A 71671-nucleotide genomic window follows, 5' to 3' on the forward strand; every position below is an offset into this window, starting at 1 on the left:
TGAAGGAATGCTGGATGGTGCTAAATACAGGGAAATTCTTGAGGGAAACCTGTTTCAGTCTTCCAGAGATTTGAGACTGGGATGGAGGTTCACCTTCCAGCAGGACAATGACCCTAAGCATACTGCTAAAGCAATACTCAAGTGGTTTAAGGGGAAACATTTAAATGTCTTGGAATGGCCTAGTCAAAGCCCAGACCTCAATCCAATTGAGAATCTGTGGTATGTCTTAAAGATGGCTGTACACCAGCGGAATCCATCCAACTTGATTTTATTTGATTTGAAGGAGCTGGAGCAGTTTTGCCTTGTAAAATGGGCAAAAATCCCAGTGGCTAGATGTGCCAAGCTTATAGAGACCCCAAGAGACTTGCAGCTGTAAGTGCTGCAAAAGGTGGCTCTACAAAGTATTGATTTGGGGGGGGTGAATAGTTATGCACGCTCAAGTTTTCTGTTCTATTGTCTTGTTTGTTTCACACCAAAAATGTTTTTGCATCTTCAAAGTGGTAGGCGTGTTGTGTAAATCAAATGATACAAACCCCCCAAAAATCAATTTTAATTCCAGGTTGTAAGGCAACAAAATTTGAAAAATGCCAAGTGGGATGAACACTTTCGCAAGCCACTGTAGATGTAATAACATGTATTGCTAGCACTGTATCATCAAAAGTATTATCCAAGTGAGTTTCAGAGATAGTATATGAATGTTATCTGTTAGTAGCAAGTTATCGATTTTATGAACTTTGTTTCTTAGGCTACATATGTTAATGTGGGCAATTTTTTTGCAATTTTCTGAGATTCTTGATTTTTTTTATTGCTTTACTGGGAGGATTTTCAGAGGTAGACATGACAGTGATATGTATGTTTGAGCTGATGTGAACTGCACACAGGGTGAACTGCACAGAGTGGGATTCCTACTATGGCAAACCACTTCAGTGCTAACCCATATACACACACAATGCCCCAATGCCCCATAATGACAAAGTGAACATGGTTTTAGACATTTTTGCAAATGTATTGAAAATGAAATACATACATCTCATTTACATAAGTATTCACACCCCTTAGTCAATACTTTGTAGAAACACCTTGGGCAGTGATTACAGCTGTGAGTCTTTCTGGGTAAGTATCTAAGAGATTTTCACACCTGGGTTGTGCAACATTATTGCCCATAATTCTTCTAAAAATTATTCAAGCTCTGTCCAATTGGTTGTTGATCATTGCTAGACAACCATTTTCAGGTCTTGCCATAGATTTTCAAGTATATTTAAGTCAAAACTGTAACTCGGCAAATCAGGAACATTCACTGTCTTCTTGGTAAGCAACTCCAGTGTAGATTTGGCCTTGTGTTTTAGGTTATTGTCCTGCTGAAAGGTGAATTCAACTCACAGTTCAACTCACAGCGCAGACTGAACCAGGCTTTCCTCCGGGACTTTACCTGTGCTTAACAATATTCAGTTAATTTTTTATCCTGAAAAACTCCCCAGTCCTTAAAGATTACAAGCATACCCATAACATGATTTAGCCACCACTATGCTTGAAAATATGGAGAGTGGTACTCAGTAATGTGTTGTATTGGAATTGCCCCCAAACATAACACTTTGTATTCAAGACAAACAGTTAATTGCTTTGCCACATTTTTTGCAGGATTACTTTAGTGCATTGTTGCAAACAGGATGCATGTTTTGGAATATTTTTATTCTGTACAGGCTTCCTTTTCACTCTGTCAATTAGGTTAGTATTGTGGAGCAACTACAATGTTGTTGATCAGTGGAGGATGCTGGGGGGAGGACTGCTCCTAATAATGGCTGGAAAGGAGTGAATGGAATGGCATCAAACTATGTGTTTGATGTATTTGATACCATTCCGCTCCAGCCACTACCACGAGCCAGTCCTCCCCAATTAAGGTGCCACCAACCTCATGTGTTGTTGATCCATCCTAAGTTTTCTCCGTTGTGGAGATGGGAGAACCTTCCAGAAGGACAACCATCTCTGCAGCACTGAACCAATCAGGCCTTTATGGTAGAGTGGCCAGACGGAAGCCACTCCTCAATAAAAGGCACATGACAGTTTGCTTAAAGGCACCTAAAGGACTCTGACCATGAGAAACAGGATTCTCTGGTTGATGAAACCAAGATTGAACTCTTTGGCCTGAATGCAAAGTGTCACGTCTGGAGGAAACCTGGCACCATCCCTACGGTGAAGCATGGTGGTGGCAGCATCATGCTGTGGGGATGTTTTTCAGCAGCAGGGAAACTAGTCAGGATCGAGAGAATGATCATCTGAGAAAAGTACAGAGAGATCCTTGATGAAAACCTGCTCCAGAGCGCTCAGGACCTCAGACTGGGGCGAAGGTTCACCTTCCAACAGCACAACGACCCTAGAGACACAGCCAAGACAATGTCGTGTCGCGTCGGCTGCCGGTGGCTATTGCTGTCAAACAAAGAAGTCCGCTTAAGCTGTACCTTGATTAGAAGTCTTTATTCATTATCACAAGCTTACAGCATAAGTTTACAGACTCGCAAGGTCTGGAGAGCAGTGTCCTCCAATTCTAATGGCTGCTCTGCCCTTTCATCGTTTAACCCCTACTTATAAACAATGCAAAAAGATGGGCTCCCTCTTCTGGCCAATCACCAGTCTCCCCTGTCCACAACACACTTCCTGTCTGTTGTATGTGGCGTTACACTAAAACATTCCCTCTTGATACTAAAATTAACGTCCTCTCTGGTTCCACTTAAAAACATTTAACACCATCATAATCTCAATACACTACATTCCCCCCTTCGAGACGAACTAAAAGTCTCGAAAACAAACAGAATAGGATTATGACAAGTAACAATTTATCCTATTGAGTATCTTTAACATTAAACCAAAAACATTCTCCTCTAGAGTGTAAATACCTTTCTATGAAATATGAATAACTGTTTATGAAGTGTGAATACATTACTATCTTTATGAAGTGTGAATACATTACTATGAAATATGAACAAATCTCTATGGAGTGTAAGAGCGAAAAACTGTCCGGCAACCTTCCATCCATCAATCAAGACAGTAAAATTCTCCCACGGTCCCTCTGCCCCAGGCAACCACCTAGATACTCCAAATAAATTCATAAACCATGTAAATGCATTTGAAACTATGATACAATTAAATACACATGTAAGCCGCTGCAAACAAAATCCTATCCAAAAACATCCACTCTAAGGCTGGTCAACCCATTGGACCCTAAAGTGGAGCTCTCCCTGCCTAAATTCCCTGTCCCTAAACATCACCGAAATAAACAAAAACATCTAAGATCCTCACATGTATTCAATAACATCAAATATCCTTCTACAAAAATTAATCCCTAAGGCTATGGCACAAATTATGTATTACACATGTCTATATTTCATTGCAGACACTGGAATGTAGTCCACTACACTTCATCTCCCCGTAGTCTCCTCTTCCAATGGATTGTTGATGATGGAATCGGCCACACCCTCCTTGTTTCATCTCCTCCAGTCATATTGTCCCTTCATATTGTCGTTGTTTGAGTATTTCAATCTCCATATGTTCCCCCAAATGCTTCTGAAAGAAAAGAAAAAACCAAACAGTATCTTTTGCAAAACAACACTTTCAAATTAAACATCAATATCAACTAAGAATATAAAAATGATATATAAATGATGTATGAATCACATTAACCTCTTCCCCCCTTGATTCATAAAATCATACCAACATCACCCTAATATTGAAAAAAAATTTTTTTTGAAAAATCATCAAATAATCAAAAATGATATTTATCCATTCAGTTCCACTTGTCCATCTTCATCCAGATCAGGAACAGTCAACACCGGCATCTGAGTGTTGTCTCCAGGCATCACTCTCCAACCTATCTCAATATCATAGCTTTCTCAAAGGTCAGTAACAAATTACAAACATCACACAGTGCTATCAAAGCTGCCATTAAATGTAACCCATCACTGCCCCTACTGGCCTACCTGATCTTGCAACCAAGTCTTCGCTGACTTCTGCTCCCTCAGATCTCCCAAATGCATCCCTTATATTCTTCAATGCATATATAACTATCTGAACTATCTGGACTCAAAGTATAACTATTATCATCAATAGGATCTTCCCAAATGTTACACCATACCATGGAAAAAGTCCCCCCTTCTCCCTTAGATTTATCCTTCAATGATAGGCTTGAAGACTATGACATGTAGCCATGTCTCTTTTCATCCAATTTCAAATATAGCTTCAGATTTCTGTGTCCGGTGCTACCCCTCTTATAATGGTAGAAACCCCATATGGAAGCTTCAACGTTGACATGTAACAACATCCTGTCTATCCATAGGGTAAGAATATATATGCTTTATCACCACAAACCCTCCAAATATCTCTAAAATTCCCCATAGTCACATTGTCAGGCAAAAGCTAATCTTTTAACCATCAAAGTCCTGCTGTTCTTACTACCTGGTACATAAAAAGTAACATATTTCTCCTTACTACCCTTAAGGTCATGCATACCCAAAGTTATCATATAACATCACAATCTGATATTCCCATAAACATACCCCTTACCTCATATGTTTTATTAGAACAAAAACAACTTTTAGCCCTCAATGGTTACACCTCAAATGCTTCAGGGTTTGCTGTTACCTGATTTTACTTTCCATCTAACAAATGCACACAAGTTAATTCACTTAACCCAATACCACCTAACCCTAGACTTAAACAAATGTTTTGACAACGACATTATTTTATCTGTTACTGATTGTTGTTGCTGATACAACAGTCATGACAAAACATAAGATTGACACATACTTGATAGAGGTCGAACGACCGTCTCTAAAATGTTTGGTGCTGGAATTCTCACCAGACATGGACCCTCAAGATTCCTCACTGATCTTACAGAATGAGCTAACCGCTGGAACCAAAGATTCCTACCTGCCCATTTATCTTTAACCTTCACAACAGAAGAATCAAACCACTCCATTTAGTTTCTCTCTTCCCTAACGAGCGGTACTGATCAGATACCTCTCCTTGTCTGTCATTAAAATCAAAGACCTCATCCTGTACCTCCATGATGAATCTATATTCTCTCTACTACTATCTGCTCTCCTATTTTAATCCTATTCGTCTTGCTACCCCCTTTAATTTCAGAAAAGTTGTTGTCAGTGTCATACTTCCTACATTTGCTATTGCCATCGTATCATTAATCCCTTCCAAAGTTACCATTAAAGTAGTTGACTTAGTTGATGTATTAACACTCTTCACTACCGATATCCTATGTGTATTATTCACTGTTGGAGTGACTACTGTAATCTACTCCTCCTGAACTCCCTCAATGACTGTGGAGGCTACAACAGACCTCAACTCTTCCATTATAAGCGTTACTTTATGAATTACATAGCCTTTTAACCAATAATTCTTAACCGGAACAAATTCTAATGCTTGCACTAGATAAGTACACATATACTCTCCCTGACCTTTCTCTGTAACATTACGCCAAATAAGTGAACAGTCACTCCTAACCTCTTCCACTTCATATCGTTGTACAAACTATCCCTCCTTTGACTAGGGGACACCGCTTCTACATCTGGTCCTGATAACAATACTTATTCTCCATAATTATCTCTCCATATGGGAGGAACGTCCCCATCCTAACCCTAATAAGTATTTTTTCCCCTAAAATTGGTGAGCTATTGGTTCCCTTATAATCAACTGCGATATATTTATGGCTTTAATAACTATCAATGTTGAAAGAGTTAAATTGCTTCTCACTGTTGTTTTAATAGACTGAAGTGTTAATGTCATTATTGTTAATTCATCCATTTTCCCCAAAGAAAAGTTGTCTTTGCTTGTACTTCCATCTATCACCACTAGTGTCACTTTTTCCCAACTCTCAGTCCTATCTCTAATCCCTGACTTTCAAACTTTTGATTATAAAAAATACACCTATAATTACCTTGATCTCCCTGCTGGGAACTGTAACTATAGATACTCAATCACCCTCAATCTTCTCTTATCATTCAGCAACACATACTTTCTCAATGCATCTGCTCCTAACAGATCTAAACTCCTACCATATCTTCCCACTAAACTTTAAAATGTCCTTCACTACTGTTCTCTCTCTCTTACTACTAACTTTGAAACTTAGCTTACTGTCTTAGAGTTCCTTCAACCTAGTTCTCCTAACTTATTTTAATCTAATCTTTTCCTCCTAACCTTTAAAAACCTTTTCCACTGATTTATTCACAAAATCCCTTTACCACCAATTTTTAGAATATGTGATTGGGAAGTCCCCACCTGCTTCTGACTTTACACACAGACTTGGCAAACGACTAAACACCTTTTAGCCTAGCCTGAAATCTCTTGGTGTAAGAATGTAACCCAGAATAACAGTCACCCCTTTTAACTTTTTTCAGACAGATTGTCTAATAGGCAGTCTAATAGATTATCATCCTTCCTATGATATTATCTTTTTAAGCAAATATGATTCCCAAAAACCCTACTTTTTAAAATCCTCTACCAGACAGCCGTCTAGTGTACATCTTATTGTACAATTCAATTTAAACAATGCATCTCTTCCCAACAATGCAATAGGTATCTTCTAATATTAGTATGTCTATTTTAATTTCTCCTTGAGTTTTATAGCAGAGCTCACTTGGTTCCTTAAGAGTAATTAGCTGTTTACTACCTCAAATCCCTATCCTAATTAGTCAATTTTACATAGTGAGATGTTTAACCTCTTTAGGCTCAACACAGATAAGTTTTTACACTATTCACTATCACTTCTCATAGTCCTCTGGTTTTACTTTAATTGTTAGCTATTTTCTCTTCTTCTCTAATCGATGCTATCAGCTGACACCCCCCTTCCGGATCTTCTAGGCACTCTAGAATCTTTAGGATTCACCTGGAGAACAGGTGATCTTGAATTGCCCCTGTATCTTCCTTAAAAATGTTCTCTGTTTTTTCCTCCTGACTTGTTGCACTCACAGGTAAAGTAACCAATCTGTCCATAATTATAACAGTCTTCTGAAAGTTGCTGGAAGTGTAGCTGAAATCTTCCTCCTCCTTCTAAGCCTTCTCGTCCTCTTCCTCTCCAATTCTGTGTCTGTCCAGAAACTGGCTGTGGATATGGAACACCTGGTACCCCCCTTGACTGGTACAATTGCATTTGATATTGTTCAGTTGAAGCTGTAACAGTGATTGTTGATTTGGTTCACTCTGATTCTTCATAACCAAAGCTTCTCTTCTCCACCAGTTGTATGATAGAGTTTTCTCAGAGTTTCTTCGTCCTGTTCTTTCTTGTTGACATATCAGGATTCTTCAACAGCTTATATTCTAAATTCTGTCCTCAAAATATCATCTTCCATCCTCTTCTTACTTTTCTTCTGTGATCGTCGTTTCTGCTTGTCCTCTATCTATTATTCGTCTTCATCTCTGATGCAACAATCACCCTCCTGGATGATCACCGGAAGCTGAGGATAAACATCCCTAAGCTTTCCTTCCCTTAGCCTTATCTCTATAGCTTTGTTTATCTTATCGCTGGAATCTTTTATCAGTTTTTGTTTGAGAATGAAGGGCAACTTTTGTTTCACTTGCCGGATAACCTCGCAATACTTTAGTTAAAGGATTACCATTTTGTACTATATCAATCGGTGTAATCACCTTCATATAGCCTTGCTGTCATTTCTCCCCATTGTAACTACTCTTTTATATTCCTTTATCGTGAAATATTTTATTTTAGACTATATAGCCTATGGCTTCCCCCCTCTAATTATTAATATAAACCTAACAACTCCCAAAAAAAAACAATTTTTTTTTTTTTTTTTTAAATCAATCAATTAAAAATCATGAATAATTAAAACCAATTTTTATTCCTATATCCTATGTCACCAATTTATCAATTAGTGGCTATCTTACCACAACCCATCAGGAAAGTAAATGTAAGTTAGTCAACTTCAAAGCAATCCCAAAAACAAAGCCTTCTAACCTTACAACCCTTTGATTTTTATAAATTCCATTGTTTAATATGCACCCAAGTATCTTCTTTGCAGAATAATGTCAGTACCTGATTTCCAACCGAACTGTAATCCAGCCCAGTGATGCACAGAGACTCCAAAATGCAATTTTTAATGAATCAGTTTGCCAAGCCTATGTGAAATTGTCATAACATCAGATATTTTGTGAACTAGCCTGATATCTGATCCGATCCTCTGCCGCGTCACGTGATGTCACGTCAGCACTTCCTGTATCTCCTCTCTCTCTCTCTCCTGTCTCTCATATGACAAAAGAACAAAAACACAGAATAACATTGTAGTAGTTAATGCAATCACTGAGTATTTCCAACCATTCAATATTCGTTCGTTCTACATTCGCTCTAAGAATTAACTCAGGAATAATTATCGATCGCTCAAAAACATTTTATTTAATTTAATCGTCTTTTAATTATTTAATTCAATTTATTATAATCCGTTACCATATATCTAATTTATAAATTCAATAGGTCACAAAACAAGTTTCATCTTTAACCATCCGCCGATGTAACAACTAGAATACTCGTGTCCAAATATCTCTTTGTCTGTGTGTTTCTCTGTCTCCCCCTGCAGCCCCCAACAGAAATATGACCCATTAGCAAAAACGTGTTGTAGTTTAGTACCGTAAACCAAAACGTGTCCTAATCTCGTGCCATAAACTCCCCCTTTCTGTAGTGTAGTGTCGCAAAATTAAACGCATGCGCAAATCCATTCAAAAATACTTTTTCACCGTGGAAGGGAGATTTTAGATCTCTCCCCCCAAACAGACAGTTAACAGTCCCACTTTACCTCCGTTTTCCCCTCATAGTCAAACAACATTTAACAGCGCTCACAAAACATATAACCTGACTTACACACACAGAGACAAGTTTAAGAGACTTTAATCCATCGCAATGGGGTCTCTAAGGATATCCGTTAGCATGTAGCACGCAACACAATTAGCATTTAGCATTATCATTAGCCGCTATGTACCATGTAGCATGACCCACACTCCAGCATTTAGAATTAGCATTAGCCTTTAGCTAACTGCGGCCTACCACGCCCTAAGTACCCTTGCATTGTGCCCAAATCATTATCCATATATCTCCGTCTAACTTTATGCTGCCTTGAGCCATGAATATCATATCGAGCGGTTACCCCCAACATATCTCCCGTCGGCTATAAGAGGAGTATAACATAGAATATAATCGTTCACGTCATAGTTCCCAGAACCAACCTGACAAAGTCTAATACGTCGCCCAGGATTTGTAGCCCACTCCTGCGAGTCGCCCCCGCTGGGAGTCTTTCCAGATTCACAATGCTCTAAATATGTATACGTATATCTGCCTTTATTCACTACCAATCCATTGCTCTAGACTTCCTATTATTTACCGTTTACCCATCAACCAAATTTAGAATATTTTTCAGACTCCTAGTCAACAGCAATCACACCACACCAGCCCAAAATTCACACTGTACATACTATCCCATTCCCCCTATGAGCAATCGACACAACTAATGCCCAAATTGGGAGAAATCTCACCTTAGCCGGCTTGAGCAGTAGTCAACTCGACACTCAGAAAAGGAACAAAGAACGATGCAATCAGTACCCGTACTGGCCACCATTTGTCGTGTCGCGTCGGCTGCCGGTGGCTATTGCTGTCAAACAAAGAAGTCCGCTTAAGCTGTACCTTGATTAGAAGTCTTTATTCATTATCACAAGCTTACAGCATAAGTTTACAGACTCGCGAGGTCTGGAGAGCAGTGTCCTCCAATTCTAATGGCTGCTCTGCCCTTTCATCGTTTAACCCCTACTTATAAACAATGCAAAAAGATGGGCTCCCTCTTCTGGCCAATCACCAGTCTCCCCTGTCCACAACACACTTCCTGTCTGTTGTATGTGGCGTTACACTAAAACATTCCCTCTTGATACTAAAATTAACGTCCTCTCTGGTTCCACTTAAAAACCTTTAACACCATCATAATCTCAATACACTACAACAATACAGGAGTGGGAGCTGGGCTCCCTGCCTGTGCCATTAAACCCCTACAACTCATCCAGAATGCTGCAGCCCGTCTGGTGTTCAACCTTCCCAAGTTCTCTCACGTCACCTCGCTCCTCCGCACACTCCACTGGCTTCCAGTTGAAGCTCGCATCTGCTACAAGACCATGGTGCTTGCCTACGGAGCTGTGAGGGGAACGACACCTCCTTACCTTCAGGCTCTGATCAGTCCCTACACCCAAACTAGGACATTGCGTTCTTCCACCTCTGGCCTGCTTGTTCCCCTACCTCTGCGGAAGCACAGTTCCCGCTCAGCCCAGTCAAAACTGTTCGCTGCTCTGGCACCCCAATGGTGGAACAAGCTCCCTCACGACGCCTGACCACCTTCCGGAGACACTTGAAACCCTACCTCTTTAAGGAATACCTGGGATAGTATAAAAGTAATCATTCTACCCCCCTAAATAAATAAATTACATAAAGAAACAAGACAAAAAAAAGAAAGGAAAAAATTATAAATATACTCAAAAAATTAAGAATTAGAAAAATATTTGTAAAAACAATTGTAAAGTAGTTGTCCCACTGGCTATCATAAAGTGAATGCACCAATTTGTAAGTCGCTCTGGATAAGAGTGTCTGCTAAATGACGTAAATGTAAATGTAAATGCTTCGGGACAAGTCTCTGAATGTCCTTGAGTGGCCCAGCCAGAGCCCGGACTTGAACCCGATCGAACATCTCTGGAGAGACCTGAAAATAGCTGTGCAGCGACGCTCCCCATCCAACCTGACAGAACTTGAGAGGATCTGCAGAGAAGAATGGGAGAAACTCCTCAAATACAGGTGTGCCAAGATTGTAGCGTCATACCCAAGAAGACTCACGGCTGTAATCGCTGCCAAAGGTGCTTCAACAAAGTAATGAGTAAAGGGTCTGAATACTTATGTAAATGTGATATTTTATTTTTTCATTTTTAATACATTTACAAAAAATGTCTAAAAACCTGTTTTTGCTTTGCCATTATGGGGTATTGTGTGTAGATTGATTAGGGGGAAAAAACAATTTCATCCATTTTAGAATAAGGCTGTAAAGTAACAAAATGTGGAAAAAGGGAAGGGGTGTGAATACTTTCCGAATGCACTGTACACTAGCCTGAGAGGAAGTGTGGACAGGTAGATGCTACTCTGATTTGAGACATGTAGAGTAGGCCTTAATCGCTTTTCTAGACCAAATATATTGATTACTGATCTGTAGAGGATTCATTCAAAAGTATGTGGGCCCAGGCAATGATGACTAGCAATGATGGAAGTATGAAGAAAAAAATAAATGTATGCACTCCCTAACTGTAAAGTCGCTCTGGATAAGAGCGTCTGCTAAATGACTAAAATTTAAAAAATGTAAAATAAAGATCACTCATTCAAAGCAGGAAAAGTTAAGACGGAAATTAAATGCGGATGTGGTTGTGGTGGCGATGTAAGCTGTCATAACGACATTGTTCTCTGCGCAACAGTATCAGACAGACTTCAGTCAAAAGTCTACTTGTACTAGTTGGCTCCTGACAGAGTACTCAAGATGTCCCCTAACTGTTCATGTGGCTCCCTCTAGTGCAGGGGTGTCAAACGTCCGGCCCGCGGGCCGGATCAGGCCCGCAAACGGGTTTAATCCGGCCCGCGAGATGATTTTGTAAAGTATAAAAATTAGCTGCAATTTTTCAATAAAAGAAACTGCTGTTCCAATTGTGTCCACTGGATGGCGCAATAGCAATTGTGTTAAGCAAGCAAACTGTTTATACCAGGGCAGAGCAAATAGGTCAAGCAAGTGCAGCCAGTCCGGATGAGCTACTTTGTTTTGCCCGCGATATTTATTACGGCTTCTACTTTTAACATTATGTGCTTTGGCACCCTCATTGCCCCAATATGTCTCTGTCAAAAAAGAGAAAAGTGGACGCAGAGTGTAGAGTGTTCCAAGAAAAATTGTCATCCTTCTATTTATTCACGGAATTGAATGGGAAAGCTGTATGTTTGGTGTGTTCACAGCATGTTGCAGTGCTGAAAGAATATAACCTTCGTCGCCACTATGTGAGTCTTCATGCCGACAAATATGACAACTTTCAAGGACAGCGGAGAAGAGAGAAGGTGAATGAACTGTTGGTGGGTCTGAAGAAACAGCAGTCTGTGTTTACTCACAGCCGAGACATCAGTGACGCTGCAGTGAAAGCTAGCTACCTCATTGCTAATGAAATCGCAGTGGCTTCAAAACCATTTAGTGAGGGTGAATTTGTAAAAACATGCATGATGAAGGCAGCAGAGATTGTGTGCCCTGAAAAGCACCAGGCTTTTGCAAATATCAGCCTGACAAGAAACACAGTTGCAGACAGGATTTCCGATCTTTCAGTGGATTTGGACAGCCAGTTGAAGCAAAGAGTAAAGTCATTTATTGCGTTTTCGGTTGCAATTGATGAAAGCACGGACATTACAGATGTTGCACAACTGGCCATTTTCATCCGCGGAGTTGATGACACATTGACTGTCACCGAGGAGTTCGTGGAGTTGGTGCCGATGACAGATACAACGACAGCGGCTGATATTTTCACTGCACTCGTCGGGCGCGCTGGACAGGGTCGGAGTGGACTGGTCCCGCGCTGTCAGCCTGGCTACAGATGGTGCGCCCTCAATGATCGGGAAAAAAGCAGGCGTTGTGACAAAGTTCAGAGAGAAAGTGCAATCTGCAAATGGAGGACGTGATTTTTGGACTTTTCACTGTATTTTGCACCAGGAGGCTTTGTGTTGCAAGTCATTAAAGATGGATAACGTCATGAAGGTGGTCATCCAAACTGCCATACCACACTGAGGTAAGATGGTTAAGCCGAGGTGCTGTGCTGAGGCGTTTCTTTGATTTACGAGAAGAAATTGAACAGTTCATGAAAGAAAAGGGCAAACCAGTGTTAGAATTTAATTCCGCAGAATGGATGCAGGACCTTGCATTTATGGTGGATGTTACAGAGCACCTGAATAACTTGAACAAACAGCTGCAAGGGCGCAACAAAGTTGCCACGCAGTATTATGACAGCATTATGACAGCATACTCCTGAGTGGCGCAGTGGTCTAAGGCACTGCATCGCAGTGCTAACTGTGCCACTAGAGATCCTGGTTCGAATCCAGGCTCTGTCGCAGCCGGCCGCGACCGGGAGACTCATGGGCGGCGCACAATTGGTCCAGCATTGTCCAGGGTAGGGGAGGGAATGGCCGGCAGGGATGTAGCTCAGTTGGTAGAGCATGGCGTTTGCAATGCCAGGGTTGTGGGTTTGATTCCCACGGGGGGCCAGTATAAAAAATATATATATGTATTCGCTCTGGATAAGAGCGTCTGCTAAATGACTAAAATGTAAATGTAAAATACGTTCTTTCAAGTTGAAATTGTCATTGTGGGAGACGCAACTCGCCGGTGGTGATGCAGCTCACTTCCCCTGTCTGAAAAATGTGTGCACGACCCAACATGTGGCAGACATGAAGCGGTTCAAAGATAAAATAACGGGACTGTTAAGGGAGTTTGAGCAACGCTTTCAGATTTTTGGTGAACTGGCGCAAGACTTCAAAGTTTTTTGTTCGCCATTCACGGTGAATCCCTCTGATCTGCCCGTCAGCATCCAACTTGAAATAATAGACTTGCAGTGTGACTCGGATTTGAAGGGCAAATTTGCCGCAGCTGGCTTGGACACATTTTATCAGAATCTCTTGCCAGGTTACCCCAACTTGACAGCCCTCACTGCAAAACGGTTGTGCATGTTTGGAACCACATATCTTTGCGAGCAAGTTCTCTGTAATGAGCATAAATAAAACAAAGCTGCGCTCAAGGCTCACGCACAAGCACTTGAATCACATCCTGAAGTTGGCTGCCACTCAGGATGTGACGCCTGATATTGATGCGCTGGTGAAAGCTAAAATATGCCAGGTATCAGGAGTCAAATAAACTATGCAACCCCCACTTAAAGTGCTGCATGAGACACCCTGATATAGTTCTGTGATCTGTGATATACTTCTGTGAATCACTGAGGCATTGTGTGTTTGTGTGTTGTTTGTCCTCAGAATTTCAAATAACTTGAGGTGTTTTATGATTAATAGTGATGTTGTGCTTTTGGACACACTGTCCTCAGGCTCCAGCTTTATGTTTATATGTTTTTATGTTGATGTGCTATTGTTTTTAATTGATTTTATTTTATTTGTATATTTAACCTATTCTTGACTCTGTGGTTCTTGCACTTGTTTGGGGAACAGGATTTCATTATTTGTATCTACATTTCTGCCTGAGAAATGACACCCTGATATAGTTCTGTGATCTGTGAAACAGTTATGTGAATCACTGAGGCATTGTGTGTTTGTGTGTTCTTTTTCTTTAGAATTTTCAAATAAACTTGAGGTGTTTTATGATTAATAGTGATGTTGTGCTTGTACTATTTTGGACACACTGTCCTCAGGCTCCAGCTTTTTGTTTTATGTTGATAGTATTAAAACAAAGAAAACAATCTGAAGTTGTTGTTTTTAAGTTATATATACCATGATTTTACCGGTCCGGCCCACTTGGGAATAGATTTTCCTCCATGTGGCCCCTGAGCTAAAATGAGTTTGACACCCCTGCTCTAGTGCGTCTTTATACAAAACAGTAACATTATATTTCACTGTTTCAGACTCTTTTTCCAGACAGTCACCCACTCATATGTGAATGTGTGCATGAGCAATGACAGTTGATATAATCATGATTAAAAAGAGGAAGATTTACAATTGAACAACGTTTCCCATACAGCTTGGTTTCTTCTACAAAAGACGAAATGAGAACCTCAAACCTGCGTGGGAAACGTATATACGTCAAAGGGGAAACGCCTTCTGTTAACCTACACATCTTACATTGGTCATGAAAAGTTTAAAAAAGAAACTGAGCATGCTAAACCACGTGAGTGTGGCCTAAGCAGAAGTGGTCGGCAAGTGTGTGCGCAATCCACACAATAAGTGATTACTGTCTTCTTTTAGCTACTGTATGTGCATATCTGATTATATTAGGTTAATTTGAATTAGACTGCTTCATTTAACTATGCAAACTAGTCAACCAAAGCACCACTAGCCTAGAGCAGATTGCAGGTCCAGTGCGGTTTGTGTAGGGTTTTTTGTAAAACAGCGCGCAATCGGGATTCACTATCAATCAGAGGAATAAATATTGGCACGACATAGGCTGTTTACTGTAGGTTAAAGTTCGTCTTACCAAACCAGTACTTAAAGCCATGAGGTTCGATTCCAGTTGAGAAGAGATAATTATCACAACTCGACTTCGGTGAGTTTTTTTTCTGTACACTACTGTAATACTTTTGGACTGGAGTTTTGCACCCAGTTCTTCAGTGTTCATGCATTAATTAACCGCATCCTATCTTTACAATCACCTGATGTTTCTGCCATGCTGTTGTGAGATACTGTATCATATAATCGTAAATCATCTAGACAAATTGAAATGTCATGATCTCTAAAACAATGGAAACACATTTTAAACTCATGGACGTTCTACAAAGGGGAGAAATCACACTGTTCAGACCTATACAGTCATTGGTTCAGACATCAGTTTTTAACTAAACATCCCGAACCAGCTTGGTCTCAGACTAAATTTAACATACTGAATTTAAACCTGGGACACTCAAATTAGTATAATTTTTTATGTTTGTTATGGTTACATAAGACAAAAGCTTACATTCATTAGTCCATTGTTGAGATAATGTTTTTCATGTCAGCAATCAAGTTTTCAAGATATATAACTTTAACATTCTGTATTTTTTAAGTTATACATCTTGAAAACTTGATTGCTGACATGCAAAAAAAATGTGGGACTATATCAACAATTGACTAATGAAACAAATACCAAAATATAGTTTTTGGGTGGAGTTTTCCTTTAATGGGTGGAGTTTTCCTTTAAGGTAAGGTAGTTGGTCAGGGTGGGTAGGCATATGAAGTCTAGCAACCCAAATGTAGTGTGTTCGAATCTCATCAAGGACAACTTTTGCATTTTAACTAATTAGCAAATTTGCAACTACTTACTACTTTTTAGCTACTTTGCTACTACTTAGCATCTTAGCTAACCCTTCACCTAACAGTAATCTTAACCACTAACCTTAACCCCAACCTAGCTAATGTTAGCCACCAAGCTAACGTTAGCCAAAACTAATTGGAATTCGTGACATATCATACGCTTTGCATATTCGTAACATATCATACGAATTGTAATTTGTAACATATGATACTAAATGGATGATGGACATCCACAAATTAATACATACTATACGTAACCTAACATACTAATTGGAGTACTATGTTATGTCTAACCCTGACTCCAAGTTGCCCGAAAATGTGTAGTAGCTTGGATGTTGAGCAAATGTAGTCACTGTTCAATAGGCAAAATAATTGAATAATAGTTAACAATAACTTTGTTTTGATCTACAACTTTATTTTCAATGTGAATAATCATTGACGAACAATTCTCCCTTTTCATATCTCTATTCTTTAAATATACATTTTCATCTTAATATTATGCAAGCAAACATAATGTGTTTGATGATTTGCTTATGGTGTTGAATAAACAGTCATAGCAGTCCATGCATTAAAGGTCCACCCAAAAACGATCCTTTAGTATTTGTTTCATTAGTCCATTGTTGACATAATCCCAAAATGTTTTGCTTGTCAGCACTCAAGTTTTCAAGATATTTAACTTTCAAAATACAGAAATCTATAATGCTGCGTTTTACATCATAGAGGATGATTTCTTTATTTTGAAAGTTACAAAACCTTTTGGGACTACAAAACACACAGCCAAGGCAACAAAGGAGTGGGTCAAGAATAAGCACATTAAGGTCCTGGAGTGGCCTAGCCAGTCTCCAGACCTTAATCCCACAGAAAATATGTGGAGGGAGCTGAAGGTTCGAGTTGCCAAACGTCAGCCTCGAAACCTTAATGACTTGGAGAAGATCTGCAAAGAGGAGTGGAACAAAATCCCTCCCAAGATGTGTGCAAACCTGGTGGCCAACTACAGGAAACGTCTGACCTCTGTGATTGCCAACAAGGGTTTTGCCACCAAGTACTAAGTCATGTTTTGCAGAGGGGCCAAATACTTATTTCCCTCATTAAAATGCAAATCAATTTATAACATATTTGACATGCGTTTTTCTGGATTTTGTTGTTGTTATTCTGTCTCTCACTGTTGAAATAAACCTACCATTAAAATTATAGACTGATCATGTCTTTGTCAGTGGGCAAAAGTACAAAATCAGCAGGGGATCAAATACTTTTTTCCCTCACTGTATGTCAACAATGGACTAATGAAACAAATACCAAAATTGTGTTTTTGGGTGGAGTTTTCCTTTAACCTCTTGGTGGGCAATGATCTCCTTGTTTCCATGTCAACAGTGGACATAGTTGGTTAAAATGGAACTAACCATACACTGACATATTTATATGCATAGGTAGTTGGTAGGCTACAACCTAATGTGACATCCCACTGGGCAAAACTAGTTGAATCAATGTTATTTCCACATCATTTCAACCCCCAAATTCTATGTGATGATGTTAAATCAACGTGGAAAACTGATTGGATATGAAAAAAGTAATCAACGTAAGGGCATTTCGTATTTTTTTCACCCGACTTTTAACCTAAATCCAATGACATGGTGAAATGTTTTGTTGATTTCACGTTGAATTCATGTTAGTTGACAACTCAACCAAATGTAAATCAAAACTAGACGTTGAACTGACATCTGTGTCCTGAGTTTGTGGGATGGTAGTTACAGACAATAGGTATATCACCCCTTGGTTTAGACAGCAGCAAAGAGGATCTCCAAACTAAGACATCGTTCTCAACAGGCCTACCAAATGAAGGATATAAGTAAACAAAATTGCTTTTATTTGGAATTGAACTATTTTGATGAGCAATGGTACAGTGCTGATCTTTAATAGGGAAATATTTAATGTACAAAACCACAAATGGCTTGATAACAATGAGTTGCTACAGGCAAATAGAGAGATAGGCCAAGTCTTACTGATAGCCTATATGAAAGTGGTTCACTGCACACAGTTTAATGAATGCCACACTGATTTCACTGCAAATCTAATAAAGTACCAGTTGAGCATGTGATAAGTGTCTTTGATAAGTCACACTGCACAAGGGTAAACTATTGGCCTAACCCAATAAATGACAAGCTAATGTCTCAGGCAATGGGAAATAGTGTCACGCCCTGGCTCTGGGGACGCTGTTATGTTGAGCCAGGGTGTGTAGATCAATGTGTTTTGTTTCTATGGGTGCTATTTCTATGTTGGCCAGAGTGGCTCCCAATCAGAGGCAACGAGTGTCAGGTGTTGCTGGCTGTCTCTGATTGGGAGCCATATTTATACAGTCTGTTTTTCATTCGTGTTTGTGGGATTTTGTTTCCATTCGGTTTGTGTTAGACCGTGAACTGTCACGATATCGTTTTGTTGTTTTGGTCATTTGACGCTAAATAAAGAGTATGTTTGCCTGCAACGCTGCGCCTTGGTCCTCATCTCTGTTGGACGATCGTGACAGAAAATCCCACCAAAACTGGACCAAGCAGCGTGTCCAGGAGCCATCGCCAGGGGAATCGCTGGCAGATCTCCGTGGCAACCTCGACTGGGTCAAGCCTAGTGAGGAGCAGAGAGGGTGGACTTGGGAACAGTGGAGGAAGAGCTTCGACTGGGTCAAGCCAATTGAGGAGCTGAATGGCGGGAGTTGGAAGCAGAAGAGCGAGAGTTGGGCGAGAACTATAGAGGCCTGGCCCACGGGGAGGAGAGACCCCCAGACATTTTTTAGGGGGGGGCTCACGACGTCGGGGCAGCAGGAGGCCGCGATAGAGCGGTCCAGCGGGTTGGCAGAGGAGGCCGCCAGGTTACGGGGGCCACTGGTCGAAGAGGGGATGGAAGGTGTAGAGGCACGGCGAGAGGTACTGGGGTGTGTTACCAGTCCGGTCCGGCCCGTTCCAGATCCCGGTGTAGGGCCAGCGGTGTGTGTCCCCAGTACGGTCCGGTCTGTTCCTGCTCCTCGCACCAAGTCAGTGGTGCGCTTCGTCAGCCCGGCTCGGCCCGTTCCTGCTCCCCGCACCAAGTCAGTGGTGCGCTTTGTCAGCCCGGCTCGGCCCGTTCCTGCTCCCCGCACCAAGTCAGTGGTGCGCTTCGTCAGCCCGGCTCGGCCCGTTCCTGCTCCCCGCACCAAGTCAGTGGTGCGCTTCGTCAGCCCGGCTCGGCCCGTTCCTGCTCCCCGCACCAAGTCAGTGGTGCGCTTCGTCAGCCCGGCTCGGCCCGTTCCTGCTCCCCGCACCAAGTCAGTGGTGCGCTCGTCAGCCCGGCTCGGCCCGTTCCTGCTCCCCGCACCAAGTCAGTGGTGCGCTCGTCAGCCCGGCTCGGCTCGTTCCTGCTCCCCGCACCAAGTCAGTGGTGCGCTGCCGTCAGCCCGGCTCGGCCCGTTCCTGCTCCCCGCACCAAGTCAGTGGTGCGCCCGTCAGCCCGGCTCGGCCCGTTCCTGCTCCCCGCACCAAGTCAGTGGTGCGTTTCGTCGGCCCGGTTCGGCTCACTCCTGCTCCTCACACCAAGCCAGTGGTGTGCGTTGTCAGTCCAGCACGGCCCGTGCCTGTTCTCCACACCAAGCCAGTGGTGGGCGTCGTCAGTCCGGCACGGCCCGTGCCTGTTCCACTGGTGCCTGGTTCGGCACTGATCAGATGTTTTACGCCGGGGCTAGAGCAATCCGCTCCATCAGTGTGCAGTCCAGCTCCGGCCAGCGGGGCCAGACCGGACCAGGGGTACTTTGGGGGGTTGGAGAGGGAGCGGGATCAGGCCCGAGCCGGATCCGCCGCCTGGCGGAGTGCCCACCCGGGCCCTCCCCTGTGGTATTTGGTTGACGCGGTCGGAGTCCGCGCCTTTAGGGGGGGGTACTGTCACGCCCTGGCTCTGGGGACACTGTTATGTTGAGCCAGGGTGTGTAGATCAATGTGTTTTGTTTCTATGGGTGCTATTTCTATGTTGGCCAGAGTGGCTCCCAATCAGAGGCAACGAGTGTCAGGTGTTGCTGGCTGTCTCTGATTGGGAGCCATATTTATACAGTCTGTTTTTCATTCGTGTTTGTGGGATTTTGTTTCCATTCGGTTTGTGTTAGACCGTGAACTGTCACGATATCGTTTTGTTGTTTTGGTCATTTGACGCTAAATAAAGAGTATGTTTGCCTGCAACGCTGCGCCTTGGTCCTCATCTCTGTTGGACGATCGTGACAAATAGTTTTTCTAACATTTTAAAATACAACCCTATTCCGATAAAACAAAGGACAAAGAACAGCGGCTGGCGTTGCCATTATATAAATAGGCCGTCTTTACTTTCACACTAGTTCTCAAGTCTGGCCCAAAGCATCCATCAACCCCTTCAACATGACAAGTGAACATACACACAGCACATGGCCAGAGAGGAAGAGTCGAAGCGAGAAGGTTAACTCATCCCAAAATCTGTCAACAAAAATAAGACCACGAAGTAAGGAATGGAGGTCCATGAGAGAGTGTAGAATTTGGTCAACAAAACATTTAATTGCTAATTTGCTATGTGAAGCTTATTGATCGAAAAAATAAGTTTCATAATGGTTAGGTTGTTATAAATGCACTGATATACATGGACTGAGGTGGCATTTCGTCAACTTTGGCTCAATTTACCCCTTTGCAAAACTATTTTTTACAATCATTAAAGATGAATGCCACAATTTCCATATGCTATTGACTAGCCAAAAAGCAGTCACAATCAAACCACTACTTACTAATTCATTACTAATGGTTTAGTTTAGGCCTGGATTCAATCAGGTTGAATGTTAAACAGCATTAACCAGCGTTGGCCTCATCCGTATAGCTGATGTTTTGGCATAATCATGGTGGCATCCACATTAATGTAGAAGTGTTTAGAAACATATTCTATTCTTATATACAATAAAAGTGACTCCAAAATGACACAATACATTATTTACCATTAATTTCTACTGGCCACAAAATAATCTGAAACACAACCAAAACAACCAGCAAATGCATCCAACAAGTGTGTAGAGTCACAAGCTTGATGTAATCATTGCGTAATAGGAATATGGGACCAAATGCCCAACTTTTGACTACTTTAATACACATATAAGTGAATCTGTCCCAATACTTTTGGTCGCCTAAAATAAAGGGACTATACACAAAAAGTGCTGTAATTTCTAAACGGTTCACCTGATATGGATGACAATACCCTTAAATGACAGTCTGCACTTTAACCTCATAGTCATTGTATCATTTCGAATACAAAGTGTTGGAGTACAGAGCCAAAACAACTAAAAAGGTCACTGTCCCAATACTTTTGGAGCTCACTATAGTTTAGTAGGATCCCCATTAGCTATTGGACATGCAGGAGCTACTCTTCCGGGGGTCCACATAAAATATACAACCACATGACTGAGTACAGAACAGTTATAGACAAGAACAACATAAGATACTATTACATTACATTAAAATATCAATAAAGTAATATATTGGCAAGACCCTGGTGATAATTAATTAATTAATTAAATATAAGTAGGCCTAACTTACTGGTTACCTTACACCTGCATGTATTGCTCCTGTAACAGGAGGCAGGTGGGTCATGTTATTAATGTCACATTCTTGGCAGCCTGTGTGGAAATGTGATACAATGAGTGTTAACTCAAAATGCCCACAGTCACCTAATTGGTTATCTAAAGTAGCTAGTCAAACAAAATGTTTGGTTAAAAGTGTCACCCCAGGTGACAAAAACTCAGTGGGTCTCTCGATCACCGTCTGTGTTGTACATGGTCTTGAAATATTACCTTAGGCTTACACCTTGTTTCAATAATTTGACAAATGTGTTACCACATCCAGTATATTGCATCTATTGCACAATGCACACATACAGTGCATTCGGAGAGTATTCAGACCACTTAACTTTTTCCACATTTTGTTACGTTACAACCTTATTCTAAAATGGATTAAATTATTTTTTTACTCATCAATCTACACACAATACCCCATAATGACAAAGCAAAAACAGGTTTTCAGAAATTCTTGCAAAAATGTAATATTAAAATAAACTTCTTTACATAAGTATTCAGACCCTTTGCTATGAGACTCGAAATTGAGCTCAGGTCCATCCTGTTTCCATTGATCATCCTTGAGATGTTTCTACAACCTGATTGGTCCACCTGTGGTACAAACAATTGATTGGACATGATTTGGAAAGGCACACACCTGTCTATATAAGGTCCCACAGTTCACAGTGCATGTCAGAGCAAAAACCAAGCCATGAGGTCGAAGGAATTGTCCGTAGAGCTCCGAGACAGGATTGTGTCAAGGCACAGATCTGGGGAATTTACCAAAAAATGTATGCAGCATTGAAGGTCCCCAAGAACACAGTGGCCTCCATCATTCTTTTTTTATTTTTTTTTATTTTTTTTATTCTTAAATGGAAGAAGTTTGGAACCACCAAGACTCTTCCTAGAGCTGGCCGCCCGGTCAAACTGAGCAATCAGGGGAGAAGGGCCTTGGTCAGGGAGGTAACCAAGAACTCGATGGTCACTCTAACAGAGCTCCAGAGTTCCTCTGTGGAGATGGGAGAACCTTCCAGAAGGACAACCATCTCTGCAGCACTCCACCAATCAGGCCTTTATGGTAGAGTGGCCAGATGGAAGCCACTCCTCAGTAAAAGTGACATGACATCCCGCTTGGAGTTTGCCAAAAGGCACCTAAAGGACTCTCAAATCATGAGAAACAAGATTCTCTGGTCTGATGAAACCATGATTGACACTTTGGCCTGAATGCCAAGCGTCACGTCTGGAGGAAACCAGGCGTCGCTCATCACCTGGCCAATAGCATCCCTATGGTGAAGCATGGTGGTGGCAGCGTCATGCTGTTGGGGATGTTTTTCAGCGGCAGGGACTGGGAGACTAGTCAGGATCGAGGGAAAGATGAACAGAGCAAAGTACAGAGAGATCCTTGATGAAAACCTGCTCCAGAGGGCTCAGGAGGTTCACCTTCCAACAGGACAACGACCCTAAGCCCTCAGCCAAGACAACGAAGGAGTGGCTTCGGGACAAGTCTCTGAATGTCCTTGAGTGGCCCAGCCAGAGACCGGACTTGAACCTGATCGAACATCTCTGGAGAGACCTGAAAATAGCTGTGCAGAGACGCTCCCCATCCAACCTGACAGAGCTTAAGAGGATCTGCAGAGAAGAATGGGAGAAACTCCTCAAATACAGGTGTGCCAAGATTGTAGCGTCATACCCAAGAAGACTCAAGGCTGTAATCGCTGCCAAAGATGCTTCAACAAAGTAATGAGTAAAGGGTCTGAATACTTATGTAAATGTGATATTTTATTTTTTCATTTTTAATACATTTACAAAAAATGTCTAAAAACCTGTTTTTGCTTTGTCATTACGGGGTATTGTGTGTAGATTGATTAGGGGGAAAAAACAATTTCATCCATTTTAGAATAAGGCTGTAAAGTAACAAAATGTGGAAAAAGGGAAGGGGTGTGAATACTTTCCGAATGCACTGTACACTAGCCTGAGAGGAAGTGTGGACAGGTAGATGCTACTCTGATTTGAGACATGTAGAGTAGGCCTTAATCGCTTTTCTAGACCAAATATATTGATTACTGATCTGTAGAGGATTCATTCAAAAGTATGTGGGCCCAGGCAATGATGACTAGCAATGATGGAAGTATGAAGAAAAAAATAAATGTATGCACTCACTAACTGTAAAGTCGCTCTGGATAAGAGCGTCTGCTAAATGACTAAAATTTAAAAAATTTAAAATAAAGATCACTCATTCAAAGCAGGAAAAGTTAAGACGGAAATTAAATGCGGATGTGGTTGTGGTGGCGATGTAAGCTGTCATAACGACATTGTTCTCTGCGCAACAGTATCAGACAGACTTCAGTCAAAAGTCTACTTGTACTAGTTGGCTCCTGACAGAGTACTCAAGATGTCCCCTAACTGTTCATGTGGCTCCCTCCAGTGCGTCTTTATACAAAACAGTAACATTATATTTCACTGTTTCAGACTCTTTTTCCAGACCACTCATATGTGAATGTGTGCATGAGCAATGACAGTTGATATAATCATGATTAAAAAGAGGAAGATTTACAATTGAACAACTATTCCCATACAGCTTGGTTTCTTCTACAAAAGACGAAATGAGAACCTCAAACCTGCGTGGGAAACGTATATATGTCAAAGGGGAAACGCCTTCTGTTAACCTACATATCTTACATTGGTCATGAAAAGTTTTGCATTTAAAAAAGAAACTGAGCATGCTAAACCACGTGAGTGTGGCCTAAGCAGAAGTGGTCGGCATGTGTGTGCGCAATCCACACAATAAGTGATTACTGTCTTCTTTTAGCTACTGTATGTGCATATCTGATTATATTAGGTTAATTTGAATTAGACTGCTTCATTTAACTATGCAAACTAGTCAACCAAAGCACCACTAGCCTAGAGCAGATTGCAGGTCCAGTGCGGTTTGTGTAGGGTTTTTTGTAAAACAGCGCGCAATCGGGATTCACTATCAATCAGAGGAATAAATATTGGCACGACATAGGCTGTTTACTGTAGGTTAAAGTTTGTCTTACCAAACCAGTACTCAAAGCCATGAGGTTCGATTCCAGTTGAGAAGAGATAATTATCACAACTCGACTTCGGTGAGTTTTTTTTCTGTACCCTACTGTAATACTTTTGGACTGGAGTTTTGCACCCAGTTCTTCAGAGTTCATGCATTAATTAACCGCAGCCTATCTTTACAATCACCTGAGGTTTCTGCCATGCTGTTGTGAGATACTGTATCATATAATCGTAAATCATCTAGACAAATTGAAATGTCATGATCTCTAAAACAATGGAAACACATTTTAAACTCATGGACGTTCTACAAAGGGGAGAAATCACACTGTTCAGACCTATACAGTCATTGGTTCAGACATCAGTTTTTAACTAAACATCCCGAACCAGCTTGGTCTCATAGACTAAATTTAACATACTGAATTTAAACCTGGGACACTCAAATTAGTATAATTTTTTATGTTTGTTATGGTTACATAAGACAAAAGCTTACATTCATTAGTCCATTGTTGAGATAATGTTTTTCATGTCAGCAATCAAGTTTTCAAGATATATAACTTCAACATTCTGTATTTTTTAAGTTATACATCTTGAAAACTTGATTGCTGACATGCAAAAATGTGGGACTATATCAACAATTGACTAATGAAACAAATACCAAAATATAGTTTTTGGGTGGAGTTTTCCTTTAATGGGTGGAGTTTTCCTTTAAGGTAAGGTAGTTGGTCAGGGTGGGTAGGCATATGAAGTCTAGCAACCCAAATGTAGTGTGTTCGAATCTCATCAAGGACAACTTTTGCATTTTAACTAATTAGCAAATTTGCAACTACTTATTACTTTTTAGCTACTTTGCTACTACTTAGCATCTTAGCTAACCCTTCACCTAACAATAATCTTAACCACTAACCTTAACCCCTAGCCTAGCTAACGTTAGCCACCAAGCTAACGTTAGCCAAAACTAATTGGAATTCGTAACATATCATACGCTTTGCATATTCGTAACATATCATACGAATTGTAATTTGTAACATATGATACTAAATGGATGATGGACATCCACAAATTAATACATACTATACGTAACCTAACATACTAATTGGAGTACTATGTTATGTCTAACCCTGACTCCAAGTTGCCCGAAAATGTGTAGTAGCTTGGATGTTGAGCAAATGTAGTCACTGTTCAATAGGCAATATAATTGAATAATAGTTAACAATAACTTTGTTTTGATCTACAACTTTATTTTCAATGTGAATAATCGTTGATGAACAATTCTCCCTTTTCATATCTCTATTCTTTAAATATACATTTTCATCTTAATATGATGCAAGCAAACTTAAATATGTTTGATGATTTGCTTATGGTGTTGAATAAACAGTCATAGCAGTCCATGCATTAAAGGTCCACCCAAAAACGATCCTTTACTATTTGTTTCATTAGTCCATTGTTGACATAATCCCAAAATGTTTTGCTTGTCAGCACTCAAGTTTTCAAGATATTTAACTTTCAAAATACAGAAATCTATGATGCTGCATTTTACATCATAGAGGATAATTTCTTTATTTTGAAAGTTACAAAACCTTTCGGGACTACAAAACACACAGCCAAGGCAACAAAGGAGTGGCTCAAGAAGAAGCATATTAAGGTCCTGGAGTGGCCTAGCCAGTCTCCAGACCTTAATCCCATAGAAAACTGTGGAGGGAGCTGAAGGTTCGAGTTGCCAAACGTCAGGCTCAAAACCTTAATGACTTGGAGAAGATCTGCAAAGAGGAGTGGAACAAAATCCCTCCTGAGATGTGTGCAAACCTGGTGGCTAACTACAAGAAACGTCTGACCTCTGTGATTGCCAACAAGGGTTTTGCCACCAAGTACTAAGTCATGTTTTGCAGAGGGGTCAAATACTTATTTCCCTCATTAAAATGCAAATCAATTTCTAACATTTTTTACATGCGTTTTTCTGGATTTTTTTGTTGTTATTCTGTCTCTCACTGTTCAAATAAACCTACCATTAAAATTATGGACTGATCATGTCTTTGTCAGTGGGCAAACGTACAAAATCAGCAGGGGATCAAATACATTTTTCCCTCACTGTATCTGCCCCTCTCATTGGATAGAATGGTCCCACCTGATCTTGCCTCCTCGTGCCTGCCTTCCATCTTTGAGGACATCTTGTCAATATAATAGATCATATTTGACATGGCCCAAACGAGGGAAGATCTCAATTTCATACTCCTAACATCCTCACTCCTCGTCTCCTTTTCAAAACCCATTGGATGAGAACCAGATGTCCCTCCCCTCTGACCTTCTCCTCCAATGGGTTTTGAGGAGAGAGGACAGTGGACACATGGAGTGTGCAATTAAGATCATCCCAGAATCTCATGTAAGATGGCTTTCCAAGAATGCCAATTCCTTTCCCCTTTTATAGGGTTACAGAGGAATTGAGTACTGCTGCTTAGTGGTGGACCTCTAAAAAGCTCCTGCCTGTTACACTAAGAGAAATCAGTTAGCCTACTAGGTAGTAACACTATGCCTAGTGTATGAGATGGCAGTAGTCATACAAATGATTAGTTGCTTCATTATTTACTACAGGATATCCCCTCAAGTTGACATAACATGTAGCCTACAGTCAAATTTCAGTGAGGCTTAAAGGGATAGTTCATGATTTTGGTAATGAGCCTCTTTATCTACTTCCCCAGAGTCAGATTAACTTGTTTATACAATTTATATGTCTCTGTGTTCAGTTTGAAGGAAGTTGCTAACTTGTGTTAGCGCAATTGCTAAATAATTTATTATTAGCGCAATGACTGGAAGTCTACAGGAACAGCTAGCATGAGGTTCCTGTAGACTGCCAAAATCCCGAACTATCCCTATAAATCTCTTTACTCTTGCTCAGTGACGATCCTGATTGATGCCTCTTGTATTGGTTTAAAAGCATTGTGTTTTAAGTGAAATTACATTTATATGCGTATTGTATTTCCCTCTCTGTTTGCAGTAAAATGCCACTGTGTGAAAGAAAAGTATGCTATATCCAGTGGATTGTCTACGTCCCCACGTTTGTGGTGGGTCTTCCCCTCAACCTGGCCGCTCTGTGGCTCCTCCTCTTCAGGATGCGTCGATGGACTGAGTCCATGGTGTACCTCAGCAGTCTGATCATCAACGACAGCCTGGTCATCTTCTCTCTGCCCTTCAAGATATACGCCTACGAACACATCTGGGGCCTGAGCATGGGCTTCTGCACCTTCCTGGAGAGCCTGGTGTTCGTCAACATCTATGGGAGCATCATACTGATCGTGTGCATCTCAGGCGACCGCTATGTTTCTCTGCGGTTTCCATTCAACGGCAAGCATCTACACTCGTCACGGAAGGCTGCCCTGGTATGCCTGGCCGTGTGGGTGACGGTATTCGCTTTCACCACGCCCATCTATGAGCTCCACAACAAAAACAACAACGACAGCGGACTGCACAATGACAACGAAACCAGGTGTTTCCAGAACTTCTCCAGCGAAACCTGGAAGAAGAAATGGATCATCATCGCCATGGAGACGGTGTTCACGATCAGCACGGTCGCCATGGTGTTCTTCTCGGTGCGCGTGATGCAGATCCTGAGTGACATGCGGCGACGGAACCCGCTGGACGAGAAGCTGAGGAACAACAAGTCTGTGAAGATCGTCCTGAGCAACCTGGTGGCCTTCCTGCTGTGCTTCATCCCCTACCACGTGGCCGCAGTCGTCTACTTCCTGGCCAAGAACTTCACGGAGGACCGGGGCATCATCGACCCCCTCAGAGATTTCGTCCACATCAGCACCTGTCTGGGCACTGTCAACTGTTTGACGGACGGGGTCTGCTACTACCTCATCCTGAAGGAGAACCTGCTGACTGCCAGCCAGGAGAGGAGGAGGATGTCCACTAGAGGAAACACAGTGGCAAGGCTCAGGGAAATCAACCAGCATCCAATGGACAACATCAAGGTCAAGGAACCTGGAGAGACAGGCTCAGACACCCAGGTCAATGGAGATTGATTGGACTTGCTAGATAGATGTGGCTTATCACCTCTTGGCGCGTGCAGTGTGGAGAGCAGGGTGGAGATGCTTCCCTTGTAGATGGATGGCTATCACCTCTATCTGGGAAATGGAAAACTCAGATCCCCACAGCAGAGAGAGGAGACAAGTCCCTCTAAGAATGAATGAATGGCCAACACTTGTAATAAATGTTTTCAAATCAATCATCCAGCCTTCCATTGTTTTCTCACTCATCACACCTGTGGCCTTTGGTCCTAGTGTTACCTTTAGGAGGCTGAGATCCAAAGAGGTTTCACAGAATATCTCAGAGGGCATATCTAACACTATCTGATCTGATCAACAAAATGAGTCTTGTAATTTGTTCATACTGAGTAGAAGTATCTACATAATAATACACGTTCAGATATGGACTGTTCAGATGTAATCCACCCACTCTCAATCTAGCCAGCCCAAATGTGTACATCCAGACCATTTCAAATCTAAAACGGTATTTCAATGTTTTAGACAATTGCTCTTGATCAACACCTGTTTGTTTATACAGTAGGGGGAAAAAAGTATTTAGTCAGCCACCAATTGTGCAAGTTCTCCCACTTAAAAAGATGAGAGAGGCCTGTAATTTTCATCATAGGTACACGTCAACTATGACAGACCAAAATGAGAGAAAAAAAATCCAGAAAATCACATTGTAGGATTTTTAATGAATTTATTTGCAAATTATGGTGGAAAATAAGTATTTGGTCAATAACAAAAGTTTCTCAATACTTTGTTATATACCCTTTGTTGGCAATGACACAGGTCAAACGTTTTCTGTAAGTCTTCACAAGGTTTTCACACACTGTTGCTGGTATTTTGGCCCATTCCTCCATGCAGATCTCCTCTAGAGCAGTGATGTTTTGGGGCTGTCGCTGGGCAACACGGACTTTCAACTCCCTCCAAAGATTTTCTATGGGGTTGAGATCTGGAGACTGGCTAGGCCACTCCAGGACCTTGAAATGCTTCTTACGAAGCCACTCCTTCGTTGTCCGGGCGGTGTGTTTGGGATCATTGTCATGCTGAAAGACCCAGCCACGTTTCATCTTCAATGCCCTTGCTGATGGAAGGAGGTTTTCACTCAAAATCTCACGATACATGGCCCCATTCATTCTTTCCTTTACACGGATCAGTCGTTCTGGTCCCTTTGCAGAAAAACAGCCCCAAAGCATGATGTTTCCACCCCCATGCTTCACAGTAGGTATGGTGTTCTTTGGATGCAACTCAGCATTCTTTGTCCTCCAAACACGATGAGTTGAGTTTTTACCAAAAAGTTCTATTTTGGTTTCATCTGACCATATGACATTCTCCCAATCCTCTTCTGGATCATCCAAATGCACTCTAGCAAATTTCAGACGGGCCTGGACATGTACTGGCTTAAGCAGGGGGACACGTCTGGCACTGCAGGATTTGAGTCCCTGGCGGCGTAGTGTGTTACTGATGGTAGGCTTTGTTACTTTGGTCCCAGCTCTCTGCAGGTCATTCACTAGGTCCCCCCGTGTGGTTCTGGGATTTTTGCTCACAGTTCTTGTGATCATTTTGACCCCACGGGGTGAGATCTTGCGTGGAGCCCCAGATCGAGGGAGATTATCAGTGGTCTTGTATGTCTTCCATTTCCTAATAATTGCTCCCACAGTTGATTTCTTCAAACCAAGCTGCTTACCTATTGCAGATTCAGTCTTCCCAGCCTGGTGCAGGTCTACAATTTTGTTTCTGGTGTCCTTTGACAGCTCTTTGGTCTTGGCCATAGTGGAGTTTGGAGTGTGACTGTTTGAGGTTGTGGACAGGTGTCTTTTATACTGATAACAAGTTCAAACAGGTGCCATTAATACAGGTAACGAGTGGAGGACAGAGGAGCCTCTTAAAGAAGAAGTTACATGTCTGTGAGAGCCAGAAATCTTGCTTGTTTGTAGGTGACCAAATACTTATTTTCCACCATAATTTGCTAATAAATTCATTAAAAATCCTACAATGTGATTTTCTGGATTTCTTTTTCTCAATTTGTCTGTCATAGTTGACGTGTACCTATGATGAAAATTACAGGCCTCTCTCATCTTTTTAAGTCGGAGAATTTGCACAATTGGTGGCTGACTAAATACTTTTTTTCCCCACTGTAAGTATTCACTACGAATAACTCACTTTTCGCAAAAAAATGTTAAGACTGTCTGTATAGGTCAGAGAGATCAGAGATACTTCCTGTTGATAGTTTCTTACTCAAAAATATGTCATTTGTTCAAGACTCTTCAACGTGATAAGCAGAGAGGATGGGAGGTCCTTTCTGAAAAGAAAAAAAATCACCCTCACTTCCTATTTCAACACTTTTATTCCGAAAGTTATGAACAGCTCGACCTCTATGCACACCGCTCTGGTAGGATGTGGCAACCAGAGCACTGAGTGAGTGGTTTGGTGTTGTTTCTGTCTCTTTTCTAATCACACGCACAGACACCATGAACAATACCAACAATAGTTCCGGAGCTATGAGTTATGAGTATGCAGCCTCTGCCACAGTGTATGGTTGCGTGTTGGTGCTGGGACTGCCGCTCAACGCCGTGTCGCTGTGGATTCTGCTCCGCCGCCATGGCCTCAAATCCTCCAGTGCTGTCTTCATGAGCCACCTGGCTCTGTCCGACCTGCTGCTGGTGCTCTCCCTGCCCACCCGGGTCTACTTCTACACCACGGGCACCTGGCCCCTGGGCATCCAGGCCTGCACCGCCACCACCATGCTGTTCCGCAACAACATCCGCTCCAGCGCCATCTTCATCACCTTCATTGGCCTGGACAGGCTGCTGGCTGTGGTCTTCCCTCTGAGGTCCCGCCACCTCCGCACCACCACCAACGCCTGGAAGGCCTGTGTCTTCGTCTGGCTCCTGATCGTGGCGGTCAACATCCCAGAGAGCCTCTACCAGATCCGTCGGATGAAGAGCTGTAATGCCAATAACGTCTGCTTTGAGTTTACAACTAGTGGATGTGCTGTGGGGTTGCCGATCGTTGGTTATGTGCAGTCTGGGCTGGTGTTCGCCATGCTGGGGGTCAACGTGGTCTCCTCCGCCATGGTGTCCTGGAAGCTACGCGGGCACCTCAGCGATGCCGCCAAGGTCAACAACAAGATGAACGTCATGCTGATCTTCACCATCAACCTTCTGATGTTTATTGTCTTCTTCCTGCCATTCTCCATCGTGCTAACGCTCAAAAACAGGGTGGCTGTCATGCCCATGTTCTGTCTGGCCAGCGTCAACTGCTGTCTAGATCCACTGTTGTACTACTTCTCTTTAGATGCTTTCTGGAAGAAGAAAGAGGGTTCTGACATGGAGGTTTCTCTGGCCAGATCACATGAAAGTAGATGAGGGGTGAGTACACAGTGAGTGAGAAACCACTATCAGTGGAGAGAGTTTGAGGTAAAGGCATCAAAATGTGTTCCTAAATATGCCACAATTTATAGTTAAATGTAAAATGATATTTTGTCAATTTACATGTTACAGTTGAGTTGTTTTTTTGGTAACAATTAATCTCTTCTGCTATATAAGTTTAATTGCGCTCATCTGTACTTTTAAGATGTGCTCATACAATGAATATGTTTTATACAATAAACACTTTACAACCTCTTATCTTTGTGATTTTGATGGTTAATAAGACTGAAGTCATTGACATTTACTAGGTTCTGTACATCGACCACACTGTCATTTTTCCAAAAGTACTGATAATTACTATGGCTTTCAATCCTGCTTTCATCCACATGCGGGGCCGGGTGCCCAACATTTCCCGTTGTTGAGTGGTTCGACCATCAGACAGTCATGTGACTTTCTTGATAATTCATGAGGATCCTGGCTGAGGATCCTGGCAGGCAGCAGCAGCCATCCAACAGCTTTGTGGCTCAGAGCCCTGCCACGTGGAGGGACATCTGTGTCCAGGCTATATGACAGACAGTCTGTACATAAGGAGTCACTATGGAGTCTAATACGGAAAGCCAGTGTAAAGGTGGCATGCAAATAAATTCATCCTTCGAGCCTTTGTCTTCCGACAGGTGGCGTCACTCCTATGCGACGCTTTTCCCTCAACCGCCAGTAAAGGGGAAATCGTCACGCTATCTGCGAAAAGCCGCTATCTGACGTAAGAATTCCTTTGGGCCTAAGAAAACTAATCAAGCAGTGTGTTTTGACTGGATATAGGCTATGTAACATATTTGTTGTCTAAAAAGGCTATATGTGTTGTGCTGCGCTAAGGGGAGCACCATGTAGAAGTTAGCTGGCACCCCTACCCACCTTTTTCCTATGTCCTCTTTTTCATGTCTAAAAATGGCCACGTGTGAAAACAAAAGCTGCTTTTCCACTATGCTCAAACCAGGTCAGTGCATGAGATTGTTTAAATTTTACCTTACTAAAATACACCTCAGAGCATACCACAACTCTCCACTTTAACCAACCTAGTTTCACACTTTCACCCACTGACACTTAAGAATATGATCCGTTACTTCTAGACACTGAAACAAGGCTGGTGGCACATGCACAGAGCCAAAGAGAACCGGGACAGCGAAATGTCCCATGATGCCCACAATACAGTAACAACTATCAGTTATTTAAAAAGAACAAGAAACAGAAACCCCCAGGTGCTTTTAACTACTTTATTCACAGAAAAGACTTCACCAGCAGACAAAATATACAGACCAGTCTAAGGTATATATTAACATATGATATAATAAGCTCCCTTACAGCAGTCTTTACTTTAGTCCAGTCTCTGACTCTGGACCAAGGCTTTAAACGTGGTCTTATAAAAGATTCGAACAGTGCGGTTGTTCCTTACAGAGAAACACACATGCAGGGGGAAAAATCAAGACAGAATTGTACTAGAACGACTTGATAAAGCATTGATAAAGAGTGCAAACAAAGGGGGAGAGGCTTGGCCATCCCTGAAAGAAAAACAAAGAATGAAGAGGTGAAAAGAGGGGCATCAAAAAGAAGGGAGAAACTTTCTTTGATGCTTTCACAGGGAGAAACTTTCTTTGATGCTTTCACAGGGAGAAGGGCAGCTTGGCTATAAATAATCTGGTATCATATTACATATTTATCAATACAGTAAGTGTCATGTACAGTGAGGGAAAAAAGTATTTGATCCCCTGCTGATTTTGTACGTTTGCCCACTGACAAAGAAATTATCAGTCTATCATTTTAATGGTAGGTTTATTTGAACAGAATAACAACAACAAAAATCCAGAAAAACGCATGTCAAAAATGTTATAAATTGATTTGCATTTTAATGAGGGAAATAAGTATTTGACCCCCTCTCAATCAGAGAGATTTCTGGCTCCCAGGTGTCTATTATACAGGTAACGAGCTGAGATTAGGAGCACACTCTTAAAGGGAGTGCTCCTAATCTCAGTTTGTTACCTGTATAAAAGACACCTGTCCACAGAAGCAATCAATCAATCAGATTCCAAACTCTCCACCATGGCCAAGACCAAAGAGCTCTCCAAGGATGTCAGGGACAAGATTGTAGACATACACAAGGCTGGAATGGGCTACAAGACCATCGCCAAGCAGCTTGGTGAGATGGTGACAACAGTTGGTGCGATTATTTTCAAATGGAAGAAACACAAAAGAACTGTCAATCTCCCTCGGCCTGGGGCTCCATGCAAGATCTCACCTCGTGGAGTTGCAATGATCATGAGAACGGTGAGGAATCAGCCCAGAACTACACGGGAGGATCTTGTCAATGATCTCAAGGCAGCTGGGACCATAGTCACCATGAAAACAATTGGTAACACACTACGCCGTGAAGGACTGAAATCCTGCAGCGCCCGCAAGGTCCCCCTGCTCAAGAAAGCACATATACAGACCCATCTGAAGTTTGCCAATGAACATCTGAATGATTCAGAGGAGAACTGGGTGAAAGTGTTGTGGTCAGATGAGCATCAACTCAACTCGCCGTGTTTGGAGGAGGAGGAATGCTGCCTATGACCCCAAGAACACCATCCCCACCATCAAACATGGAGGTGGAAACATTATGCTATGGGGGTGTTTTTCTGCTAAGGGGACAGGACAACTTCACCGCATCAAAGGGACGATGGACGGGGCCATGTACCGTCAAATCTTGGGTGAGAACCTCCTTCCCTCAGCCAGGGCATTGAAAATGGGTCGTGGATGGGTATTCCAGCATGACAATGACCCAAAACACACGGCCAAGGCAACAAAGGAGTGGCTCAAGAAGAGGCACATTAAGGTCCTGGAGTGGCCTAGCCAGTCTCCAGACCTTAATCCCATAGAAAATCTGTGGAGGGAGCTGAAGGTTCGAGTTGCCAAAAGTTATGGCTCGAAACCTTAATGACTTGGAGAAGATCTGCAAAGAGGAGTGGAACAAAATCCCTCCTGAGATGTGTGCAAACCTGGTGGCTAACTACAAGAAACGTCTGACCTCTGTGATTGCCAACAAGGGTTTTGCCACCAAGTACTAAGTCATGTTTTGCAGAGGGTTCAAATACTTATTTCCCTCATTAAAATGCAAATCAATTTATAACATTTTTGACATGCGTTTTTCTGGATTTTGTTGTTGTTATTCTGTCTCTCACTGTTCAAATAAACCTACCATTAAAATTATAGACTGATCATGTCTTTGTCAGTGGGCAAACGTACAAAATCAGCAGGGGATCAAATACTTTTTTCCCTCACTGTAGATTATTCTAGACTTTAGAGGCCTTACATACAGGTGCAAACATGCACAAAGACTAATAATGGCCAATTTGTCTACTTCACATTGTAGGGACACTGGTTCTTAAACTCACATTCACATGTTTTCCTTTAGTCTGATAGGGTGACTGAGCTAAAGAAGAAGACAGATCAGGTGAAAGAGACAGAAGCAAGAGGAGGTGTACCAGGGGGGATGCAGTGACAGACAAACACAGTGGGACAAAGAGCAAGAGATAAAGCTGAGAGCGATGCGATGTGACACAACATTAGGTCGGGTGGTTGCTGACAGAGGCAGGATTTCATGTGTGATGGAAATTATAATATTTGTGCTTTTCTATAAACCAATTTCTTTGTTCATGCAAGTGACTGATTGAACTAACCCTCACTATCAGTATCTGCAATTTTGCTGTACACCCAGACCCTTGTTTTGATATCTCAGTTTCAAGGTCTCAGCTTAGAGAAGAAGCCTCGTGAGGTATTGGTCTGTCACATGCATGACCCAGTATTGGCCGGTCACATGAATGAAGCAAACGTTAATTATGAATTAATTATGAATAAGCTAAATCATGCAAATATGACTTGTCTGCAGTATATAAGAGGGCGTAACGGTACCATGGGAAGTCCCGCTGACAGTTGTCTGTACGCATTTAGAAGAAATGTCTGTGGTCTGCAGCCACTACAAAATAACATGAGGTATTTTTGAATACGGGGTGTTATTTATATGTATAGCAAGTAGCGGCAAGAGAACCATTGAAGATAAATATGGTGCATAGTGTCACGTCTCCTCCCGTTGCTCCCCTCCGGCGCTCTGATTCGCCGGTCTACTGAGCCACCGGTCTAAGCGCACCACCTCGGCAACCCCGGAATGGAAACCCAACGCACCCTAATCACCTCCAGCGCAGCTGCACCTCATCTCATCACCACCCCTATATAGCCCTGGACTGTTCAGTGTTGTGTTGTGTGTGTGTAAAATGAGTGTGCTTGAATCCTGGATTAATTTATTTTACTCTTCCAGACATTCAGCACTGAGACAGATACAGGAAAGGACAATGAGAGACAAATAACACTGACCACAGGTTCAATTTATTCCAAATGTTTTTCATTTATTTCTGTTTAGATTATAAGGCCAAAGCCTTTTTGACACTTCTGAAAGCACCCACACACTCAATGTGCTGGGACTGGAGTCAAAGGTTAGACATAGCCAAATAATCTCACACTATCTCAAATGTTCATTTGTTATTTTTGGAAGAAAATTCCAGTACAACATTGTTTGTAGAGAGTACCATGCAGCCAGTAGAGGAACATGCAATTTAAATATGCATTGAGGAATACTGGTCTTTAGCGTACTGTTCTCTGTTGGTTAGCACAATGAAATGGCTGATCAGTCGTCTATTGGGATATATGGATGAGCTTTCAGTCAAAAGCACTTGGCTCAACATCACTCTCTGACCATATCCTTCACTGCAAGTAAACATGTCTGTTGAGTGGTCTTTATGCAAGATATTCTTATCATCCAATCAACTCCATCCCTCAAATAAATACTGCGTTTTAAATGGCAGATTTGCTCAGTCAGTGTAAAGTAAACAATTAAACAATCTCCAAAGAACATACATAATGCTCTGGAATTGTACTGGAATTTTAACCCCAATGAAAAAGGCTCAAACTGGGGGGGTAAAGGGAGAAAATGTTGAATGTGCTAAGTAACGGTCAACTCCTGAAGCTCACTAGATATGGTGCAACACCCCTACACCATCAGAAAGCATTGAATCTCATAATAAACCACAGAGTGGATGAGTGGGGGGAGAATGTTGCGATTCCCTGAAATCCCCACCAACCCCCCCGATCAGATTCCAGTTAGGAGATGAAGGGCGTGTTCCTCTGCCCAGCATTGCTGATGCCTGCCAGAGCTTACAACGCTTGGATAGATATTTTACGTATCAGCTAACCACATATGTTATAGCAATCTGTCAGTGGATGACGTAGCACGCAACCATTGGTTGATGCATGCAACGTCTGAGCAGGGGAACACGGCCATTGGCTGGCTGCTCAGCACAAATACACAGGCTTCATGTTTCGGTTAGCGCCTTGCCCCATCCCATTCCCTCCTCTCCACCCCACTGTCCTGGCACCCCAGCACATTTTAGTCATCTGAGTTACTCAAATACAGACAGCAAAAAAAAGAAGATTAAGAGATCTGGCTAATACCATGACATTCCCCAGCTGTACTAATTATTATTAATGTCTTCTAGGTTAACAACGTGAGAGCTGGCCCTGGCTGGAAGTTATGTACAAAGAAAAACCAGCCACCATTTCAATTCGGCAGTCAAATTAAACGCAGAAAAAACTCTTAAAAAAATTAATTTGATTAGAATGAACGAAAAACTTGATTTAAGGTAATATATATATATATATATTCATGTGTCAATGTTTCAACAAAATCTACAAAGCAAAAATAATTAAAAAAATACAAGGCATATGTACACATTCACCCTGTCCCAGAACAAAAAAGAAACCCAAGTCAGGCCTGTACCGAAATAATATCTAGCATTTTACCCATACCATCCGCTCTGTGCCGTTTCACAATACACCACAGGCTGCATGGTTCGGTGTGAGGCCGTTGGAGAGCCCATTTTAAAATGCATCACTGTTGCTGCTGTATACGATGAAAGCATAGATAAGAGTTGTAGCTGGTGCTGCGATGCACGTGCTTTTTGCCGTCTGTGACGCTAAGTAGACAGGGCCAGCGTCTAGCCCCAAGTACAGCCATGGATCTGACAAGGCATGCAACCAACACCCCAATGTTCACTTTGTTAGTACCTTTTCGTCTCAAGGTTTATGCTGATATTATAGCACTGTGTGTGCGCACGTCAGAAGTCTGCATAGCGCTCAAATGTAGTAGATTTCATTGTTACTATTTGTTTGAATGACCTTTGTTGTGTTGTTGATGTTACCCTTCCACGTCTTAATGTGTAAGAAAGAAGCAGCATATTTTATGTTAATCTCTTTTCTTTTTAAAAGGAGAAACTTTAAATAAAAATAAATTGTATGTCCGTTGCGTTGAACAGCAGAATGAGCTGGAGACTTCCTGATGACTTGATACGGGCGCAATATTTTTTGTTTTGTTTCCTCAAATGGTGGAAAAACCAGAACAGCAGCAGCTGCTGATGAGTCCGTTATCCAGATGTTGTCTGGACCACTTAAGCCCCTCCCTCAGGCCTCCTGGGGGGCCGGCCTCTTCAGATCTCTGATCTGTTTGACCAGGTATGTCTTTTCATCGTTGAACTGTTCGTCCTCCGTCCTGTCGTTCTGGAACTTGGAGAGGAACTCAATGAGTTTGGTCTGGTTCTTCAGAAGAATGTCCAAGATGGGCTGTGTCTTGTTGGGGTTGGCCACAAACACCTAGAGGGGAAGTAAGAGGAGAAATTATTCTTGCAATCCAACTAAACTGATATAAAATTGCACCGCCTGCTATAGCCTTGTGCTAGTCTCTCGTTTTTCTTTTACCTTAAAGACGTGGAAGGCCTCAAACTGGATGTTGCGGCTTTTGTCTCGAAGAAGGTTCATCATTAGCTTGAGGTTCTCTGGCTTGCTGATGTATTTCGTCATGATGGTGAAATTGTGTCGATCGAGAAGAAGCTCTCCCAGCAACTAGATTGTTTCAGAGTGACAAAAAACATTAAGTATTAATTGCAATTACAGTCTGTGGAAGGTGAAAAAGTAATAATTTATTGAATGCCATGTTTGAAACATAAGATTCAGCTAAAACTATATAAATAATTATAGTTGGGTTTACACAAGGCAAAGTGAAGATACTGCTATGCATTGGCAAAAATAGGGGAGGACGTTACAAGGCAGATGAAACATATCTAAAACCTACTCCATCCACAGGGTGGCACTACATCAGTCAGCTTGCTGCTTGGGGATATTTTCAGTAACCAAACACCATGTAAAGAGACCATCTATACTTAGCCCTCAAAAACAGGCATATATACAAATACTACATGACAGATGTTTACTACAACAGGAATAACGTTCTTACCTTGAGGGATTGCCTTTTAGTCACGTAGTTCTCTGAGTGGAGTAACTTCTCATATTCACTGAAGAACTGGAGGGAGGGGAGGAGAAAGCTAATCATCTGAGTGAATGTCAAGCCACTATTTCAGAGTGCATCTGCTTGTTTGCAAACTCGTTGACAAGCCAACTAGTGATCTTCCCACACCTATAGACAGGGAGCTGCCGTGTATTCAAAACAGCCACATGTCAGATGCCAGTTTTTTATCTTAGGAGAAAAACCGTTGCTGAGTACTGTGCTGCCACGTGTCAAGGTAATTTCCATATTCCCTGATATACTTTTCATGGATCTTAGAGATGTCTCTGAAATACTCAGTTGTCAGGCTGGGGTTTAGCGCAAATAAACTCAGCTTGTACTGGTGTGACCTCAGATCGTCTTAAAAAGCTCTGTTAACCGTGACAGGTTGCTATTCAGAAAAAGTAACATTGGAAGAAAAGTATCATGGAGATGTGTTCTCGCCGGGTTATATTTCAACACGATGTGGAGGACTTACCCTGTCGTAATGCTGCTCCAGGAACTCAGCACTCAGAATCTTGTGTCTCGTTAGCAAGTCCTGGAAGAGGAACACATACAGGTATTTTAACCAATGAGCTGAATAGTACAGGCCCTCTATCTAGGCCCCAAGAAACCCATGGTCCTATGGGTGTGAGATATTACAGTTCTGATTTTTTTTTTTTAAGCGGTCATTTTGAAAAACTCACTTTAAAAGTGGCGAATGCATCTGAGGCGATGTCAAACGTGGACATCTCCACGTATCTGAAGAAGTCGTAGAACTGCTCGGCCCCCAGGGTGATCTTGGCCAGCGGCTCGTGCCTGATACACTCCCTCAGCATGATGCCACAGTTCAGAGCGATCTCTGGAGACTCGTACCTGCCAGGAGAACATTGGAATAGGAAGGAGGTATCCAGTTATTACGACGCAAGTAGGGTTGGGTGATGTCAACCTTTGTCCTATCGTGATTATGTACCCATAAAACATTTTGACATACGATGCCGTCGCCCCCTATTGGTCAACCCCCCCAAAAATAGTTTTTTGTTGAAAAAAGACAACCCTGCTAAAACGACAGTTGGGCTACAGCGTGAAATCAAATGCAACTGGATGAATCATGGCGAAAGATAATGTTATTGAACACCTGGGCAGAGGCTAAGTGCTGGCAAATCTTTTATAATATTCCTTTATTGTGGAGGAGCTTTAACATGCAGCAGGTGTGTGTGTGTGTGTGGCACGCTGTGATGGAGCAGTGACTGTCTGATGAGGAACTGGCTGTCTTACTGTGGTGAGCTACACTAGTATGTGGACACCCCTTCAAATTAGTGGATTTAGCTATTTCAGCCACACCCGTTGCTGACAGGTGTATAAAATCGAGCACACAGCCATTGTAATCTCTGTAGACAAACATTGGCAGTAGAATGGCCCTTACTGAAGAGCCTCATAAAATAATAGAAAAATAAATAATATTGTTAGTTCTATCTATCATTAAGCTGTGATAGCCTATGACAATAGCCTATGCCTAGTCTATAGACGTTCATTCGTGTTATTTTTGAAAGCCATAACTTTAGGACAACACCTTCGTAAGCTAGAATATTTGGGAAATAAGCTAATGTTTCTAACTTTAAGTTGCCGTAAAGCTTTTATGATCGGCCAGTAGGAGGAATAATGATAGGTTATCGGCCATTTGGTTTTCAACCTTGCTTGAAGGGAATTACACGGTCTGCATTGATCATTTCTTACTTAATAAGCTTAAACTGGTCATTATATGTTTCTATAGGCTATTGATATGGTTTGTTCTCCCTCACTATTAGTCCTCTGGCTACCTTATGTTTTTAGGCTATAAAAATAAATGTTTGAGATGGAACTCAACATTTACATTCATTTTTTGATCGGGAGAAATCCATGCATAAAACAATGAAGCGTAGCCTTCAGTCATATTCATATTATTATATATTATACTGGATTACAGCCAATCAAATGGAGACAGAAGAGAATACAGGCTAAAAAAAATTTTAACAACTAAACACAAGATAGTTCAGGAGAGTCCGGTATGTAAAAAAGTATTATCTGTTCTGTCTGGCCAACATTCCTCTCTTGCGTTCTATATCACAAATGTATTGAAATAGACTATAGCAAATAGGAATAGGCTAATTACTCAGAGCGTCACTGGTGTTCCCCTACTGGTGGCCTGCGGGCAGAATTTGGCCCACAGGTGGTTTTATTTGGCCCCCCCAAAGTGTTTTTTGGGGGGGGGACATAAAAGACTGTAAAAACACCAGCAAATCAGCTCCAATTGATTTTAATTTAAGAAATCTGTTCCAAAGTATTCCCACGCATAATAGATGACACACCTGATCGTATACAAATGTAAGCAAGGTTTGAAATGATTATGTTTTAGTCAAACATTGTTTGTGTTTCTTGCAGTCAATTTGCAGTCTACAAATTATTTGTAATTAAATCAAATCAAATTTTATTTGCCACATGCGCCGAATACAACAGGTGTAGACATTACAGTGAAATGCTTACTTACAAGCCCTTAAGCAACAATGCAGTTTTTTTAAAGAAAAAGTCTAAATAGTCTGGGTAGCCATGATTAGCTGTTCAGGAGTCTTATGGCTTGGGGGTAGAAGCTGTTGAGAAGCCTTTTGGACCTAGACTTGGCGCTCCGGTACCGCTTGCCGTGCGGTAGCAGAGAGAACAGTCTATGACTAGGGTGGCTGGAGTCTGGTATAGAGGTCCTGGATGGCAGGAAGCTTGGCCCCATTGATGTAGTGGGCCGTACGCACTACCCTCTGTAGTGCCTTGCTGTCGGAGGCTGAGCAGTTGCCATACCAGGCGGTGATGCAACCAGTCAGGATGCTCTCGATGGTGCAGCTGTAGAACTTTGAGGATCTGAGGACCCATGTCAAATCTTTTCAGTCTCCTGAGGGGGAATAGGCTTTGTCGTGCCCTCTTCACAACTGTCTTGGTGTGTTTGGTCCATGATAGTTTGTTGGTGATGTGGACATCAAGGAACTTGAAGCTCTCAACCTGTTCCACTACAGCCCGTCGATGAGAATGGGGGCGTGTTCAGTCCTCTTTTTTTCCCTGTAGTCCACAATCACAATTATGTTCCGGCTCCACGACCATCCGCTCAATAAAAAATAAAATATCTGCCCGCGACTGAATCTAGTTGATGATCCCTGATATAGGACACTGTCAAGGTCTCCAGTTATTACTATCAATATCTGCTGTTTGTCAATTTCTGCAGTATTTATCTTTCTATTTCGATGCATTTAATTATTCTGTATTGAGACAATGTGGTAATTCACTTCAAATAAAACTTAACTGACTTAAAAAGGTATCCACTTATTACCCAACACAAAAACACTACACCCCAGCATTGTAAATGACAGGGTGTAGTGTAGGTTTGGGCGCCCCAGGCCTCACCCTTTGAGCAGCATGAAGAGGGTGTTCTGCTGAGTGCAGAGGTACTCCACCGTGGGCGTCCGCGTCCCGATCTGACGCCTCAGGATGTTGTTGAAGATCTGAGCCACATCCTTCTTACCCTGATGTTGAACACAAATGACATGAAATAATCTTAGAAAGGTGTGAAAATCACAAGTGGTCAGATTCCAAACAGCCATGGTTTCAAAACAATGTTCTCTTATTTTAAACTTCTAATTCTGAATCCGATGTTCTTATACATGTTATGGTGATAAAACAGATTCACCTATTTGCACCATTGGTGAATTGTCACATTTCAAATGAGTATCATTGCGTTGTTTTTGCACCTATTATCAAATTCAGCCTCCCTATAGCAGGAATAGCCAAGACAGATGTATCTTCAGATGGGTGAGAATGACACAGACCCACTGAAGGATGTGGAGAAGGTCAAAGAGGAAGAGGAGAATCACACCACACCGACTCAGGCTGATAAGGTGACTCAGTGAAGCCTACACACACCTACTACTACCACCACACCCACACCATGGGCCAGACATATTGCAGTGAGCAAAAAAAGCATGTGAAAGCAAGTCCATGTGCCAGTAAAAGAGACAGGACACAGTCAGTCTTTTGTCTCTTTCTCTACGTCGACTTAAATCTGTCTCTCTCACTCGTCACAAAGATACCCACCCTTCTAGTCAGCATCTCAAAATAAATCTCTCATACCTCTGCATCTGTCTCAAAGACAGACAGACAAACAAACAAACCTGCAGTGTAAAGTGTCTCACCTCAAAGTCGATGAGCTGCAGGTCAGCTACGAGGGTGCTGAGCAGGCCGCTGTTGTAGAGCTCCTGAGCCAGCTGGGCCACCGCCTCAGTCTGGGGCTCCTTCTCATTGGTACCATAGAGAATCTCCTTCATCGCCACCAGGCTCTTAGACACCTCTTCTGTGGCCTGGACACACACACAAAGACAAATACAGATTCATTTAGCGCTCTACATAATATTAACTAGCTCTCCATCAGTCACTATACTGTTTCCTATGACGTAGCTAACCCCCACCATCCCATGTTGTCCTGAAATGATCCCATCATACACTCTCTTCAGAGTCTAGAGATGGCTTGTTATGAAAGGAAACTAACCCCTCAACAGGTTTTTGTGACTGACGTCTCTTGACATCAAACATGATAGGCACCATTTTTGTAAATGGTGTAAATCTCGAAACACAGGTACCCCCCCTTACACCAGGGCTCTCCAACCCTGTTCCCGGAGAGCTACCGTCCTGTAGGTTCTCACTCCAACCCTAATCTAGCGCACCTGATTCTAATAATGAGCTGGTTGATAATCAATCAATCAATCAATTTTATTTTATATAGCCCTTCGTACATCAGCTAATATCTCGAAGTGCTGTACAGAAACCCAGCCTAAAACCCCAAACAGCTAGTAATGCAGGTGTAGAAGCACGGTGGCTAGGAAAAACTCCCTAGAAAGGCCAAAACCTAGGAAGAAACCTAGAGAGGAACCAGGCTATGAGGGGTGGCCAGTCCTCTTCTGGCTGTGCCGGGTGGAGATTATAACAGAACCATGCCAAGATGTTCAAAAATGTTCATAAGTGACAAGCATGGTCAAATAATAATCAGGAATAAATCTCAGTTGGCTTTTCATAGCCGATCATTAAGAGTTGAAAACAGCAGGTCTGGGACAGGTAGGGGTTCCATAACCGCAGGCAGAACAGTTGAAACTGGAATAGCAGCAAGGCCAGGCGGACTGGGGACAGCAAGGAGTCACCACGGCCGGTAGTCCCGACGTATGGTCCTAGGGCTCAGGTCTCTCAGTTGGCTTTTCATAGCCGATCATTAAGAGTTGAAAACAGCAGGTCTGGGACAGGTAGGGGTTTCGTAACCGCAGGCAGAACAGTTGAAACTGGAATAGCAGCAAGGCCAGGCGGACTGGGGACAGCAAGGTGTCAGCATGCCCGGTAGTCCTGACGTATGGTCCTAGGGCTCAGGTTCTCAGAGAGAAAGAGAGAAAACGAGAGAATTAGAGAGAGCATACTTAAATTCACACAGGACACTGGATAAGACAGGAGAAGTACTCCAGGTATAACCAACTAACCCCAGCCCCCGACACATAAACTACTGCAGCATAAATACTGGAGGCTGAGACAGGAGCGGTCCGGAGACACTGTGGCCCCATCCGAAGAAACCCCCGGACAGGGCCAAACAGGAAGGATATAACCCCACCCACTCTGCCAAAGCACAGCCCCCGCACCACTAGAGGGATATCCTCAACCACCAACTTACAATCCTGAGACAAGGCCGAGTATAGCCCACAGAGGTCTCCACCACAGCACAAGCCAAGGGGGGGCGCCAACCCAGACAGGAAGATCACGTCAGTAACTCAACCCACTCAAGTGATAAGCTGAATCAGGTTAGTTACAGCTAGGGTTGGAGCGAAAACCTACAGAAGGGTAGCTCTCCAGGAACAGGGTTGGAGAGCCCTGCCTTAAACTGTAGTCAAATCAAACTCTTAGAGGGAGGGGTTTGAAATTCCCCACTCCATCGCTTCCATAGAATCTCTGAGGTCACTAGTCAAGTTAGAGAGAGGTGTAACTAGGAGGTACTCAACTGTATCGGTCTTTGTGTGTCTACCTGTGTGTAAGCATAAGTGTGTGTGTTGGTTGTTTACCTTCTCAGCCTTCTTGTCAGAGATGTCGTGTTTCTCCAACACCGTCATGCTATCCTTCAGGTTCTTGACGATATCCGCCGGCGACTTGTGGGACTTGCCAAAGGGGAATGGCATGGTGGCGAGTTACCGTGGTCGACCAAGCAGCGAGTGCACAGTCCTACCTATCCACAGGAAGGGAAGATAAACAACTGAAGGAGATGAATGAAAGAGAGAAAGAAAGGGATATGCAGAGAAAGACTAAACCAAACTGTGACAGAAGAGTTGTTCAAACTGCATCGGTACTGACTCCGAGAGCTCAGTGAGGAGGAGCAATCAGTACTAAGGCACTAACAATGTGACTCACTTGTCATCATAAAATCATACCAAGATAGAACATAGTATGACTTATGAATTGTGAGTCAGTAGGCTGACACTAGGATTCTTATTGCTAAGAAACAACAGGCTGTAGAGGGGCAGGCTAAACAGATCGATCTGAAGAAGGAAACAGCTGAAAGAGGTGGAAGCAAAATGTTGATTCTCACCCTCATACTGAGATTTGCTATTAAGCATTACAATCATTATTCTAATTGTGCGTGAGGTTGTTGAAAGGGGAAGCTAACTGCAGGAGTTGTGTTTACTTTGTAACTATGGATCAAATAAAATGTGATTTGTCACATGAGCCAAATACAACAGGTGTAGACCTTACCGTGAAATGCTTACTTACAAGCCCTTAACCAACAAGGCAGTTAAGAAAATATTTACAAAATAAACTAAAGTAAAAAAAATTAAACAAGTAACACAATAAAATAACAATAATGAGACTATATACTGGGGGTACCAGTACCGAGTCAATGTGAGGGAGTACAGGTAAGTCGAGGTAATTACTATTGATCGATTGGTTTACTGACCAGTTGCACCATAAAGGGAGGTGACGTTGAGACATGACTGATTGGTCAGTGTTAGTCAATGATTACAGAGGTAGAATGTCCTCTGCCCTACCCTTTTCTAAAGGGGCCTCTACATGACCCCTTCTCGTGTTGTTAAGGTCACGGAAAACTCCCCTTACCGGTACTTATCCCCTTCTCCAGCCTCTCCCCACTAGTGTAAACAACACAACACTGTTCAGCCACATATCCTTTCTCTTAATGAACTCTCTCACACACACACCTCCCCAGACAAACTGTATGGTGCTTATAACCTTATCTAGTAATGGCGTAGAGCAGTGAGAGCCTGGGGAATGCATGAGCCCCTCAGTGGGACGTCAGACCTTCTCTCACTGAGCTTTTATCTAGGGCAAGGGATGGGCTGGGGGTGAACATACAATAATTTTTTTATGTGGGTACGCAGACCGGCGAGCAACTGCAGCCCGAGTTTAGATTCTTTGTGGCCCCCATCCCCATCCGTTGCCACATTCCATGACTCACCCAGTCACTTTTTACAATAGGCTCTATGCACGCATCACTTCCGAATTGGCGTGCATAGAGCCCAAAAACATTAGACCGTGACAGTAGACCGTTATGATGGCAGAGATGAAGTTTACAAGGTGTTTGCTGGAGTTGCCTAAAGTATCTGTTAATGATATACGGAGGGTCGTCCGGACATCCAGTACGACACCACGTAGCAAACTGGATGAAGGCTTCAAATTTTACATTTCTTATTTTCTTTGCAACTTTGAAGGTAATATGCTAACGCTTCCTAGCCTGAGCTAGAAGCCTTGCTTTGGTGTTTTAAGTCATGACTCTGTCCTGCTTCAGGTTAATCATGCTTTAAATAAAGTTTAATCATGTGTATATACCTCTCACTTCATGTGTTTGTACTTTTATGAAAGTATCAGGTAAAAAACAGGGCTACAAATGAGATCTCTGTGAGAGCTCACTGCTACTGCTCAATTAAGAAACTAAAGCCACCACACCAGCTGAGAGTAGGACTAGATTAAGTGACACGTTCAAAGTTCTGTTGAACTTGTTCAAGGTTCCGTTCAACACATGTTTTACTCGTTTAATGTTACCACAGCTTTGGTTGCCATTGCTAAGAGAACACTCTAGAACTTTAGTGGTTTTCACGATAGCTGAACAGTGGTAGCCTAATACAGACCAGGGTAGCTGAGTGGGAATTGCCATGCTTTGTTGTTGGGTCTGTTGTAAACAAATTGGAGTTTGGTTTGAAATCTAAACAATAATGAGATTACTTCTTTTTCCTGACTTGATGACTGCAATGACAGTAACATATTCCACTCAGCTATTCTTCAAACTGCTGATGTTCTACTCAAAACTGTCCTGTCATCTTTACTTCTTTCCTTATAAACATATGGCCCAACTTCCTTGCTTTTGTACTTGATGTTTCTACTTTTCAAGAGGAATTAGGAGCAAAACCTTCACTCTACTGTTGTTATTGGTACTAGGCTACAATGTTGCACCACTCACCTACTGCTCTGCCAATACTGTTTGAAGGTAGGTAAATGGCACAACACAATAGGTAAGTGGTGGGAGACAGTATAGCCAAGTGGTGCAAGACAGTAGGAAAGTGATGCAGAAAGCACGAAAGTGACAGGAGACAGTAGATAAGTTGCTTACACCAGTAAAAAGTAGAAAGAACAAGTTTTGCTCCTACTCCTGCTGCTGTAGACCCTCGTCTTTCAAAACCCATTAAATTATGCTTCTGTGTATTTCAGATGACATTGCGTGATTCACAGCCAGTTGTGCTTGTTAAAAGCTACTGTTCCTGTGTGGCTGGGTGTGGGATATGCAATCATTTGGTTGCATTACTATATCAGACTGCCCATTACTCTGAATGTGGCATGTCTGTCGTCCCTCCTGTACTTTCCTACGTTTACACGTCATCGTGTTATAAGTCAAGACGAAGTATTACAAGTAAAAACATTAACATAAACATTAAGATAAACAACAACGAAAATTTACAGTTTCGGATGTTTTTGACGACAAGCATTCAATGCTAGCATATGGTAGCACAGCATTCTACGATAACCGGAAGTTTACATCCATCGAGATTTAACCGGAAATACGTCATGCTCGCCTGTGCATATCGCCTATACAGGCCTTACATGATGACCAGACCGCCCGCGTTGCAAAATAAATGTACCCATACATGTTATTAAATCATTGCACCCACACTGCTCGCGAGCGTCAGCGTAGCCAGGCACTACAATAGAACATGGTTCTATTTGTGACGCTAGACGTGCTGCAAGTCCTGCCTCTCCCATCTCCTCATTGGTTTTTAGGAGCATATACCCACGTGGGGGGGGATCGAAAGATGAACAAAGGTCTACGCTCCAGTCCAGTTGGTGGTGGTAATGCGCCTTAAAGTTGGTTGGCAACCGCCATATAAAGTCCAAAGAAGAAGAAGCCTGAAGGAGGAGAGAACTAGAAACTCACTCGGTTTACCCTTTTATCTGTGGATGAATTGTCGGAGTAGAGGAACTTGTGCATTTCAGGTAAAATAACAACCCAATGTTTATATCCCAGGACAAATTAGCCAGCAACAGCAAGCTAGCTAGCCATACATGTTTAATGGTTTTCGACCTGTCCCGAAGTTAATATAGTTGGTTCAGAGTTCATTTTGATATTTCAACCTGTGTGTCCTGATCGCGTCTGGTGTGGGTGGACAAAATCAACATGCGCGTGCATGCGGTCTGGTCAGCATGTTAGCTGGGTCTCCCTACTGCTAGTAGGGGACTGGGACAGGTGGTGTTATCTATGCTGTATCACCGCTGTTCAAGGTGTCAATCTGACAACAGTGGTGTTAAATTTGGCTTCCTTGGTCTGTCATTGCTTGTCCATATGTATATATTCTTAAATCCCATTCCTTACTAGTTTTGTGTGTATTGGGTATACGTTGTGAAATTGTTAGATATTACTTGTTAGCTGTCGGAGCTAGAAGCACAAGCATTTCGCTACACCCGCTATAACATCTGCTAAACACGTATGTGACAAATAAAACGTGATTTGATTTGAGAAGAACATAAGGAAGAGTTGAACTCACACCATGGAGGGATGGGTGCGCTGTCTGTATGGAAAGGGTGCAGAAAGGAGACTTGCTTAATGTCCCCCATTTTCGAACAGCCATGACAATGCCGGTTGTCCAAAGATCGCTGAGGAACACTCAAGTCCGTTCTCATATCAAGGCGGTTGAGTATTAATAACTGGTCGAGTGATTTGCTAGCAACAACATTGAGTCCCCATTAGTCAATACTTGTAAAAATGTAAATTCTTAAAATGCCTATATGTACTGTAGTGGTAAATATATTATGTTAAAGCTTGGTCTGACTAAAATCTTGTGCATAACCCATCTTGTGTTGGGGCCTTGGGACTTAATACAATGCACAAAGACTTGTATCCTGTCGGCCTTATCAGCAGGTGGCCATGAGTAACACCCAGGCCATAAGTCTCTCAAGTCCTCCCAAACTCACGAGATATCTCCTGAGGACACACACACACACACACATACACACACATACACACACACTTACACACATACACACACTCACACACATACACACACACATACACACACATACACACACATCATCATTGTTAAGCACACACACACAAAAAACCCCTTCTCTTAGGCCGGAGACAGAGAACCTGACTCAGAGCCAATGAAATGGAGATGACCTCGACCAACTCATCAGGACCAATGGGGAGATCGGAACTACTAGAATCAACCTACTTTATTTTATTGTATAAAATGTCAGCACACAATGGTTAGGGGCGCGCTCTCAGATATCTCCCTACGAGGTTGACGAAACGCGTCCGTGCACGAGAATTCAGATATCTTTACCTCTGAATAAACTGCCTTATATCATACAATCATCCACCTTGTCCGAAAGTCTCTACTTGGTCTCCGTTCTCCAGTAAACTTGTTTTATCAACAGTACCTAAGTTTGTACCCGACTTTGGTCCCACGGGGTACTGAAATTCATACTTTTAATAAAAAGTTTGAATACAACCGACTTTTTCCTAATTTGTGTTGCTTAACTGGAGACGTAGCAGTCTTGACGTACTACGTAAACTGAGATTCAATTGGCACAAGTGCATTCGCGCTGAGTTGAGCAACACAAATGTGGAAAGTAGGTGGATGTATTCGATAAAAGTATTGATTGACAGTGACTCAATGTTGTTGCTAGCAAATCACGCGACCTGTTATTAAATACTCTACTCCTTCTCGGTATAAGAGAACGGAGTTGAGCGTTCCTCAGCTATCGAAAGACAGCGTGGATTCCAATAGCACTGTTATAATGTGTACAGTCAAGACCAGTCAAGTTACTCCCAGAATATAGTGGATACTGAGTGAGACAAAGGGTGATGTACCCGCCCGGTCTGTCTGCTTTGGCAACCTGTTTCCAGATGGGATCTTCCCCTGACCTGTGAACAAAAACTCTGGCTCAGACTCTGATCTATGTTTTAGCATGGCATCTACATTTAGAATTAGAACCCCAGCACTGGAGCCAAGAATATAACCAACCAGCACTAAACCATGACCTAGCCTGGTCACATATCTGTTGTGTCACATGTTAACGGATTCAAATATAAACGCAGACATCTACCCGCCCCCGGTTTGAACAGAGTTTCCCTGGCTAATTTGATATTATTAATCTCTACGCACCTTTCGACTTCACCAAGTGGTCAATCCGCCTTTCACTGACGTTCTCATATTGTGGTCCATACAGGAGGCCTAAATACACAACAGGCCTTAAAATATGACTAACGTTAGTTAGCTCGCTTGCTAACTTAGCTATCACAACGGCAACGCTGTCTGGCCAGCTAACTAGCTAGAAACCTAGTTGGCCAACTATCGACAACGTTAACTGCTAGCTAACGTTAGCTAGCCAACTAACTACACAACAGCACCAGCTAGCTAGTTACCGTACTAACTACTAAGTTCAAGATAATTGTGTGATGCTCCTAACTAGCTTGCTATTTTTTTGCGTTCAAGGTCTTGCTAACTTCTCGTGTGTAGCAGCTAGCTAAATATCTAGCTAGCTAACTTCCTACTGAGAAGCTAGCTAGGCTAACAAATAACGTTATACGCTCGAACGCTTTGACAGGCCTCCGCTAGCTGGCTAACATCGTTAGCTAGACAGCTAATTTAACTACCTGGCGTTAGCTAACATCATTGGCCAATGTAGGCAGCCCAGCTAATTGTTATCAAAATGACAAATACAATATCAAACCTTACAAACTCGATATTTTCACTCTCCACCGATGTCTGAACAGCTAACGGCTATGTACCGGTTTGTCCCGTTGGATTAAAAACTCATTTGTTTTCCTTATTTGTCGCCTCCCCTTGAAATATTCGTTTCCTAGTCGTTTTATGTGTGCGACTGGTTGGGCATCGAGGTCTACCGCCACCCGCTGCTCGTATAACGCTATAGCATCTGCACATGGGTCTCGTGAGTGTCCACAGGGAGGCGCTCATGCACCAGGAAGAGTGCATGAATGAATCCACCAATTATGTATATAAACATACTGTATGTATATCACAGGAGGCTGCTGAGGGGATGAAGGCTCATAATAATGGCTGGAACGGCGCTAATGGAATGGCATCAAGCACATGGAAACCATGTGTTTGATGCATTTGATACCATTCAGCTCCAGCCATGACCACAAGCCCATCCTCCCCAATTAAGGTGCCACCAACCTCCTGTGGTGTGTATATATAAATCATTGGAATCCACACACACCTAAAGAGGGCTACATTGAATCCGCACACCCTAGACAAAAAGTATGTTTGGTGAGCAATTCTGCATGCATACTTTTTCTCTTTATTCTTGCCTTCCCCTTGAGGCACAACCCTATAAAGCCTCTTGGCTCCGGGAGACTAATGTGTACAGGTCTCCCAGAGTGAAGAGGCTAAATCTTATAAAATTGTAATGAATGAATAGGACCACTGTATTCTACTAGCTTTGGAGCCTTCCCAAAACCAACCCTGGACAAAATATTAAAGACCTGCCAATCTGAACAAAACAAACAACAGGATGGGATTTTATGTTTATTGAAAAATAGGATGAAATCAAATTAAAACCCCTGGTGTATGTGTATGTCTGTGTGCGCACATCTGTGTGTGTGTGTGTGTTTTGGAGTCTCTGGTTGCGGTGTGATGAAGATTTCAGTTGCAGCTTTTCTGAGAGCAGCCTCCACAGCAACACATCTTCCTCAGACATCTGATAAACCTGTGAGGGAGACAGTAACCACTGACATGAATGGAACAATATGGACACTACTGCAACACTTCAAAATTGTGAGTCACACCCAGTGGAGGTTGCTGAAGGGAGGAAGGTTCATAATAACGTCTGGAATGGAGCAAATGGAATGGCATCAAAAACATGGAAACCCTTTGTTTGATGTCTTTGATACCATTCCACCTATTCCACTCCAGCCATTAACTCAAGCCCGTCCTCCCCAATTAAGCTACCACCAATCTCCTGTGGTCACACCATCCTTTACTATCTCCTTTTATGTGTCCGTCTGTCTGCTAGCTTTTCCCTCCCTCCACTATTTCATTCTCTTCTGTCTACTTAAAACTCACCTCTTCTTGAGGGTCTTTCGGCATTCCTTCTTCTCCTCTACCTTCACTTCTTCCTTCTCCTCTTGCTTCACTTGGAACCTTTCCTCATCAGGCAGGATGATAATCTCCTCTACCTCCTCATAATCAATCTCATCAGGCAGGATGATAATCTCCTCTACCTCCTCATAATCAATCTCATCAGGCAGGATGATAATCTCCTCTACCTCCTCATAATCAATCTTATCAGGCAGGATGATAATCTCCTCTACCTCCTCATAATCAATCTCATCAGGCAGGATGATAATCTCCTCTACCTTCTCATAATAAATCTCATCAGGCAGGATGATAATCTCCTTTACCTCAACATAATCAATCTCATTGGTTTCTCCTGTCTTATCTCCATTAGTGTCCAGAGTCTGAGAAACATAATACAGCATTTAAACATCTTTCCAGCGCAGCTATAATCTTACAGATCTACACTAGCTTGCTTCTATGTGACACCATGTGTGGATCTGACTGCCAGAGAGAGAGGGAGCCTGGTTCTTATCAGTCTTCTTACCAGTACAGGGGTTCCAGTCCTGTCGGAGTTGCCTGTCAGTCCTCCCTCAGTCTGGGTGGAGATGGGTGGCAGATGGATGGTCTGTGGCCATGCCAGGGTCGGCAGTGGAACCTTCAGTGGGGGAAGGCGATGGGGGAGAGGCAGGGGTGGAGCAGCGGTGGTCTGGAGGCTAGAGGGAGGGATGCGAACGGGGAGGGAGAGGGGGGGAGTGGCAGTGGTCTGGAGGGTAGCGGTCAGTGGAGCAGTGGTCAGAGAGACAGAGGTCAAGGAGGTCATAGTCACTGGAGCAGGTGACCTGTAGTTCTGACTCTTGATGGGAAGATTAGAGGTACAAGATTAGTTCACATTATTAATCACAAGATCACAGTGACAAGATACAGCCCACTGGGCACAGACGTCAATTCAACGTCTACTCCATGTTGGTTCAACATGATTTTATTGAAATTACATGGAAACAACAGTGATTCAACCAGTGTGTGTCCAGTGGGAGTACATATGTATCAAAACCTAACAGGTCTCACATACTGGGAGAACATTTCAACTGCAGTAATTAATCAGTATTTAATATATGTTGGAAGAAATACTGTATGAATCCAGTAAACAACTTACCACTGACTCAAGAGTAGCGAAGTCATTCTGCATGAGAGACGAGACAGAGGTGCAGGGTTAGATCATGTGGCTAAACCTACCAGCTCTCACAGTCTCACGTTAGAATTAGACGTTCGTCCATGTTTCTCAAATGTCACATTTTGAAGTCTTTAAGGTTATGTTCAGGCATTAACTCAAAATTCTTAATGTTAGGCATTAACTCTGAATGGTTAATGTAAGGGTAAGGTTTGGGATAGGCTTAAAACAAAAATCTAAAAAACTAATTTCTATCGCAGGATTCAAACTTGAAACCTTTGGAATCAGATACTTACACCTATCTGCCATTCCCGTCCACAACGCCCTAGCAAAACCTAAACCTACTGGAAGGTAACAACGCCCTAGCAAAACCTAAACCTACTGGAAGGTAACAACGCCCTAGCAAAACCTAAACCTACTGGAAGGGAACAACGCCCTAGCAAAACCTAAACCTACTGGAAGGGAACAACGCCCTAGCAAAACCTAAACCTACTGGAAGGGAACAACGCCCTAGCAAAACCTAAACCTACTTCAATGTAACAGTGCTCACTGTTGCCCCTAGTGGCCAGTTTCCACGTCATCTCCTGACATCCTCAGACCTGGATGGACATCGAATACTGACTTGTATAATGGGTGACCTGGCTGGGCTAAACATAACATGCACAATGCATTTTTATAAAAACCTAACAGGACTCCAACGTGAGTTAACACAATCCAAAATACTGCGGCAATACTGAAGGCTATTATAGTGCACAATGTGAGTTGTAAAGAAACCTGAATGCTATTCTTCCCTCCCTGTTCCTGCCATTATACCAGCTGACCTACAGCATGCTGTGGTGTGTGGTGTTACCTCAGCTTCCACAGCGGCTATTTTCTGCACTCTGTCTAGCATGGGTTCAATGCTCTCCTCCCGCTCTCGCCAGTAGTTTCTGAAAGAGCCCACTACTAACTCCTGCTGGAGCTTCCAACATCATCTGGTCTTGCTTAATCTGCTTTCTGATCATGTGACACATGTCGATGTCTTGGACTTTCTCAAAACCCTCGAACACATTTTGGATCTTGTCCATGAACTCTGCAATGGTTCCTTGTCAATTTTCACCGGCTTCGCACTTTGACCACCTTTACTCTCTTCCTCTTCTGCCACCTTCACTAGTTGGCCGGCTCTTCTCCCATTCATTACCTTCTTTACATTCGGGTGTCTTGATCTTTTTCTGTCTATTCTTCCTGCAACCTCTAGCGCTGGCTTCATCAATCTCTCCCCCTTCCCAAACCTCCTAACCATCCTTTCAAAATCAATCCTCTCCTCCAGCTTAGCTTCCTCTTCGTTCTGGTTCAGCACCAGAGCTCTGTCCAGGGTCTGGCCTAGGGATCCCAGGTCTTTGGTGACCTTCTCGTGGTAGTAAGACAGATCCTCCTTCAAGTATCTCATGGTCCTCTCTCTGGCTTTAACCAACAGGGCCTTCTCTTTCTCACACAGGGGGACTGTCTGCATCATTCCACACACACACACACACACACACACACACACACACACACACACACACACAATCTGTGTTTACCTTTGTCTCCTTCTACGACAGGGGTGGGCAACAGGCAGTTTAGTTTTTGCTCAAAAAAGACTGTAAAATCATCAGGAATTCAGCTAAAATTTTAGTTTAATTGAGGGAATTTGAAAGTATTCAGACCCCTTTACTTTTGTTACGTTACAGCCTTATTATAAAATGGATTAAATGAAAAAAATTCCTCAGCAATCTACGCACAATACCCCATAATGGCAAAGCGAAAACAGGTTTTTAGAAATGTTTGCTAATTTATAAAAAATTAAAAACAGAAATACCTTATTTACATAAGTATTCAGACCCTTTGCTATGAGACTCGAAGTTGAGCTCAGGTGCATTCCTGTTTCCATTGATCATCCTTGATTGGAGTCCACCTGTGGTACATTTAATTGATGGGACATGATTTGGAAAGGCACACACCTGTCTATATAAGGTCCCACAGTTGACAGTGCATGTCAGAGCAAAAACCAAGCCATGAGGTCGAAGGAATTGTCCGTAGAGCTCCGAGACAGGATTGTGTCGAGGCACAGATCTGGGGAAGGGTACCAAAACATTTCTGCCCCATTGAAGGTCCCCAAGAACAAAGTGGCCTCCATCATTCTTAAATGGAAGAAGTTTGGAACCACCAACACTCTTCCTAGAGCTGGCCGCCCTGCCAAACGGAGCAATCGGGGGAGAAGGGCCTTGGTCAAGGAGGTGACCAAGAACCTGATGGTCACTCTGACAGAGCTCTAGAGTTCCTCTGTGGAGATGGGATAAACTTCCAGAAGGACAACCATCTCTGCAGCACTCCACCAATCAGGCCTTTATGGTAGAGTGGTCAGACGGAAGCCACTCCTCAGTAAAAGGCACATGACAGCCCTCTTGGAGTTTGCCAAAAGGCACCTAAAGACTCAGACCATGAGAAAAAAGATTATCTGGTCTGATGAAACCAAGATTGAACTCTTTAGCCTGAATGCCAAGCGTCACATCTGGAGGAAACCTGGCACCATCCCTACGGTGAAGCATAGTTGTGGAAGCATCATGCTGTGGGGATATTTTTCAGCGGCAGGGACTGGGAGACTAGTCAGGATCGAGTCAAAGCTGAACGGAGCAAAGTACAGAGAGATCCTTGATGAAAACCTGCTCCAGAGCGTTCAGGACCTCAGACTGGGGTGAAGGTTCACCTTCCAACAGGACAACGACCCTAAGCACACAGCCAGGACAACGCAGGAGTGGCTTCGGGACAAGCCTCTGAATGTCCTTGAGAGGCCCAGCCAGAGCCCGGACTTGAACCCGATCGAACATCTCTGGAGAGACCTGAAAATAGCTGTGCAGCAACGCTCCCCATCCAACATGACAGAGCTTGAGAGGATCTGCAGAGAAGAATGGGAGAAATTCCCCAAATACAGATGTGCCAAGCTTGTCGCGTCATACCGAAGAAGAGACGATGCTGTAATCGCTGCCAAAGGTGCTTCAACAAAGTACTGAGTAAAGGGTCTGAATACTTATGTAAATGTGATATTTTAGTTGTTAGCAGAAATTTATAAAAGCCTGTTTTTGCTTTGTCATTATGGGGTATTGTGTGTAGATTGATGAGGGAAAAAAACGATTGAATACATGTTAGAATAAGGCTGTAACGTAACAAAATGTGGAAAAAATCAAGGGGTCTGAAAACTTTCCGAAGGCACTGGATGTGATCGTGTCTCAATATAATCATTGTATGAAATTATTGTTATTTTCAAATACAATCTCTTTTAGAGTTTAGTTGTGGTCAATTTGCAGTGTACAAATTATTATAATTATGTTCCGGACCCCCGACCATGTGCTCCAACAAAAATCATCCCGTGGCTTAATTTAGTTGTTTACCCCTGTTCTACAACACTTCTAAGAAAAAAGGTTACACTTAAAACAAAGGTCACTTACCAGGTCATGGATCCCAGAGAGTGGGTTGGTTTTCCCTCTCTTCTCTTCAGAGTGGGATAACGCTCCTTGTTGGTCAAGCTAATCGAGAGAGAACATTGGAGATTTTTCAGATATAACATAAGAATTAAAAAAGACTCAATCATACACATTCCTATGGTGTTATGCAAATAGTTATAGCCACATTATAGTTGACGAACACAGTGGAACACACACACACACACAAACTAGAAGGTCACGCTGCAGGACTAGAGTCCTACCTGTGTGTGTAACTGCAGGTTGATGATGGTCCTCTCAGGTGGTGGGGGTCTCAGGCTCTGTTCCACTGGGTCTCGGTTCTCAGGGATGGGCTGCAGAACACCCGTTGGTGTCATACTCACCTGAGGTCTCCTGTTCCTGTTTCTGGACACACACTGTCTGGGTTCAAAGTCTGGGTTCCTGAACAGAGGACCTAACTGGGAGCACAATGACAGGAGAACATTACACTTAAATCCATTTATCTAGCATTTGAATGCTATTTTGTTGTTTTTAAGCCATAGCATAGGTCCATTTACCTGATAGGGCAATAAGGAAATCCATGCGTAAATCCCAAATGTTTAATAATAGGCTACATTTAATTTGTATAGCACTTTTCATTACAGAGTTATCTCAAAGCTCTACTGAGGAAAAACATTACAAAAATTATATACAATAATAACAACAACATACATTTAGAATCAAGGCAGGTAAAATAGCAATAGTGGGCTAAGTGCTAAATACATTTTAGAATGGGACTAGGACTATGAAAAATATAGCCTGTAGAAGTGGGTTTTACAGCCAGTTTTAAAAGTTCCAAGTGATGGAGCTGCTCTCAGATGGTCAGGGAGAGCATTCCATAGGCGAGGGGCAAGGGAGCAGAAGGCTCGGTCCCCCTTAGTTAAGAGACGTGTCTTGGGGACGTAGCAGTACGGAGTGCCTAGAGTGGAGCGTGCGAGGTGGCTCGCTGATTGAGATGAGGTCACTGACATGTATGGGGCTCAATCCATTCAAGGCTTTAAATACAAGCATGATGATTTTGAAGTCGATCCTGTATTTAACCTGTTGTTTTAGGCCTATATGCCACGTTATTTGGCCCCTAATGACCATATAGGGACGACGGGGCTTACAGGGCCCTTCCTTACTTGCGTCTGTCTGCATCACTGGAGTGAAGAAGGCCTATTCAAATCATTAGGCCCCAAATTACATTCCGGACAGACAGAAGAAATGTGTTCATGAAAAAAAAAAAAAAAACATTAGCCTAATTAAATATTGTGAGATATTAAACTTGATATTTCTCTAAAGACACTTTGTTCAAATTCGGCAAAAAATAATACATTCACGTGCCTTCCTTTAAAAATTTACCCTCTCTACTGCCATCACAAATCAAGACAGTAACCTAGAATGTAGTGGTCTGGAACTCTTGTAATGTTCTACTTGTTATTATGACGCTCTTAAATAATGTATTTATTATGCACAGGTGCAGTGTCATCACATGGTTGAGTTTTGACCAATATAGCAACATGCAACAATGTATCACATTTCTGTGTGCATTTTCTAAATAATGGACAGCTGACTCTGATAGGCTAATGGACAAATTATGTAAGCCTACAAGTTTACTGGGTCAGGGCAGTTCTAGGCTTGCCTATACAGTGGGGGAAAAAAGTATTTAGTCAGCCACCAATTGTGCAAGTTCTCCCACTTAAAAAGATGAGAGAGGCCTGTAATTCTCATCATAGGTACACGTCAACTATGACAGACAAATTGAGATTTTTTTTTCTCCAGAAAATCACATTGTAGGATTTTTAATTAATTTATTTGCAAATTATGGTGGAAAATAAATATTTGGTCACCTACAAACAAGCAAGATTTCTGGCTCTCACAGACATGTAACTTCTTCTTTAAGAGGCTCCTCTGTCCTCCACTCGTTACCTGTATTAATGGCACCTGTTTGAACTTGTTATCAGTATAAAAGACACCTGTCCACAACCTCAAACAGTCACACTCCAAACTCCACTATGGCCAAGACCAAAGAGCTGTCAAAGGACACCAGAAACAAAATTGTAGACCTGCACCAGGTTGGGAAGACTGAATCTGCAATAGGTAAGCAGCTTGGTTTGAAGAAATCAACTGTGGGAGCAATTATTAGGAAATGGAAGACATACAAGACCACTGCTAATCTCCCTCGATCTGGGGCTCCACGCAAGATCTCACCCCGTGGGGTCAAAATGATCACAAGAACGGTGAGCAAAAATCCCAGAACCACACGGGGGGACCTAGTGAATGACCTGCAGAGAGCTGGGACCAAAGTAACAAAGCCTACCATCAGTAACACACTACGCCGCCAGGGACTCGAATCCTGCAGTGCAAGACGTGTCCCCCTGCTTAAGCCAGTACATGTCCAGGCCCGTCTGAAGTTTGCTAGAGTGCATTTGGATGATCCAGAAGAGGATTGGGAGAATGTCATATGGTCAGATGAAACCAAAATAGAACTTTTTGGTAAAAACTCAACTCGTCGTGTTTGGAGGACAAAGAATGCTGAGTTGCATCCAAAGAACACCATACCTACTGTGAAGCATGGGGTGGAAACATCATGCTTTGGGGCTGTTTTTCTGCAAAGGGACCAGGACGACTGATCTGTGTAAAGGAAAGAATGAATGGGGCCATGTATCGTGAGATTTTGAGTGAAAACCTCCTTCCATCAGCAAGGGCATTGAAGATGAAACGTGGCTGGGTCTTTCAGCATGACAATGATCCCAAACACACCGCCCGGGCAACGAAGGAGTGGCTTCGTAAGAAGCATTTCAAGGTCCTGGAGTGGCCTAGCCAGTCTCCAGATCTCAACCCCATAGAAAATCTTTGGAGGGGAGTTGAAAGTCCGTGTTGCCCAGCGACAGCCCCAAAACATCACTGCTCTAGAGGAGATCTGCATGGAGGAATGGGCCAAAATACCAGCAACGGTGTGTGAAAACCTTGTGAAGACTTACAGAAAACGTTTGACCTGTGTCATTGCCAACAAAGGGTATATAACAAAGTATTGAGAAACTTTTGTTATTGACCAAATACTTATTTTCCACCATAATTTGCAAATAAATTCATTAAAAATCCTACAATGTGATTTTCTGGATTTTTTTCTCTCATTTTGTCTGTCATAGTTGACGTGTACCTATGATGAAAATTACAGGCCTCTCTCATCTTTTTAAGTGGGAGAACTTGCACAATTGGTGGCTGACTAAATAATTTTTTTCCCCACTGTATATTACAACAGAAATTAATGGTTCTTTACAAGTTCAATGTGTATTTATTTATCAATAAAAAGAGACCACCTACAATAGGTATGGGAAATAAATATATTTGGGGGTTCAATGCAGAAAACAGCGCAATGAATAGTCGTGAATAGATGCTATCTGTGACGATTATGCAGTAAGGCTGTGCCTTGGGGTGCGTGCCAAAGGGTCAAGTGATTTTCAAGCACCTATTGAAAATGCCTTTAAAACAAATGCGACCAACAAGAAAATGACCGAAAAGTATCTAGCCTACATTTGTTACAAACTTAGGCAAATATACCAAGGTTAGGCTAGCCTATCAATTAAGACCAATTAGTAGTCTACATTATAACTGGTTTAGCCCATTATTATTCCGTCAAAACAAGGGCTGTCTGTAAAACCAAATTTAGCAAATTAGTCTAAAGTTTCAACATATAATTCAGGCTACTGAAGCAGGGTTAGGTCTACACACCGACTGCACCAAATCTTCAGATTGTGCTGGCAATATTGCAACAATTATGCTAATTCACTTGATCAATAGACTTTGCAAACTTGCAAGGTTTCAGTGCAAATGCAATACTGCCCACACAACGTTATTTTCACTTGGACATTCCATCATATTTAATTGTTAGGCCTATGGAAAACAAGTGTAATCGCCAATTATTGCACATTAGGTAAATAAAATGTGCCTGGATCATGTTAGGGAAAACAAGATCCTAATTCCCCTGCCATCATTCCATCACCATGCTTAAAAAGTTGAAGAACTACTGGCAGCAACACTGTAAAGGGGTTGCCGTGAATTTGACAGTAACTACAGGTAGCAAAGTGGCAAGTAGCCTAAGTTACTGTACTTCATATTGCAGTACACCTATGTAATCTAAATACAGTATCAAAGCAAGTACTGTGTAATGACACAGTACAATACTGTAGAATTGACTGTATTATACTTGTTTAAAAAGAACATACTACCGCAGTCTTAATGAATTAATTAATGGATGGCTGGATGGATGGATGGATGGATGGATGGCTGGGATATTTGGTGTTTCACTTCCAAGAGGCCTTAACAAAGGCTTCCAAACTGGCAGCGACTACAGGGCAAAACAGACCAAAAGAACATGGCAAAATGCTCAATCATTAAAGGTTTAAGGCTTGCTGCCACTCCAATCTGTCCCCTATACATTTTAAAGTGATGGGGCACTACTACGACATACCTGTTAAATTGGTGGGCCTACAGCACTCTTACCAACGAGTGCAACAAATTATAGCCTCCTACAAGGCACGCCTCAAAATATGTTAATGAGCCAGCCTATCATGCACCCACTAGAGGGCCAGAGGGCCAAATGTTTTTGGCATTCCAAAAATACTGTGTATCCTGTGGGACGAAATTACAGTAGCTTTTGAAATGCAGCAATTCTTTCCCTGCCTACAACATTTTCCCACAATGCACCATAATTTACAGTATGATGCAGTAAAACGTTTCACAGTATTTTACTGTTGATAATACCCCAAATTCAAATCAAATCAAATTGTATTTGCCACACGTGCCGAATGCAACAGGTGTAGACCTTACAGTGAAATGCTTACTTACAAACCCTTAACTAACAATGCAGTTTTTAAGAAAATAAAAAAAAGTGTTAAGTAAAAAAATATATATATATTTTATTTTATTTTATTACAATCATAAATAATAAAAAATAAATAAAAAATAAAATACCTATAAATAACAGTGTGATAATACACCCCTAAAGTTTTAAATGTTCTCACATTATGAAGAGGTATATTTACCTTTAGAAGGCTATATTGTTTTTGTTTCAATTAATAGATATGCAAGTGTTCGAGAAAATAGAGTGATAGTAGTCTAATAGGGAAAATAGATAATTTAATTGGAAGGATGGCTGGAGGGATGGAGACTAGCCGGGCAGAGAGTATAGGCCTATTTATTTATTCCAATGTGGCCAATAATAAAGGCTCATACAATACCTTCAACAATAAGATACATCTCGCTGATGTGGTAGTGCGTGTCCCTCTATATGCATTTTCAATGCGCATTTCACAAATTCTGATGTTGCAAGCATGAAGCGCCTCATATATATGCCTCTTGATCCGGAATAAGTAACCTTAAAAAGCAGATGTAGACGGGCACACTGGCCCAACAGGAGTTATTGTGTTCCTCATAATTAGCAGCCAGACGCTTAGGACGTCTGAGAATGGGAACTATTGTGTAATTGTCATTCTCACACTAATTCTGATCACAGGGATGCGTGACCAGATGGTAAGAGAGAACAGCAGGAAAGGGCGCGAGCCCCTCTTTACAAGTTGGCCTTTTAATTCGGGCTCTCTGATAGTTTCTCTCCCTTGTTGCCTCAACGATTTTAACGGATTAGTTGATTTTTGGCCGTTCTGTGCCACCACCCCATAACAAGATGGAACTTTCTATAAGTCCCCATTATAGTGCCGCCACAAAAATGGCACAAATTGACACTCCAACATAGAATACACTCATGTAGTTTAGGATAGGCTATGTGAAAATTGGATCAATTAGGTAGGCCTATATACAAATGTGATCCACGAAAATCGTATTGCCTTGTTAGGCTATATAGATATAGTCCTGTGAATGTAACACGTTTATCTGTCGGTGGTCGCTGCTCTCTGGAAGACGACGCATGGGCCGCGACCGTGGGGTCTTTATGTGTGACCCTCTGAAGGACGTTTCCTAGTGACGAGAGACAAGGCAGCTGACTGCACGTGGGTCGCGTGGCCAGATGTCCCATTGCGCTTTGTATGGTCAAAGGCCTCCCCAAAAGTCGCCCAAGTTTTCTGTAGTTTCAAAAGAGACCTCACCACTCAGTGTATTCATCAGCCACAGCCTCTTCAGAAAGCCACCCATTGTGACTATAGGCCTACAGTCTGGATTTATAAGTGGTTTAAAAAGTGGACTCATTCCGGTCCACTCATTCAAAGCCTTGCACACTTGCCTGTCGCCTGTCAGTGCCAACTGCCTACTGAAGGTTCGTTAATTATTAAGGCTCCGAGGACCACACTCCTTTTAGCCTACAGGAAGCTATCCAATAAAAAAAAAACATCCATAGCCTATGCAAAAATCAGGTAACCTGTTTGGACATGTCATGTATTGTTAATAGGCTACCATTCAGGGTTGGGTCAATTCGAATTGATGGCAGCCAATTCAGGCATCAGGAAGTAAACTGAAATTCCAATTCAATTATAGATGTTTTCCCCCAATGACTTCTCAATAAACTGAAAAGTAGAAGCTATTTATTTTCAAAAGTGTTTTTATTTTTGTATTATAAATTCAAATCACTTCCTGAATTGACTGCCTTCAATTCGAATTGACCACATTAGGCTACACTGTTTCATGTTAGCAAATTCAACAAGTGTTATGACCACTAATTTCACAAATAGGCCCAAATGCTATTCTCATGCATAACAATGTGATATCAAAATGTATCTCATGAATAATAAATAAAAGTGGTCAAAGACCACACATGAGCTATTGCTCATAATGACGCTTTATTGTGATGGTCACACACCTGCCCGAAAACCAGTGGTCAGGGCACACCTGCCCTAACTACCCATTAGTCACCTCCTACTCCGGGGCTCACTGAGAGCCTTCTCCCAGGCTGGACCATCCACTTGTCCCTCCACAGGGTTATTACTCTCTTCACGGTGATTAGGTTCGGCTGAATACCTCCCATTGTTCGGTGGAGTTTCCCATGTTCTTGCGTTCGCCTGGCTGTCGCGTGGCTCAAGTCAAACACAGAGCCCTCGCCATGAATCCCTTAGCCAAGGGCCAGCTCGCGGGAGGGACATCTGTCCGCGTGGTCACTTTGACATCTGCTCTCCCTGACTCAGAGTTAGAAAAAATGGACAACATATGTTTAGGTTATAGTTTTCAAACGCTTCCGCTATCTGGCTTAGGCTAATCAAAGTGGTACGTAAAAAAAAAAAAACGTCGTCTATTGATTAATAATAAGCCATGATCAGTATCCGACAGGATGTTCAAGTCATTTGTCCTTGTTGATATTAGCCAACCCAAAGAGCATCGGAATTCATGTGTAATTAGGCCTATTTACCCCCACTCATATCCGCCCAGTACCATTAGGTGATGGGATTTCATTTTATTTCAAGGAAAGTCAGAACATGAAACACGTACTTTCAATCGATGTATTGAATTTTAATCAATTAATTAGATTGAAACCTGACCACCTTTTGAAAATTCGTTGAGTAGCCTAGATCTATCGAATTGCTGAACGAGGGCAGAGTTGAAAATAGTTTGAAATAAGCTTCATTAACTTTGAGTGTAATTGCCATAGGTTTTTCAGTCATGAACATATACAGTATATCCCTTGCCATTGCGCGAACATCATTTAGGCTAAATCTCAGGAAAAGCATATAGGCTACATTAAATTAAAAATATTGACACTTTTCGTTATAGGCTTTTGGCTTAATTTCTCAGCAATTTGTTTAGGCCTACTCTTCACTCAGGATTTAGTCACTAACGTTTCTCATCATCAGCACTTCCCTGTATCGACAATGATACAGACTGATAACAATGACCACATGGCCACTGGGCGTTGATGGTATATTTTCTGTGTGAGACTTCAGCGGGTAAGTTTCGCCTTTTACATTTTAGTCATTTAGCAGACGCTCTTATCCAGAGCGACTTACAGTTAGTGAGTGCATACATTTTTTCATACTGGCCCCCCGTGGAAAACGAACCCACAACCCTGGCGTTGCAAGCGCCATGCTCTACCAACTGAGCTACACTGGGCCACTTTTCTCGAGTAAGCCTAATGCTGTCCCAGTTCATTGGCATGAATGGTCGAGGGGGTCCCTGGTGTAACCACGGTAATTACACACTCTTGTTCGGCCCTGGGAATTAAAACCCTGAGGGGACCCGCGCGCTTTGTGTCACGAGAGAGAGATGGAGAGTAAGAGAGAGAGAGGGGGAGGCGTGCATGGTTTCAGGCTGGACATCTGTCTCTTGTGTTTTTTTCCAGGGCGGGTAGCTCGGCTATTGAAAAGAGGTAGTGACCTGTCATCCCTGACTGATGGGTGCGGGGCACTGGGAGCGACCCGTGTGTGGGAAAATACCTCAGCCAAAGAGCTCGAGCATTCACATGCTAATTCTGCCCTATAAATAAGAGCGGTGCACGGTGCGAAAGGCCTTACAGACCCTAGACTCAGCCGGGAGAGGAGAGCTATACTCTAACTACACAACGATACCGAGCGTAAAGGAGAGATGACAGCCAGCACCATGGCGCACAACGTGGGGAAACACTCGAGTGCCAAGGAGGAGAGAAAGGTATTGCCTTTGTCCACGTGTGTGTGTATATATATATATATAAACCTAAACATCAACAGGTGTCTTTCTTCGGATATGCTCACACTTAGTGATTATCTGGTCCAGTTTGTGACTGTATCTGGTCGCCATTAACCTATCACTTCCCATCTCTAGCTGCGGAAGCCGCTCATTGAGAGGAAAAGACGAGAGAGGATTAATAACTGCTTGGATCAGCTGAAAGAAACGGTGGTCGGGGCGTTCAGTCTTGATGTGAGTAGGCCTATATACACATTGTATTTTAATTGTTGTAAATGCTCAATTATATGGAGTGTGAAAGACACAATGTAAGTTATTTATTTGACCCTAACTTTCCATTTCCCCCAACAGCAATCGAAACTTGAAAAGGCGGACATTCTAGAGATGACAGTGAAACACCTGCAGAATGTTCAGACTCATAAATTCAGTGGTAAGTGTCCGATCAAGTGACTTGACTGAAGAAACATGCAAGTGCCAGGAGTTTTCAAAGTTGCGCCTGCGTGTAATACTCTATATAAGCAGCTAGGGGCGGTGTCGGCACGTTGGAAAGTTAGACACACTTATGGAGACTGGTGGGTGTATTCATCAGTGATTGAATAACAGTCAATAAGAATAATACAAATAATCCTTTGTGAGTATTAGTACTCATATAGTTGTATTATTTAATTTCGTTTTTCTCCATATTCTCTCTTGGTTTCAACTTTAAACAATTGATTAGTCAAGTGTTTCTTAACCCTGGTCCTGGGGACTCAAAGGGGAGCAAAAACAAAAATGTTCACCCCTTTGAGTGCCCAGGAACAGCATTAAGAAACACTGCAATGCATTATACTATTTTATTTTGGGCAATAGGCCAGTCTGGGTGCAATACATCCTGCCACCAACAGGGAGCGCTATGACCCATGTTTGACCCAGTGTCTCCTCCCCTTCACAGCAGACCCCACCTTAGGCCTGGAGGCACAGCAGAAGTACAGCACAGGCTACATCCAGTGCATGCACGAAGTCCACAACATGCTGCTCAACTGCGAATGGATGGACAAAACGCTGGGCTCCCGCCTGCTCAACCACCTGCTCAAATCCCTGCCCCGCTCCAGTGAAGAGCGCCCCTCTCAGGCCAACCCCAATCTCAGGTCCAACGCCCACCCACCCAGCCAGGGGCCAGGATCCCCCACTACACCACTCAGAGAGGACCCCAGGTCTGGAAGGCAGGGCCAGAGGGAGGGGCCCCTGTGCCACGTGGTGGGGCCCCAGGACAAGCCCCTGCTCCTGCCCGGGAGCCCCCACCTCCTCAGCCCCCACCTGGGCATGCTGGAGATGTGGAGGCCCTGGTAAACTGTACCGGCCCTCTGGGTGTGCGCTGGATCTCTATGTTAGACCCTCCTCTGTTATGTATCTTATAGATATGCTACTCAGAAGACATTGTGTTGGATTGTGGGGCGGTTGTGTTTCTGATCTAGGTGTGCTATATATACAGACCTTTCAGTACTTCCACTCCGAAGTCTACTTTCCGTAGCCTGCATTGTAGAAGGCGCTTATTAATCTTTTTCTTATATTTATTGTATTAACGTCTTTATTTATTGAATAATAAGATAAACATTTAGCTTCTTAGCTCTAGTCCATCACAAATAGCTTTTGTACTGCTCCCTTCTATGTTGTATATAATTAACCAATATTAATAAAAATGTGTATGCAATTTCTTCACAGTTATCTATTTTCTTTATGTGAACACACACACACTTTTCCTCTCTCTCTTATATATAGAGGGCCCTTTTGATCCTATAACATCATGAGATGAACCAATAACAAAACACAAAATTATGAAATTTCTCAATGAAGAATGGTGTCACATCCCTCCAACATAGTTCCAGACACTTGTAGAATCTATGAAAAGGTGCATTGAAGCTGTTCTGGTGGCCAATGCCCTAATAAGACACTTTGTTGGTGTTTCCTTTATTTTGGCAGTTACCTGTATATGATGAGGAAATTGGGTCATGGTTTTGAGGCTGTTTACACCAGCAGCCCAGGTTTTGAGGCTGCGTTTACACCAGCAGCCCAATTCTGATATTTTTTCCACTGATTGGTATTTTGAACAATCACATCAGATCTTTTCTCATCAGATATTTTTGGCAAAAATACCAATTAGTCCGCCTGTCTAAACGCAGTCATAGAGACATCAACAAGTGTTTGGTTAATCTGAAGACTGAATCTGCAATAGGTAAGCAGCTTGGTTTGAAGAAATCAACTGTGGGAGCAATTATTAGGAAATGGAAGACATACAAGACCACTGATAATCTCCCTCGATCTGGGGCTCCACGCAAGATCTTACCCTGTGGGGTCAAAATGATCACAAGAACGGTGAGCAAAAATCCCAGAACCACACGGGGGGACCTAGTGAATGACCTGCAGAGAGCTGGGACAAAAGTAACAAAGCCTACCATCAGTAACACACTACGCCGCCAGGGACTCAAATCCTGCAGTGCAAGACGTGTCCACCTGCTTAAGCCAGTACATGTCCAGGCCCGTCTGAAGTTTGCTAGAGTGCATTTGGATGATCCAGAAGAGGATTGGGAGAATGTCATATGGTCAGATGAAACCAAAATAGAACTTTTTGGTAAAAACTCAACTCGTCGTGGTTGGAGGACAAAGAATGCTGAGTTGCATCCAAAGAACACCATACCTACTGTGAAGCATGGGGGTGGAAACATCATGCTTTGGGGCTGTTTTTCTGCAAAGGGACCAGGACGACTGATCCGTGTAAAGGAAAGAATGAATGGGGCCATGTATCGTGAGATTTTGAGTGAAAACCTCCTTCCATCAGCAAGGGCATTGAAGATGAAACGTGGCTGGGTCTTTCAGCATGACAATGATCCCAAACACACCGCCCGGGCAACGAAGGAGTGGCTTCGTAAGAAGCATTTCAAGGTCCTGAAGTGGCCTAGCCAGTCTCCAGATCTCAACCCCATAGAAAATCTTTGGAGGGGAGTTGAAAGTCCGTGTTGCCCAGCGACAGCCCCAAAACATCACTGCTCTAGAGGAGATCTGCATGGAGGAATGGGCCAAAATACCAGCAACAGTGTGTGAAAACCTCGTGAAGACTTACAGAAAACGTTTGACCTGTGTCATTGCCAACAAAGGGTATATAACAAAGTATTGAGAAACTTTTGTTATTGACCAAATACTTATTTTCCACCATAATTTGCAAATAAATTCATAAAAAATCCTACAATGTGATTTTCTGGATTTTTTCCCCTCATTTTGTTTGTCATAGTTGACGTGTACCTATGATGAAAATTACAGGCCTCTCTCATCTTTTTAAGTGGGATAACTTGCACAATTGGTGGCTGACTTAATACTTTTTTCCCCCACTGTAAATATTTTCAATCACAGTATAGGCAAACCATTATTTGTTTACAATAGTGAATAAATAAAAAATCCTGACAAATTAACGTTATGCATAGGCCTACTTGGTGCATTTTAAATAAATTATTGAATTCGAAAATGGAAAACGTTGCTGTAGTACATGGTCCCTCTCCTCCTGACTATAAACCCATAATAATTGGCCACAGAGCTAATGAAGCCGCTGTGTGGTGGCAGAGAGGGGAGAGAAGAGAGGAGATGGAGAAGGGCGCCCGGTCCCTCTGCGGGTTCTCGAACAAAAGAGGGCCGAGACAGCTGCTCTCTCCCCAGTCCAGACCATTAAGAGGAGATCTGGAGCGGAGCGTGGTGGTGGCGAGGTGCCAAACCCCTCCACTTCAAAGCCTCTGGACACGGCCTTCATTTAGGTTGTAGATATGACTGGTGCCTAATTGCTGTAGCGAAAACCTTGTGTGTAAAACTCACTCGTAATGGTATCATGTTGTTTACCTGGTGACAGGACACATTTTCGTGCTTGTTTAGATAGACACAAATGCGCTATTGTGTATTGGTCATTTGCATGACAATGTGCTGTACACATACACAACGAGGCCAAATGGTTGAACACTTTTATCAGACATAAACAAATAGACAATTGTGCGTAAAAGAAAACTAGTGCACACACCCAAACAACGAAATTGGGATAATGGATAAGAGTCAATTTCTAGACATAACATAGGCTGCGTTTACACAGGCAGCCCAATTCTGATATTTTTACACCAATTGGTCTTTTGACCAACCAGATCAGCTCTTTCGCCAATAATTGTGCAAAAGATCAGAATTGGGCTGCCTGTGTAAACGCAACCATAATAACCCAATTGTTCTTGAACATAAGCCTGAAGCTATTTTGGAGGTATAACTGTAAGGGATGAGCAAATACAAACATGCATGACTTCTAAAGATCAATATTTAAAACTAAGTAGGGTCTATTTAGCAGGTTTTGGGAACCTATTTGTTCTGTGCGTTTTAAGGATAGGGGCATCTGAGAGTGCAGTTGCATCCAAATCAGAAATCACCAAAGAAGGGAGAGAACAAATGAGGAGCAGGATAACACCTGTCGCTTTCTTTGGGGAAGGGCCTTTAATTCCCCGGCTGATTCAGTTTAGGCCAAGGGGCCTCCGCCAGCAGCTGCCAACTGAAGGCATCGCGTTACACCCGAGAACCCGCGCTGGGGAAATCTTCAGAGCCTTGAACAGGGACATACGAAAAATGGGACTGGGTAGGGCAAGAAAATAACAGAAGAGAAAAAATGTCTTGAGATAATCAGCATATTGTCAGGATTTGTATTTAAAAAATATATATTACAAATACTCCACGTCTAAAGAAATGTCTCTCTAAAATATAGAGGGAAAAATTTTTATCTACTTATGGAATCTGCATAATATCTCTCTGTGTTATGCCATACATGGTCCTATAGGGATACCTGGTGAAATACATTGGACACATTGGAGCTTTGAAAACCCAATGAATGGATATATCATTTGTGATAGCAGCCTCTTCAACAGTAGCCTAAGTGGATAGCCTACAAAAATCAACAGCAAAAAACACTTACGCCGGATACGCGACCCAAAAGATGAGCACACACTACTGATCCTCACCGCGCAGCAAGGGCTGGCGGAAGACAAAGGAGAGGGCTCTGATTGGCTCTCGGGGTGTGTGCTCTGTTGTCCCCTGGCTAGTGCAGACAAACCACACATTCATATGCAAATTAGTCCTTATAAATACCTACAACAGCTCTTTAGCGCCAGCAGTACGTCTAGCGAAGATTGTACAATAATCACAGGGCGTCTCGCCTGTCGTGTATAGATTTTCTCTGACCGGGTCCGTTTGCCAGCTGCTCTCTTTCACGGATCGGGAAAATAGCAGTGGAATACAAACTGGGATCTCAGACTGACTGTACGGCTCGGGCTCAAAACCAACATGGCCCCCTCGGCTCTGC

The 71671-nt window shown here is 42.5% G+C and overlaps 5 protein-coding genes across 10 annotated transcripts in view; 4 read left to right on the forward strand and 1 right to left on the reverse strand.

Moving 5' to 3' along the window:
• Positions 1 to 24437: 24437 nt before the first annotated feature.
• LOC121568319 (lysophosphatidic acid receptor 6-like) lies at positions 24438 to 28875 on the forward strand. Its single transcript, XM_041878873.2, has 2 exons — positions 24438 to 24736; positions 27646 to 28875. The coding sequence occupies exon 2, from the start codon at positions 27650 to 27652 to the stop codon at positions 28670 to 28672; it is 1023 nt and encodes a 340-aa protein (XP_041734807.1). The 5' UTR covers positions 24438 to 24736; positions 27646 to 27649; the 3' UTR covers positions 28673 to 28875.
• A 1961-nt stretch (positions 28876 to 30836) lies between these two features.
• LOC121568320 (lysophosphatidic acid receptor 4) lies at positions 30837 to 32305 on the forward strand. Its single transcript, XM_041878874.1, has one exon. The coding sequence runs from the start codon at positions 31150 to 31152 to the stop codon at positions 32044 to 32046; it is 897 nt and encodes a 298-aa protein (XP_041734808.1). The 5' UTR covers positions 30837 to 31149; the 3' UTR covers positions 32047 to 32305.
• A 4151-nt stretch (positions 32306 to 36456) lies between these two features.
• LOC121567693 (calcium-binding protein 39-like) lies at positions 36457 to 51885 on the reverse strand. 5 transcript variants are annotated; one of them, XM_041877911.1, is made up of 11 exons: positions 51725 to 51885; positions 51157 to 51225; positions 50862 to 50915; positions 45556 to 45716; positions 43657 to 43821; positions 42872 to 42990; positions 40153 to 40321; positions 39945 to 40004; positions 39419 to 39484; positions 38884 to 39027; positions 36457 to 38778 (listed from the first exon to the last, which is right to left on the reverse strand). In XM_041877911.1, exons 4-11 carry the CDS (start codon positions 45667 to 45669, stop codon positions 38590 to 38592), a joined length of 1026 nt encoding a protein of 341 aa, XP_041733845.1. In that variant the 5' UTR covers positions 45670 to 45716; positions 50862 to 50915; positions 51157 to 51225; positions 51725 to 51885; the 3' UTR covers positions 36457 to 38589. The 5 variants fall into 5 exon arrangements, with proteins under 5 accessions (XP_041733845.1, XP_041733846.1, XP_041733844.1 ...); XM_041877912.1 differs by lacking the exon at positions 50862 to 50915 and having other exon boundaries at positions 51730 to 51885; XM_041877910.1 differs by lacking the exon at positions 50862 to 50915.
• A 14159-nt stretch (positions 51886 to 66044) lies between these two features.
• LOC121568321 (transcription cofactor HES-6-like) lies at positions 66045 to 68013 on the forward strand. Of its 2 annotated transcripts, none has more exons than XM_041878876.2 (4): positions 66045 to 66306; positions 66460 to 66555; positions 66673 to 66751; positions 67256 to 68013. In XM_041878876.2, the coding sequence occupies exons 1-4, from the start codon at positions 66244 to 66246 to the stop codon at positions 67648 to 67650; spliced, it is 633 nt and encodes a 210-aa protein (XP_041734810.1). In that variant the 5' UTR covers positions 66045 to 66243; the 3' UTR covers positions 67651 to 68013. The 2 variants fall into 2 exon arrangements, with proteins under 2 accessions (XP_041734810.1, XP_041734809.1); XM_041878875.2 differs by having other exon boundaries at positions 66054 to 66306; positions 67253 to 68013.
• Positions 68014 to 71370: 3357 nt separating this feature from the next.
• Positions 71371 to 71671, forward strand: part of LOC121568322 (transcription cofactor HES-6-like) — a 1802-nt gene continuing 1501 nt past the window's right edge. The window contains exon 1 of the mRNA XM_041878877.2: positions 71371 to 71671. This exon is cut by the window's right edge and continues 65 nt beyond it. Within this exon, the coding sequence (XP_041734811.1) occupies positions 71653 to 71671 (19 nt within the window). The 5' untranslated portion in view covers positions 71371 to 71652.

This window comes from Coregonus clupeaformis, chromosome 6 (assembly GCF_020615455.1).
Source record: "Coregonus clupeaformis isolate EN_2021a chromosome 6, ASM2061545v1, whole genome shotgun sequence".
NCBI lineage: Eukaryota > Metazoa > Chordata > Actinopteri > Salmoniformes > Salmonidae > Coregonus > Coregonus clupeaformis.

Bases quoted from the DNA above. Each gene is read 5' to 3' on its own strand.
- LOC121568319 (XM_041878873.2), top strand. From the start codon at position 27,650: ATGCCACTGTGTGAAAGAAAAGTATGCTATATCCAGTGGATTGTCTAC.
- LOC121568320 (XM_041878874.1), top strand. From the start codon at position 31,150: ATGAACAATACCAACAATAGTTCCGGAGCTATGAGTTATGAGTATGCA.
- LOC121567693 (XM_041877909.1), bottom strand. From the start codon at position 45,669: ATGCCATTCCCCTTTGGCAAGTCCCACAAGTCGCCGGCGGATATCGTC. The intron at 40,005-40,152 runs GTGAGTTTTTCA...TTCCTCTTCCAG, and splicing joins ATGCATTCGCCACTTTTAAA to GACTTGCTAACGAGACACAA. The intron at 38,779-38,883 runs GTAAAAGAAAAA...CTTCCCCTCTAG, and splicing joins AGGCCTTCCACGTCTTTAAG to GTGTTTGTGGCCAACCCCAA.
- LOC121568321 (XM_041878875.2), top strand. From the start codon at position 66,244: ATGACAGCCAGCACCATGGCGCACAACGTGGGGAAACACTCGAGTGCC. The intron at 66,307-66,459 runs GTATTGCCTTTG...TCCCATCTCTAG, and splicing joins GTGCCAAGGAGGAGAGAAAG to CTGCGGAAGCCGCTCATTGA. The intron at 66,556-66,672 runs GTGAGTAGGCCT...TTCCCCCAACAG, and splicing joins TCGGGGCGTTCAGTCTTGAT to CAATCGAAACTTGAAAAGGC.